Source organism: Bufo bufo, chromosome 2 (genome assembly GCF_905171765.1).
Source record: "Bufo bufo chromosome 2, aBufBuf1.1, whole genome shotgun sequence".
Taxonomy (NCBI): Eukaryota; Metazoa; Chordata; class Amphibia; order Anura; family Bufonidae; genus Bufo; species Bufo bufo.
This window is the reverse complement of record NC_053390.1, coordinates 443,262,927-443,335,015: the sequence shown is the minus strand read 5'-3', so window position 1 is coordinate 443,335,015 and position 72,089 is coordinate 443,262,927. Positions and strand designations below refer to the sequence as shown.

At 44.4% G+C, this 72,089-nt stretch overlaps 1 protein-coding gene across 2 annotated transcripts; it reads right to left on the bottom strand.

Annotated features, from left to right (window-relative positions):
* Positions 1–26,753: 26,753 nt before the first annotated feature.
* On the bottom strand, positions 26,754–50,772 carry TLE5 (TLE family member 5, transcriptional modulator). 2 transcript variants are annotated; one of them, XM_040417498.1, is made up of 7 exons: positions 50,455–50,772; positions 47,598–47,695; positions 44,714–44,777; positions 40,200–40,244; positions 36,992–37,054; positions 33,378–33,452; positions 26,754–29,134 (listed from the first exon to the last, which is right to left on the bottom strand). In XM_040417498.1, exons 1-7 carry the CDS (start codon positions 50,485–50,487, stop codon positions 28,916–28,918), a joined length of 597 nt encoding a protein of 198 aa, XP_040273432.1. In that variant the 5' UTR covers positions 50,488–50,772; the 3' UTR covers positions 26,754–28,915. The 2 variants fall into 2 exon arrangements, with proteins under 2 accessions (XP_040273432.1, XP_040273433.1); XM_040417499.1 differs by having other exon boundaries at positions 26,754–29,131; positions 50,455–50,771.
* Positions 50,773–72,089: the final 21,317 nt, after the last annotated feature.

Below are 72,089 nucleotides of genomic sequence, written 5' to 3'. Positions count from 1 at the left end.
AATTATATCAAAGCCCTCCCAGCAGCCCTGACACTTCCCCTCCCTGTTCTGTCCACCTTGTTCCTCATGTATAGAGTTGCTGCTGAAAATATCCCTTCTGCCATATTAAGGCTGGGTTTGCATACATCAGCTATGTCCAGCCAGTAGTTTTACGCCTGAGCCAAACACAACTTAAGACATTTTTGTCTACTGATCCGATGTCTAAAGCCTTGATAAAATTGCTGTGTGCTGTATTTAGCAGTCTGGAGGATGGAGACATCCCGCATTACAAGTGATGTGTTAGATGCTTAAAACGATCTCCTAGAAAGCCAAGGGATCAGTTTCCGTCTAGTGTTTCACTACCACACTGGAGGGGTTAAAAAACAAGGGATGGTCAGATATATGGTAATAAAGCCTTAGGCTATTTTAACACTAGCGGCAGGACATATCCGACAGGCGGTTCACCCTGTCGGATCCGTCCTGCCACTATTTTGCCGTGCAGGCGCTCCGTCCCCATTGACTATAATGGGGACGGGGGCGGAGCTCCAGCGCAGCACGGCAGTGCACCCAGACTAAAAGTACTGCATGTCTGACTTTTTAGTCCGGCGGCCTCTCACCGCAAACTGTCATGAGCAGCAGGACGAATCCGTCCTGCCGCTAGTGTGAAAGTACCTTTAGGCTAGTTTCCCAATAGTGCTTTTTAGATGCGGCAGGTATTCTACCATTGCTGGAAGCTACTGCATTGCTGTCAACCTATTCACTATAATGGGGACCAGCGGAGATAGGAACGCAAAGCGGCAAATATTCAGAGAATCGGCCAGACGAAAACCGATGCGTCAGCAGTTTTCGTCCAGCCAGTTCTCTGAATGTTTGCCAGGTTGAAGCCGATCCTATTATAGTGAATGGGGCCGTCGGGTGTCAGGTAGCGTCTGGCAGGGCCGGTTCCAGACATCTCTGGCAGGCTGCCGGAACAGCCTGCTGAAGATGTCTAATGCTAGTGTGATACAAGCCTTAGGCATCTTGCACACAAACAGGTTTTTATTTTATTTTTCCCGTTTACGTTCTGTTTTTTGCTTCCCGTATAAGGAACCATTTATTACAATGGATCTGCAAAAAAACTGAAGGTACTCCGTATGCCTTCTGTTTCTGTATTTCCGTTCCATTCAAAGATAGAACATGTCCTATTATTGTCTGCATAACGGACAAGGATAGTACTGTTCTATCAGGGGCCAGCTGTTCCGTTCTGCAAGAAACTGAATGCGCAAGGACGTCATCTGTATTTTTCGCGGACCACAAAATACTGAAAAAGCCATATGGTTGTGTGCAAGAGGCTTAAGTAACTAGGAGAGCAGTGGTATAGTAGGGGGGAGCCCATAGAATCAGTAGCTGCAGAATTACAAAACTTCCATGACTCACACTGCCTGTCTATACTGTGTGTGCGCAGAATCTCCAGTGTATCCTACACGATGTAGCTTCACACTGCTCTCCCTGCCTCCTTGTACGAACTACCAGGGATAAATCTATCACAAGCAAGAGCCAGGAAAACAGGCTGAAGCTGCATCACATAGTATACGCCGAGGAGACAGTTTTATGTTATTGATCTTTCACTGCTGCCCATAGTGTGACAAATAGAAGATCAAGTGAAGTGTGAAGAGACTCCATCCTGTGTTCTCCAGAGGCAAGACGGGCACTGTAGGCAGCATCACGAGGGAGCATATCCGAGGAGAAGGGACCAAGATGGCCGTCACCACCTAAAACAGGAGAGCCTAAAGAGGTTGTCCGGGCTACAGATATTGATGACCTATCCTCAGGATAGGTCATCAATATCAGGTAAGTGGGTCCGACTCCTTGCACTGCTTTGCCCAGCTGCAGTACCGAAAACTATACTGTGAACGGAGCACAACTCCATGCTTGGTGTAGTGGCCATGCTGGGGTACTGCAGCTCGGCTCCCATTCAAGTGAATAGGGGGCTGCTCTACAGTATGGCATCAGTGGAAACGCCATAGTGTACGGCGCTTTCTGCTTCCAGCTCTGGACAGTTTCCTAAGCACGGCTGCCTGAAACAGTTAATTGGTGTCAGACCCCAACTGATCTGATATTGATGACCTACCTGCCTAAGAAATACCTCATCAATATGTGTAGCTTAGGACAACCCCCTTAATTGCCTATACCTTACTATATAAGAAAATTCTGGAATGTTTTTTTTTTTTTAAACCGTGCAAGGGAGGCCGCGCCCCCTTAATTCCCACTATTAGTGGTGGTCCGACCTATAAGTGATGGCGTATACTAGAAACGTGACCTCACTTTAGAAGACGGGAAATGCCTTGAATTCAATAGCCCCAAAAAGTGGACGTCTTCAAATCCCAGATGGGATAAGACAAATATTCACCGGTCCGCCATCATGGGAGCACCCTGTGGACTACATTCACACAGCACCAAGTTCTTCTGCTAGGTCCCACAGCCATCAAGCTATGCTAAGCAGAAACAGCTCCTCATTTCCAGGCATCACATGCTCCCTCCCATCGCCGATCTATACAATTAGTGACACCCTGACAGTCACCCCAGCCCCCCTCCTCCCCCTTAACCCCCACCGCAGGACTACCGTGTGATGTCTTCCCCACCCTCAATCACTGCACAATTGGTTGCAGCTGCCAAAGCCAAGGAACCTATTATATGCGATGGTCCCACGTGGGGGAATGACGCAATTATTCAGGGAGCCAATCAGGAACGATCAGCTATGAAGCGTCTACAGCACGGCAGGGGCTGATGGGAGTTTCACTTGCCCATTGCTGGCAGGCGATTTATATTTAACCCTGCGCTGCCTTGAGTGATATGAAACAAAAAAAAAAAATAAAATATCGCGCCATAAGATAGTCCAGCAATTCCCAGTCAGAGATATGAGCTAGAACTGTAAGCACAAGGCGGCCGGGGCCGTTCATTGCTTTCCGTATTCCCGTAGTGGGCTCCTACCCGTTGCGTAGAAGGGGTTAATACGCCAACCGCAAAACGAGACCGCGATTGGTTACATTAGGAATCCCACAACGCCCTGCGAGCGGCTTTCCCTGGGCCTGTCAATCAAAGTAACGTGGGCCTGTCTCCGCCTCCTGCTCTAAATGAGGCGCGCGGCTCTGCTGGGAAGCAGCGCCGGCGCCATTAACCCGTGCGCGGCCAGTCATGGCGCTTGTTAACTCTTTTCTCCCCTTGCCAGGCCCGAATTTTTATTTTATTTTATTTTTTTTAACGTTTTTATTATATGCTGGGAATGTTTCAGTACGTTTTCTGACTTATTTCCCCTGCACATTGGAATGTTTTATTGGATGAATCATACCTGTAATTGTAGAATGTGAGACCCTGAATGTCAACCTTATAGTTATCCACCTTTAAGTAATATAGGGCACTTATGGTATGACCACACGGCGTGGTAGTGTCACGGTTGCAACATGGCAGCGCTGTGGTTAGGTACTGGACTGCTTTTGCGACAGCAGCTCAGGAGGAGCGTGCGGAGGATGGGAGTGGTAGTGGGTCTGACGCATGGATCACAGAGGCAATCCTCACACCAATGCTCCCCAGGGCAGTGACAGGAGGGTGTGCTCGTTGTTACATGTTTTGGCAGGATGCATGCAATGGCCGGCGAATGATGACCAGGCCAGATGGTGCAAAATAGTAGTAGTAGTTCATCCAACAGTATCAAGTCACAGTTCAAAAGCATATAATACAGTGCAAACCTGTCTTTCTAAGGGTCCATTCACACGTCCGCATCCGTTCCGCAATATCGGGAACGGGTGCGGACCATTTGATTCTCTATGGGGCCAGAAGAGATGGGGAGAGCACACTATGTGCTCTCCGCATCCGCATTTCCGGAGCGTGGCCCAGAACTTCCGGGCTTCGGCCCTGAACCTCCGGGCCGCGGCTGCGCAAAAAAAATAGAACATGTCCTATTCTTGTTCTATGGGGGGTAGCGGCCGGGTGTATTGCGGATCCGCAATACACCACGGACGTGTGACTGGACCCTAAAGTCCTTCTTGCAATTGAGGGTTTCTGGTATAGGTTCTGTAATTCCCGGCTGAGGGGAACATATTTAAGATATGGGTGGCCAAACCGTCTCAAAGTGTGGAAGGATGCATTGGCATCAATGTCTCTATCAGCCTTAAACGAGAACAGTACCTTGCTGACTGACTCCGATGCACGGCCTTGCATGTCCTGGACCTTCTACTCTTCTTCTCGTTCTCTCCCTGGAGAACATTGGATAAAGCTGCAACTGTCTAAGAAATAATGGTTCTCAGAGACTCGGGCCTAGGACTGAGGAGCAAGCAGATGTGTCCTCGCAGTAGCACAGCTAGGCTGGAACTCTCTCTACTGACTAGGGCAGACCCAGGTCCATCTCCTAGCAACATAAAGGGGCTGAGTCAGGGTTGTTAACCCTGACCTATCCATACAGTAATATTGAGTAGTCAAACATAAATAAAACAAATCTTAGCATTTCATTTAAAGGGGTTATCCAAGACGTATAACGCCTCCCCATGTGCCCAGGCCCCTCACACAGATTGTACTTACCTCGCTCCCCGGCATCCACGTCGCTTCTGATGCCGGCATGACGACAGCTGTATATCCCCGTTGTGCGGATGAAAATATCCAGCGATGGGGGGATGTGTTAGCCAATAGCAGCCCGCGACAGAGACGAGCCTTAGCATCGCGGGTGATGATAGGGAGGCTCATCCCTGTCGCAGCCTGCTATTGGCTGCCAACAACCACCTCCCTATCGCCGAATGTTTTCATCCACGAGACAGGGAGATGCAGTGGCGGCTGTGCCAGCATCAGAAGCGACGTGGATGCCGGGCAGAGAGGCGTTATATGTCTTGGATAACCCCTTTAAAGGAAATGCTAAGATTTGTTTTATTTATGTTTGCCTACTCAATAGTACTGTATGGCTAGGTCAGGGTTAACAACCCTGACTCAGCCCCCTGCTGGTGAGCGAGGTAAGTACAATCTGTGTGAGGGGCCTGGGCATATGGGGGGGGGGGGGCATTATAGGTCTTGGAAAACCCCTTTTACATAAAAATAGTTAACCTTTTTGCAGTGTACCTTTTCTGGGGTGTTATACTGTGCATGCCGCAGGGGCCCTAATTAAATTAATAAGGACCGTATATTGTTTAGTCAGTCTGCATTATTAATGGCAGTCTCGCACCACGCATAGTGTGTAGTCCGTGGCAAAATCCACACGTGGCGCAGGTTTCCTTCACACATAGCTCTTTGTATTATTTTTTATGGGGACTTTGTGTAGTGTTTATTTTTTTCCCTATTGAGAATTTTATGCAAAAATGCCTGGAAAAAAAACTCTATACCCAGAGCATTGTGTTTTGAAAAAAGCACATTGGACTTTCTAACAGAAAAAAACACAAGTGAAGAAGAACAGCACAAAACCGCACTGTTTGTAATGGATCTCAGAATTACCTAGTTTCATGCAGCTAACATCCGGCTACAGCATTTTTTGCAGAGTTAGGCCTCATGCACACGACCGTTGTTTTGGTCCGCATCCGAGCCGCCGTTTTGGCGGCTCGGATTCGGACCCATTCACTTCAATGGGGTCGCAAAAGATGCGGACAGCCCTCCGCGTGCCATCCGCAGCCATTGCTCCGTTCCGCGGCCCCGCTAAAAAAAAATAACATGTCCTATTCTTGTCCGCGCTTTGCGGACAAGAATAGGCATTTATATTGCCGGCGCCCGTTCCGTAAATTGCGTAAGGCAAAACGGGCGGCTTCTGTTTTTTGGGGATCCGCGGTTTGCTGACCGCAAAAAACGGCACGGTCGTGTGCATGAGACCTTAATGAGATTTGCCAAATCTCATGTACACATTGCATATTTTGTAGACGTGGAAATTGACCTCAAAGCCACTTCATGTCAATTATGTTTGCAATTCTAATGGGGTTGTTAAAATAAACATAAAATATGCAACAACAAAAAAGGAATAAAAAGGGCAAGAAACGCCCAAAACAAATAATAGATAAATAACGAATAGTGCTGATTTATGTTTGGTTTTCTGTGTTTTTCATGCAGATTTTCAATTTATACTGTAATTTTTTAAAACTATTTTTGAAGTGCGTGTATGCGATTTCTTAAAATCTCATCCACTCTGCTAGTACTGTAAAAGACTTCAGACCTGCTGGACGCAAATCATCAATGGCGAATGAGCAGCATATCTGCTACATATGAACATACCCCTAGGGATAAAATAGTTTAGTGAGCTATGGCTTTGCTTTTATGGCATTTCCTGACATTCCGGGGAAGGCAGATAGTAGAAGACCCCCGGAGTCTTTTTTTTAATTCTACTGCTTTACCAGAAAGAAAAGATCCCATTCTCTAACCCCAGCAGTCAGCTGTTACTGTTGGAGTAAGTAACATTTGCCCACTCAGTTCTCATGTAGATTTGCATTGCACAAATTGAAATGAATAGTCGTGAATGTAATGCATGGATAGGGCATGTCCAGCATTCTGGTTCATTCGATGTCATATCAAGCAGGGCAGAGATTACCCCTTTAAAAAGAACCTGGTCCATACATGGAAACATTTACAACCCCAGTTCCAAAAAAGTTGGGACTGCTCTGGATCAGTGAGTGTGGATCCACTGTGCCAACTTTCCACTTTGGCTTTGGGCTAACCCTAAGGGCGTTATTCTGGTGCTCCCCTGGTATTCACCGTTTAAACCCTGTATAGGTATCTGGCCTTTGCTGCAGGGAAGCATCCAGACCGACACTTCCTGGGATAGTCCGGTTGTAGTTTGCAGCTGACCCACTGGGGTCAGGGACTTCGGTACAAGCACCTGGATCTCAATATACCGAACACGCGCCAAAACTGCAGGAAAAGCGCTGGAGCAGGCTGAACGGTCAATACGGCTTAAATGCTGGTCACTAGATCCAGACTGTACAATGGTAGTGTAGATGAGCGGAGACACAGGACGACAAACTGGCAGGCTGGTTGGTAGTGAAGACACAGGCAGGCTAGGTACTTGACAGGAACACGAACAAGGCAGACAGACAGGGTTAAATTAAATACGAACAGAACTGAAACTGGAAGTGTAGGAGCACACAACACTGTGGGTATAGGGCTGAAGCACAGACAGGAACAAATGCATGAGAATCGCAGAAGCACACGCACCGTCTGACTGGAGATTGTGTCTTTATTACCTAGAGACCACCAGCTATTGCCTGTGGAAGACTTTGGAAGTGTGCTTGCTGGCCCTTTAAGAAGCTGATGTGAGCATGCCCCGAGGGCACAGATACTAGGAGGCTGGAAGGGAGCGTGCTGGCCGCAACCTGCAGAGGACCGGGTTGGGCAGTATGGTGAATAACAAGGCTTGTACTGACTGCTGACCTAACAGCAGTAATGCATAAAATCAGAATGCAATGATTTGCAAATCTCATTGACTCATATTCTATTCATAATAGATCATAGAACACATACATATCAAATGTTGAAAGTGAGACATTTTACCTTTTCTTTAAAAAAAAATATCAGTAAGGGTACTTTCACACTAGCATTGTTTGAATCCGGAAAAACGTGTAAAAATGGATTACATTTGAATCCTTATCAGGATTCTGATCACAATGAAAAAATGCATTGGAATAGACGGATCCGCCATTTATGGACTTTAACTTTTTTTCACATTTTTCGGGTTTAACATGCAGAAGCCGGATCCGGTTTGCCGGATCCGGCATTAATGCAAGTCAATGGGAAAAATGCCGGATCCGGCGTTCAGTCAAAGTGTTCTGGATTTTTGGCCGGAGGTAAAAATACAACATGCTACGGTTTTCTGAAAAGCCTGGTCAGTCAAAAAGACTGAAGTGAAGACATCCTGATGCATCCTGAACGGATTACTCTCCATTCAGAATGCATTGGGATAAAACTGATCAGTTCTTTTCCGGATTTGAGCCCCTAGGACAGAACTCAGCGCCGGAAAAGAAAAACGCTAGTGTGAAAGTACCCTTAATTATTTAGAACTTGATAGTAGAACCACATCTCAAAAAATAAAAATTGGGATAGGGCCATGTCTATTCTGCCTTTACTTATAGTTTACCCAGAGTCCCTACTTTTTTTTGGAATTGGGGTTGTAGATGCCCTACTGACAACATATAGTGGGTGCAAAGGGCTCCTGAACTGCAGATGAGGCGGACTGTAAAAGACACTGCGCTATGTGATAAATAGTGGATCCCCCCATGTAGAATGGCCTAAAGCGGAGGTATTTAACTGGCGGACTGTGGTTGCCAGTAGGGATGAGCGAACTTGTGTTTTCAAGTTCGGCATACAAGGTTTGGGTTATCTAAGAATTCCGTTATGGATTCCGCTATAACTTATGGTCCGTGGTGGCGGAATCCATAACAGAGTTCTTAGATAACCCGAACCTTGTACGCCGAACTTGAAAACACAAGTTCACTCATCCCTAGTTGCCAGCTGTCCTGAATCCTGCATGTCGCGCTTTCAACTGTATCTGCGTACTCAGGATGCAGATACAGTGGAATATATTGGTGAAGCAGTGAGCCTTTAGCTCCATGCTTCTCAATTCCCCTGCCATCGGTGGTTCAGCGCTGGCAGGAGCGATGCAGTGATGTCATCACACCTGCTGTGCTCAGCCACAGGCAGCATCACTGCACTCTTTGTGAGGGGGCACTTGAAGGGAATCTATCACCAGCAACCTCCCTATCAAGCTGTTAGCATAGACCTGGGATCAGCAACCTCCTGCACTCCAGCTGTTCTGGAACTACAACTCCCAGCATGCTCCATTCACTTCTATGGGAGATATAAGAACAGCCAAGCAAGTGTACATGCTGGGAGTTGTAGTTTCACAGCAGCTGGCGTGCCGAAGGTTGCTGAACCCAGGCATAGACGCATGTTTTTATTTTGTTGATCCGAGGCTCCGTTTCTGAATTATACTCTTCATTAATATGCAAATTAGACCTTTGGTGCAATGAGGGGGTTACCATTTCTCTTGCTGCACCCAAGCTTCACTCATTTCTGTGCCCAGCCCCTCCGTGGCTGCTGTGAGTGACAGAGCCAGGCAGTGGCAAAGCAGCAACGGAGCGGCTGACCGCTTTCTGATAGGGACATTTAAGGGGACCTCATTCTGTGTGGGGGGTCATTTAAAGGGTTGTCTCACCTTAGAAATAGCATTTATTATCACAATACATTAGTAAGTGCCTTGTATTAACTTTCTCGACGTATTAAATGCTATTTGCTGAAGTGAGACAACCCCTTTAGGGGATTATCCTGCTGAGAGGGGGTATTTAGGGGTCATCCTGCCGTGACGGGGGCACTTAGGGAATATCCTACTGTTAGAGGGCCACTAAGGAGGTGTGGCTCATTGTCCCTCCTTACATTTTTTTTTGCTGCTAAGACCAGTGGCGGAGTTACCACTCTAGCAGCCTTAATAGCTGCGATGAGTCCACAGTGGTATTGGCCATAATGGATGACAGACACAGCAGCCAGACTAGGGCCAGAGTCTGACTGCTGTGTCTGTCATCCAGGAGGGCCCGTGCATTATTCCCATCCCATTCCCTGAGCATGCTAGACCCAGCACGCACAATGCAGTGACATAATCATGCCTGCTGGGCTGAGTGGAAGAATGCACAGGCCAGGCATCATCCCTTAGCCTGTGCTCTTTCCTGCCCAGCCCAGCAGGAGCGATGACATCACCACATCATGCCTGCTGGGAAGAATGGGATGTGCTCTGTTCTTTTGGGGAACAGGGCTAGGTGTGTATTACCTTTTTATTTTATTAACACTATAGGGACATAACTACTGTAAGGGGGCAACTTTACTGTAAAGGGACCACAAAGGGGACAGCAGTACTGTATAAGGGGGACAAAGAGGGGGGAGTACTACTTTGTAGGGCCACCAAGGATACATTCTGCTGTGTGGGGGCACAAAGGGGGAATTTCTACTATGTGGGGCCACTAAGGGGGCATAACTGCTGTGTATAGGGGACTAAGGGGCATACAACTAGTATGTGGAGTTGCTAAGGAGGCATTCTACTGTGTGGGGGCACAAAGGGGGCATAACTACTGTGTAGGAGCACCGAGCAAGCAGAACTACTGTGTGGGGGCACTAAGGGAACATTCTAGTGTGTGGGTCACTAGGGGGGCATGTCTACTGTGAAAGGGGCACTAATGTAGCATTCTACTAATAGTATAAAGATAATGTCCCCCAAAAATAATTGTGCTAAGCTGATACTGTGCCAGGGTGCCCCCCAAAGTCACAGTCCTCCCCAAAATCCCACCAATAGAAATAATTATCTGCCAGAGCACACTTAGTAGTAATAATGCCCCTATAGTGCCCATACTAGTGATCATGTTCCTCATAGCCCCCCAGTAGTAGTAAAGCTCTGCATAATACCTCCTAGTAGTAATAATTCTCCCTATAATATGACAGTACATGAAATACTGCCGCTTAGTGCCTGCAGTTGAGCTAATGTCCCCATAATGTGTTATAGTGCTCCTCTCCCCCATAATGTGCCAGTAAAAAAATGCCCCTTCCTAGTGCCACCAGATGCCCCAATAGTGCTCCACTCCCCCATAGTGCCCCCAAATAATGCCCCATACTGCCGCTCTCCCCTATAATGCCTCCCATAATGTGCCAGTAAAATATGTCCCCTTAGTGCCACCAGATGCCATAGTGCCCCCCATAATGTGCCAATAAAAAAGGCCCCTTTAGAGCCCCACTTCCCATAGTGCCCCCAAATAATGCCCCTATAGTGCCACCAGATGCCTCATAGTGCCATTCTCCCCTATAGTGCCCCCCATAATGTGCCAATAATAAAAAAAAAGCCCCTTTAGAGCCCCCAGATGCCCCCATAGTGCCCCCCATAATGGGCAAGAAATAAATGCCCCCAGAATGCCACCCCAAAAAAATGGGGCTGTAAGAAAGGCCAGCTCCCCCTATAGTGCCAGTTACCCCATAGTTCCAGCCCCCCCATAGTGCCAGCTCCCCCCCATAGTGCCAGCCCCCCCTCTAGTGCCAGCTCCCCTCATAGTGCCAGCTCCCCCCGCAAAGAAAACCCCCCAAAAAACACTAATACTTACCTCCTTTAGCAGTGATACGATGCAGGCCTCTTCCGGCCTGTGTCCCTGCTGTGTGCTGCCCGGCTCAGGCGGCGCGATGATAATGATGTCATCGCGCCGCCTGAGCCAGCCTCTGATAGGTTGCAGGCATTAGTGCCTGCGGCCTATCAGAAGAACATTGAAGGGAGACGCCTCTCCTTGCCCTGCCGCAGCACAGGCATCTGTATTGCTGTCCTGAGGACAGCGATACAGATGAATATAGAGATTAGCGCTTCCACAATGGAGGCGCTCATCTCCTACCGCCTGCCGCCACCGCAATGACATCCAGGGCCGCGCCGCCTGTGGTGATCGGCGGTGCGTCCCTGAGGAATTTAAAAAAAATACAAACCGGATTCCAAAAAAGTTGGGACACTATACAAATCGTGAATAAAAACTGAATGCAATGATGTGGAGGTGCCAACTTCTAATATTTTATTCAGAATAGAACATAAATCACGGAACAAAAGTTTAAACTGAGAAAATGTACCATTTTAAGGGAAAAATATGTTGAATCAGAATTTCATGGTGTCAACAAATCCCCAAAAAGTTGGGACAAGGCCATTTTCACCACTGTGTGGCATCTCCCCTTCTTCTTACAACACTCAACAGACGTCTGGGGACCGAGGAGACCAGTTTCTCAAGTTTAGAAATAGGAATGCTCTCCCATTCTTGTCTAATACAGGCCTCTAACTGTTCAATCGTCTTGGGCCTTCTTTGTTGCACCTTCCTCTTTATGATGCGCCAAATGTTCTCTATAGGTGAAAGACTGCAGACTGGCCATTTCAGTACCCGGATCCTTCTCCTACGCAGCCATGATGTTGTGATTGATGCAGAATGTGGTCTGGCATTATCTTGTTGAAAAATGCAGGGTCTTCAGGAGCAGGAGCATATGTTGTTCTAGAACCTGAATATATTTTTCTGCATTGATGGTGCCTTTCCAGACATGCAAGCTGCCCATGCCACACGCACTCATGCAACCCCATACCATCAGAGATGCAGGCTTCTGAACTGAGCGTTGATAACAACTTGGGTTGTCCTTGTCCTCTTTGGTCCGGATGACATGGAGTCCCAGATTTCCAAAAAGAACTTCGAATCGTGACTCGTCTGACCACAGAACAGTCTTCAATTTTGCCACACTCCATTTTAAATGATCCCTGGCCCAGTGAAAACGCCTGAGCTTGTGGATCTTGCTTAGAAATGGCTTCTTCTTTGCACTGTAGAGTTTCAGCTGGCAACGGCGGATGGCACGGTGGATTGTGTTCACTGACAATGGTTTCTGGAAGTATTCCTGAGCCCATTCTGTGATTTCCTTCACAGTAGCATTCCTGTTTGTGGTGCAGTGTCGTTTAAGGGCCCAGAGATCACGGGCATCCAGTATGGTTTTACGGCCTTGACCCTTACGCACAGAGATTGTTCCAGATTCTCTGAATCTTCGGATGATGTTATGCACAGTTGATGATGATACATGCAAAGTCTTTGCAATTTTTCGCTGGGTAACACCTTTCTGATATTGCTCCACTACCTTTCTGCGCAACATTGTGGGAATTGGTGATCCTCTACCCATCTTGGCTTCTGAGAGACACTGCCACTCTGAGAAGCTCTTTTTATACCCAATCATGTTGCAAATTGACCTAATTAGTGTTAATTGGTCTTCCAGCTCTTCGTTATGCTCAAATTTACTTTTTCCAGCCTCTTATTGCTACTTGTCCCAACTTTTTTGGGATTTGTTGACACCGTGAAATTTTGAATCAACGTATTTTTCCTTTAAAATTATACATTTACTCGGATTAAATGTTTGATCTGTCATCTACGTTCTATTACAAATAAAATATTGACATTTGCCATCTCCACATCATTGCATTCAGTTTTTATTCACAATTTGTTTAGTGTCCCAACTTTTTTGGAATCCGGTTTGTATATAAAAAAATTGTATTTGTTAAAGACGGACGTTTTTTTTTACGGCGACCTGGGGGGCAATTGCCTCCCTGCCCCCTGTCCCAGCCCGCCCCTGCGTGTTACTCTGCAGAGACAAGAGATGGCTGAAAGAAATCATCATGGCGGTCTTGTCTGAATGGACATATAGAGAATGTCTACATCAGGGGAGACAACATTGGATGGTAGAGGTATGTGGCGCTGTATTATGCTGTATGTTTTGTAGCACTGCACGTAATGTTTTCAAAGTATGCCTTTAACAGTAGGGCCGGAGAGAATTTGTCATGGGGGGAGGGGGGAATTTACATTTTTGCTTAAGGCGCAGAAAGGCTAGGTACACCAGTACTTCCAGCTCCTCTTCACTGTACTTCCTGGGTTCCAGCAGGCTCGGACAGGCCCACAGGGGTACAGATGAATTCCCCGGTGGTCCCCTGAGCAAGGTGGGCCCCTAGTCTCCCACCCCCTGCATAAGTGGCACAGAACACAGTAGACTTACTGCACTACATACATATATTCAATATACAGCACCTCAACCAGCCTATTGAGGGGCCCTAAAGACCCTTGTACCACACGAGAAGACACCTGTTTTATAGAAGGTGCATGCTGGTCAAGTTACACCTCTGGCTGGAGGGAAGGTGTTAGGTCAAGAATTTGGCATGGTGGGGGGTGCGGTTTCAATTTTTGCCTCAGGCAGCAGGAAGGCAATGTGTTTCCCTGCCCCTGGCCATAAAGCAATGAGGGAAGGGGGGCCCAAGCTGAACTCTTGCACCAGGGCCCATGAACCTTTAGCTATGCCCCTGCTTGGCAATAACCCAGCTCTTCATACCTACACAAATGAAAGAGGGGAGCCAGGAATTGCAGAGAGAGCTCGCAAGGGTGTGTGAGACCTGAATATGAGGTAGGCCATACAGTTTACTCATATCTTACCATATTGACTGCAATATGGCCCCATACTGTACTCTGTATTACAGATCTAAAGTCCCTCATAGGGCGAATAAGGCCTAACTAGAATGTTGGGGACAGAACATCCCTAGTTGGCCCACTAAATATAGAAGCCTCTGTCCCATTTACTGGTCACTTCTGTTCCAGCTCATCTAAAATATGGAAAATCTACTTTACCATGTTTTATAGATGACAGTTAGTAGAGTGGTAGGCTGGCACAGAGCCACAGGAATCAAGGAAATGTGGTCTTGCTACATATGCAGATTGCTAAACTCTGGTGGTTTCAAGTCTATGTTGCAACTTGCATAGTATTACTACCTCTTCCAGTCATCATTATTGCAAGGTTTCCATCTCAGTGATATCTGTTAATCAAGCTTTTGTAGCATGCAGAAGTAGTTTCTTCTGTAGAAGAACTTCCTGCGACCTACCTGTACAGCAATATACAAGCAAATGGTGGGTAAAATTAAGTCAAACACACTGCCTAATGCACTAAAAGAGGATAAATATACAGGTTCTTCAAAGGTCTGTGATATTAATAAAACAGATCATGTGCCTATTGCAGTGGAGGTAGACTTGAAATAAAAACTACAAAAATATTAACATAATATTACTGGTCTTTATCATAACACTAGACTCATATAATCTAGTGTAATTCATGCAGGCGGCAGGGATGCATGCAATGCTATTGTGCAGGCAAGGCAACATGCATTGTTCTGCACTACTGCTGAGAAAGTCTACCCTAAAAGTGTACTTCCAGTTTAGATGTACTGAAGTGAATGACTGCATTAGATAGCCCACTTACATATCCTATACAAAGGACAAAAGTGTTATGACAAGGTGATTCATTCAGTCCCATTGCCACAGGTGTATAAAATCCAGCCCCTAGCCATGCAGTCTGCCTTTATAAATATTTGTGAAAGAATTGCTCTAAAGAGCTCACTGAATTCCAGAGTAGTACTGTAATAGGATGCCACCATTGTCAGTTCACGAAATTTCTTCCCTCATATTCCACCATCAACTGTGAGTAGTATTATTGTAAAGTGAAAAAACCACAGCAACTCGGCCATGAAGTGGAGCCAATGTAAGGTTACAGGGCGGGGTGCTCAGGCGCATAGTGCATAAAAGTTGTCAACTCCTCTGCCATTAACATCAGCACAAAAAGTCCACCAGGAGCTTCATAGTATGGGTTTCCATGGCTGAGCAGCTGCTTACAAGCCATTTATTACCAAGAACAATGTTGACATTGGATGGAATGGTGTAAAGCATGCCATCACTGGATTTTGGAGCAGTGGAAACGTGTTTGGTGAAGTGATGAATTACACCTAACAGTCTGATGGATGTGTCTGGGTTTGTCAAATACCAGGAGAACATTACCTGCCTGACTGTATTGGACAAGCTGTAAAGTTTGAAGGAGGAGGGATAATGCTGTGGATTGTTTTTCAGGGGTTGACCTAGGCCCCTTAGTTCCAGTGAGGGGAAATCTTAATGCTTCAGCATACCAAGACATATTAGACAATTGTATGCTTCTAACTTTGTGGGAACAGTTTGGAGATTACCTTTTTCGGTTCCAGCATTGCTGTGCCCCGGTGCACAAAGCAAGGTCCATAAAGGCATGGTTGGGTGAGTTTGGTGTGCAAGAACTTCATTGGCCTACAAAGTCATGACCTCAACCCTGTTGAATACCTTTGGGATGTACTAGAACAGAGACTCTGAGCCAGACCCTCTTATCCAACATCAGCGTCTGACCTCACAAATGCTCTTCTGGATGAATGTGAAAAATTCTCACAGACACACTCTAGAATCTTGTAGAAAGCCTTCCAAGAAGAGTGGAAGATGTTTTAGCTGCAAGGGGGGAACATCTTCATATTAATGCCTGAGGATTTAGAATGTCATAAAAGACCCTGTCGGTGTAATGTGTAGGTGTTTTTGTCTACATAGTGTATGTCCTGTGGTAGTCTATGGATATAATAGTGTGGGGTCTTTGCCATGCCCCTCCCTCACCTATTAATTGGAACTGTAAAATGTGTCTCTACTTCTGGATGACCCTTCTCATTCATGCATTACATGGACAGCCAGGAATGTGATAAAGAGTGTGTACTAGCACCTTGGCACTAGGGCCAAAGCTGGTCCAGCAGCCACTACAAAGGAATACCCATGTTTATTGTTTATACTGTGACATTATCTAAAGGGCAATTTACACGGGCCAAGAATCACCTAGATAATCGCTAACGAGCATTCATAGTAACGCTCGTTTGCGATGATCTGGCAGTGTAAATGCACTGCCGATTACCCGATAAACGGATGAAACACAAAAAAAAATCCTCGTTTTCTGGTGGCAGATCGTGTTGTGTAAACACAATTTGCTGCCGAGAAACAACGAGTCAGTATTGGGAAGAGCGATGGCATTAGCGATCGTTCCTTCCCATACTCTGGAGGAGATCGCTACATGTAAATGCAGTGGTTTCCGCCACCAGCGATCAGCAGATTGTTGGGAAGGACTGCTTTCCGTCTGACAATCTGCTGGTACATCGTCCCATGTAAAGGGACACGTACTGACATCTCTGCATAAATTATCCCTGTATCATAAAATCATTGTACTTACCTTATTACCTCTCTACTGTGACATCACTGTGTGTTATGTGTATTATGATGCTGTTTTTATAATCCCAGTACTTTCACACTACTATAGGGAGGAGTGATCGGTAATGTCATCATCGCTCTTCCCCATACTGACTTGTTTCACTCGTTCATTGGGTAATCAGCGGTACATTTACACCAACCGATCATCGGTAATAGGTGTTAATATGAATGCTCGTTAGCAATAATCTTTGCAATTCTCGGCCTGTGTAAAGGGCCCTTTAGACATTAAGTGTGATGTCATTACGATTAGCCCTTTTCTATGAAATCACTGTGTACATTATTCCATAGTATCAGGTTAATGTGTTTAGTAGACCATTCCTATGACTTCAGTGTTTAGTACTATGACATCACTATATTTATTATCCCTTTGTTGTTATATCACTGTGTGCATTATCCCTGTTCTGTGACATTACTGTGTTTATCTCAGTACTGTGACATCAATGTGTTTATTATCCCTGTTCTGTGACATTACTGTGTTTATCTCAGTACTGTGACATCACTGTGTTTATTATCCCTGTCCTGCGACATCACTGTGTTTATTATCCCTGCACTGTGACATCACTGTGTTTATTATCCCTGTACTGTGACATTACTATGTTTATTATCCCTATACTGTGACATCACTGTGTTTATTATCCCTGTACTGTGACATTACTATGTTTATTATCCCTATACTGTGACATCACTGTGTTTATTATCCCTGCACTGTGACATCACTGTGTTTATTATCCCTGTACTGTGACATCACTGTGTTTATTATCCCTGTCCTGTGACATCACTGTTTATTATCTCTATACTGTGACATCACTGTGTTTATTATCCCTGTCCTGCGACATCACTGTGTTTATTATCCCTGCACTGTGACATCACTGTGTTTATTATCCCTGTACTGTGACATTACTATGTTTATTATCCCTATACTGTGACATCACTGTGTTTATTATCCCTGTACTGTGACATTACTATGTTTATTATCCCTATACTGTGACATCACTGTGTTTATTATCCCTGCACTGTGACATCACTGTGTTTATTATCCCTGTACTGTGAGATCACTGTGTTTATTATCCCTGTCCTGTGACATCACTGTGTTTATTATCCCTGTACTGTGACATCACTGTGTTTATTATCCCTGCACTGTGACATCACTGTGTTTATTATCCCTGTACTGTGACATTACTATGTTTATTATCCCTGTACTGTGACATCACTGTGTTTATTATCCCTGTACTGTGACATCACTGTGTTTATCATCCCAGCACTGTGACATCACTGTGTTTATTATCCCTATACTGTGACATCACTGTGTTTATTATCTCAGCACTGTGACATCACTGTGTTTATTGTCCCTGTTCTGTGACATCACTGTGTTTATTATCCCTGTACTGTGACATCATTGCTTTTATTATCCCTGTACTGTGACATCACTGTGTTTATTATCCCTGTACTGTGACATCACTGTGTTTATTATCCCTGTACTGTGACATCACTGTGTTTATTATCCCTGTCCTGTGACATCACTGTGTTTATTATCCCTATACTGTGACATCACTGTGTTTATTATCCCTGTCCTGTGACATCACTGTGTTTATTATCCCTGTCCTGTGACATCACTGTCTTTATTATCCCTGTACTGTGACATCACTGTGTTTATTATCCCTGTACTGTGACATCACTGTGTTTATTATCCCTGTACTGTGACATCACTGTGTTTATTATCCCTGTACTGTGACATCACTGTGTTTATTATCCCTGTCCTGCGACATTACTGTGTTTATTATCCCTGTACTGTGACATCACTATGTTTATTATCCCTGTACTGTGACATCACTGTTTTTATTATCCCTGTCCTGTGACATCACTGTGTTTATTATCCCTGCACTGTGACATCACTGTGTTTATTATCCCTGTACTGTGACATTACTGTGTTTATTATCCCTGTACTGTGACATCAATGTGTTTATTATCCCTGTACTGTGACACCACTGTGTTTATTATCCCTGTACTGTGACATCACTGTGTTTATTATCCCTGTACTGTGACATCACTGTGTTTATTATCCCTGTACTGTGACATCACTGTGTTTATTATCCCTGTACTGTGACATCACTGTGTTTATTATCCCTGTACTGTGACATCACTGTGCTTATTATCCCTGTACTGTGACATCACTGTGTTTATTATCCCTGTACTGTGACATCACTGTGTTTATTATCCCTATACTGTGACATCACTATGTTTATTATCCCTGTACTGTGACATCACTATGTTTATTATCCCTGTCCTGTAACATCACTGTGTTTATTATCCCTGTACTGTGACATCACTGTGTTTATCATCCCAGCACTGTGACATCACTGTGTTTATTATCCCTGTTCTGTGACATCACTGTGTTTATTATCTGGTGGTATATCACTGTGTGCATTTTACCAGTTCTGTCACATCCTGCATTAACATCGCTATGTGTATTGTTTAGGCGTAGAGGTCAAGGTGTAGAGGTTGCACTTCGGACCTGGAGCTTGAGATGTGTGAATGCTCTTCTATTCTGGGAGTAGCATTCATGTGCACTTTTGCCCCACCTATCTAATAGGCAACCTTGATTAGGTGGTACATATAGCTGTGTGTGCTCCTCCTCTCATTGGTTGCTGGATGCACACAGAGGTATCTAGGAGCAACACACTATATGTGCAGGACCTGCTCTCCTGAATATAGATGCCCAACGGCATAGGTAGGTTTAGCGTAGGACCTGCCTGAAACTGAGACCACCTTGGCGCTGGTAGGCAGGCACAGATGTGTTTTGATCAAAATATATTGGATAAGAGTTTCAGATTTTATCATTAGAGTGAGGGCTTAGTCCATATATTATGTTTGCAGCTACTGTTTTAGTGCATTATTTTCTGTGATTTTATGCAATAAAAGTTTGTTCAGAGGAACATGCGATGTATACCGTCCATCATCGCTATAAAACCTGCTAGAGTCCATAGTGTGGCAGTCTGTAATCACAGAGACACGTATGCCCTGGATACAACTGAATTAAATTCTCAGCTGTGAGAACCACAACATAAGGTTATCAGTCACTGTAAATAGTAATGTCCTTATACACTGACACAGAGATCTTGAAAATAGTGGGGAATTTCATTCAATTATTTTTACATAAATCCAGAGGACTCCTTTCATACTAACTGCGCTATGCTACAGGTTGCATATCTCTGATACTGGTTAAAGCGGTATTCCAGTAGGTACAAGTTATCCCCTATCCATGGGATAACTATCAGATCGGTAGGTGTCCTACGGCTGGGACCCCCACTGATCATGAGAATGGGGGCCCTGTACATCCTGCAACTCCCCTAAAATGACCGGAGCAGCTGGTTGGACATGCGCACAGCCACTCCATTCATTTCTACGGGATTTCCGGAGCTGGGCTATTTCCGGAACTCCCATACAAAGGAATTGAGTGGCCGTGCGAATAGTTGACTCCTGTCAATCACTCCTGTCATTTTTGGGGAGTAACAGGGGGCCTGCGGCCCCGTTCTCGTGATTGCTGGGGGTCCCAGCGGTAGGACCCCCACTGATTTGATAGTTATCCCTGTGATGGCTAACCTCCGGCACTCCAGCTGTGGTAAAACTACCACTCCCAAGATTCACAATTGCTTTGCTGTTCTCAGAACTCTATAGAAATGAATGGAGCATGCTGGGAGTTGTAGTTTCACCACAGCTGGAGTGCCGGAGGTTAGCCATCACTGCCCTATCCTGTGGATAGGGGATATCTTGTACCTACTGGAATACCCCTTTAAATTGCGCATGAGCCAGTTGAAGCCATACTAAAGCAGTAACAGAGATTAGAGAATATGCCTATAGACAAAAATAAAACCGTCCAGATGTGTACAATACCCTTCTGTCGGAGGCCTTTGTGCTTTAAATAGGTCTAATGCTCTGCAGACATTCATGCATGCTATCTGACAGGGTTAAGTCACTGAGCTGTCTGGCAAGGAAGTTCCCTAGAGATGCAGCCCTTGAATATTTCATGCCGCCTCATCTTTTATGAATGAACGTGTTTACTGCCGGATGCAAGGGCAGAGCGTGGGTGGAATAAAGATGGCAGAAGCCTGGACCTCTCTGCATGTTATTAAATTATTCTACATGTTACTTATGTGCCTCTGTGAGGCCTACAGTAGCCGTTCGGATTTAGGATGTCACTTTTTGTATTAACCCCTTTGGATTATTATATCCCTCTCTTTATAACACCCTTGTGTGGCTTTTCTATTCAGCATTGGTTATATTGGTATTCATTTCCAATTTTTTAATTAGTGTTTATATATCTGTGAGATAACCATAAATGCACAACGGGCCCACAGCTTTTATATAGGTTCTGTGACTATTATATCGCTATTGCACAGTAAAAAATGCCTCCACGCGCAGCAGGTTTTGTTGGGGAAATTTCTATGCCTCAAAAATCAGTTCCATTCATATCCTAGCGATATTCCACCAATGTCTGAGGTGAGACAACCCCTTTAAGAACACAAAAATTAACAGGTACCAAGAGAACTAGCCCACTAGGAATTTGAAAACACAGACCATGTGTTTAGGGCAGTGAGGCATCAACCACAAGTTTACAGAGATTATGGGGGCCAATTAATAAGTCGTTATGTCAGTTTTAGGCATAAAAAAGTCGCAAGACTCAGTTTTTCTACTTTTTAACGCCCGTGTGACAATATTTTGTTGCATGCACCGTTTACACGCCGCCCTCAACCCTGGGCAGTAGTAGGGGCAGTGTATCGGCATGGGATCGGCGTTTATGCCAGGTAATATTCCAGTTTTTAATGAGGGCACACCCTTTCAGACATATAGGCCAGAGTATGGAAATTTATCAAAAGAAAGTTCATGGATTCACAGTTTTAACACAGAGCTCTCAATCACACTGCCTTAAAGGGCAATTCCAGCGTGAAGTATTTATCATCTAGCCATTGGATAGGTAACAAATGCTTCATTAGTGGGGTTTGACCATTGGGGTCCCTACCTTTCACCCAGAACCCTGTCCTCTAGAGTTCCTGCCAACTGCAAGACTACACCCAGGAGGAGTTCAAGTGGTGCGGCACGTTGCTCGAAAGTTTGTGGCACTGACAGAAACAGCAGAGTACTAGAGTTGCCTTTCTCTGTTGGACCCATAGACCAGTGTTCCTCAACTCCAATCCTAAGGACCCACCTACCAGTCATGATTTTAGAATATCCCACAGAATGAATACCTGAGGTAAGTCCTGATGCATGGACACTAATTATATCAACTGCTCAATACTAAGGAAATCCTGAAAACATTACCGGCAGGTGGGCCCTGAGGACCGGAGTTAAGGAACCCTGCCATAGACTTTAAATAGAGTTTGCAATTGGTTGGACCCCCATCAAGCTGCCACCTATCGCCCATCGATTAAATGGATGCTAAATGATAAATGCTGTGACTGGAATTCCCCTTTAACAAAAGTCCTATTCATAGCCAGCTGCTTGGCAGTGATAGCCTGTGGCTCTCAGGGCATAATGGGAGATTTGGAACAGCTGGAGAGCCACAGGTTGGAAATCACTGCCCTACATACAACAACAAATAAAATCTTCTAAAGCTCTGATGATAAATAGGGATGAGCGAATTGAATTCGGATAAAACAATTCGCATAAAACTTCGGTCCAACACTGTATGGAGCGAGCGCTCTGTACAGTATAGAATGTATTGGCTCAGATGAGCCGAAGTTATTACTTTGCGAAGTCCCGCGTGACTTCGTGTAATAACTTCATCAAAATATTTTTACAGTAAAAAATTATTTCCCGAACTCCGGTTCGGTTTCAAGGTACCACTTTTTTTTTTTTTTTACAGTAGAAATTCATCTATGAAGTTATTACGCAGTCACATGAGACTTCACGAAGTAATAACTTCGGCTCATCTGAGCCAATACATTCTAATTCTGTACGAAGCGCTCGCTCTATAAAGTGTTGGACCAAACTTTTATGCAAATCGACTTTGGATGTTTCATCCGAAGTCGATTCGCTCATCCCTAATGATAAAGTTTCATTCCTTCATTCAGTAATTGCAGGGTTAAGGTATTTGTCTGTTCCTGCCAATGCTTAATCAGGCGGTCTGGGAAGGCACTGCCAGCCCTCTGAGGATTCCTTGGCACAGTCTTACAGTTTATTGGTTCAACTCTGCCAGCCAAGGCTGTGAGTTGGGCAAGATCTAAATTCCTCCCTCCAAGAAAATGATGAACCTGATGAGAAGAGGAAAAGAGGTAGGGATTGATGTAGGAAAACCCAGGACCATGAGCTGGCATCAAATATATAGCCTACTACCATTTACAGAAGAGTATCCTGGATGTTACCAATACGTTTCTTATACATTGCAGTATGGGACATGATGTGCATTGAGTTACATGTGTATTTTTGGCAGTACACGAGAACTGCACTGAAAACAAGACTGTGTGAATGGGAATGGCTGACAATGACTAAGGCCTCATGGACATGACCATATCTATTTTGCGGTCATTTAAAAAACGGAAGCGGAATGCACATGGAGTAGCTTCGTTTTTTTTTGCGGACCCATTGAAATGAACGGTTCCGTATACGGTCTGCAAAAAACCCATAACTGACATGGAAAGAAAATATGTTTGTGGGCATGAGCTCTAAGGGTGGTTTTATACTGCCTGTTGTGGGACCTTTACAAGCTCTGAATGAAAAGTCAATCAGTACTCAAAGCAGCCTGCATGGCAATCATTACTACGATCATTCGTTCCCCATGCAGTTAAGGGTGCTGTCACACATTCAAGGGTTTTTATTTATTTTTTAAAGCCAAAATCAGGTTTGGAACATACAAAGAGTGAACATATTCGGCTATGTGCACACAATTCGGATCACATAGTTTTCCTGCACGGAATTTAGTTTGGAAATTTCTCAGCGAAAGGGCTCAAACACACAACCGTATGTTCGGTCCACATCCCTTCTGCATTTTTTTGCGGACTGGATGCAGACTCCTCAATTTCAATGGGACTGCAAAAGATGCGAACAGCATACAGTGTGCTGTCTGCTTCTGTATGTCCGTTCCATGGCCCTGCAAAAAAGATAGAACATGTCTGATTCTTGTCCGTATTGCAGACAATGATAGAATATTTCTACAGCGGTATATAAAAAATAAAAATAAAATAAAAATTGTGGCAAATCTGCGATTTGAAGACCGCAAAACTGATATGGTCCTGTGCATGAGGCCTTAGAAAGTATAAGCAAAGTAAATGATATTTTACAAATCTCATGTACACTTTGTTTTTTTCCACTCGAGGGCATTGACCCGTCGTGCATATACAGGTGAATCTCAAAAATTTTAATATTGTGCAAAAGTTCATTTATTTCAGTAATGCAACTTAAAATTAGAATTTTGTGAAAAGGTTCAATATTCTAGGCTCAAAGTGTCACACTCTAGTCAGCTAATTAATCCATACCCCCTGAGCAAAGGGCACCTCAAAATTGTGACTTTGGGGTTTCATAAGCTGTAAGCCATAATCATGCAAATTATAACAAATAAAGGCTTGAAATATCTCGCCTTGCAACTTAAGAGGTGAAACTAACATATAAGATAGACTCATTACATGCATTACTGAGATAAAAACTTTGCACGATATTCAAATTTTTCAAGTTTCACGTGTGTGTGTGTATGTATATATATATATATATATATATATATATATATACACACACACACACACACACACACACACACACTCACCTAAAGAATTATTAGGAACACCTGTTCTATTTCTCATTAATGCAATTATCTAGTCAACCAATCACATGGCAGTTGCTTCAATGCATTTAGGGGGGTGGTCCTTGTCAAGACAATCTCCAGAATTCCAAACTGAATGTCAGAATGGGAAAGAAAGGTGATTTAAGCAATTTTGAGCGTGGCATGGTTGTTGGTGCCAGACGGGCCGGTCTGAGTATTTCACAATCTGCTCAGTTACTGGGATTTTCACACACAACCATTTCTAGGGTTTACAAAGAATGGTGTGAAAAGGGAAAAACATCCAGTATGCGGCAGTCCTGTGGGCAAAAATGCCTTGTGGATGCTAGAGGTCAGAGGAGAATGGGCCGACTGATTCAAGCTGATAGAAGAGCAACGTTGACTGAAATAACCACTCGTTACAACCGAGGTATGCAGCAAAGCATTTGTGAAGCCACAACACGCACAACCTTGAGGCGGATGGGCTACAACAGCAGAAGACCCCACCGGGTACCACTCATCTCCACTACAAATAGGAAAAAGAGGCTACAATTTGCACGAGCTCACCAAAATTGGACTGTTGAAGACTGGAAAAATGTTGCCTGGTCTGATGAATCTCGATTTCTGTTGAGACATTCGAATTTGGCGTAAACAGAATGAGAACATGTATCCATCCTCTGATGGCTACTTCCAGCAGGATAATGCACCATGTCACAAAGCTCGAATAATTTCAAATTGGTTTCTTGAACATGACAATGAGTTCACTGTACTAAAATGGCCCCCACAGTCACCAGATCTGAACCCAATAGAGCATCTTTGGGATGTGGTGGAATGGGAGCTTCGTGCCCTGGATGTGCATCCCTCAAATCTCCATCAACTGCAAGATGCTATCCTATCAATATGGGCCAACATTTCTAAAGAATGCTATCAGCACCTTGTGGAATCAATGCCACGTAGAATTAAGGCAGTTCTGAAGGCAAAGGGGGGTCCAACACTGTATTAGTATGGTGTTCCTAATAATTCTTTAGGTGAGTATATATATATATATATATATATATACACATACATATATATACATATATATACACATATACACACACTTTTTGCAGGGCTGCGGAATGGAAATACAGATGCTGTCCACATCTTTTGTGGCACCATTAAAATAAATGGGTACACATCCCATATGCAAAAAATGCAGATCTGATGCGGACCACAACTACGGTCGTGTGAATGAGGCCTTAAAGGGCAAATACTACTATTTTTTTTTCATGAAATAACCTGAAAGTTTAACAGTACCCTTATTTAATGTTGCCAGACAGCTGCCTTGCTTACACTGGGCAATGATCAGGAACTAGCCTTAAAAAATCCTGAATGGCATATAAATCTGCTTTATTATAGAGGAACTCGTACATAATGGCAGACCTGACCTCATTTAGAAGCAGTGAATGACAGCTCCTATGTACTACAGTCTAGTAAACAGGTATCTCAAAGGGGTTGTCCCATGAAAAATATTCAGCATAGCCACCGAGTTATTTAATAAAATATACTGTATAGCGCCATCCGCTGTGTTGTTGTTCTTATTTCTTTGTCCTGCTCACTGAGATGGCCGCACATGCTCAGTTTCATCCTTCAACGGCTTCCTGAGCGGTGATAGGGAGAGCATGGACACGCCCCCTTAGCTGCAGCAGAAAAGACACGCCCCCTGAGCTGTCAGCTTGATAGAAATCTAGCAGAGCAATGAATGGGGAGATCTCTGGATCCATGTGAGGTACAGAGCTGGTTCTAGCTTTGGTAGAAAGAGATTGTCATGTACTGTATGATGTCTGATTTTCATTTTTTACATTAGACGTGGGGTAACCCCTTTAAGGTGGACAGTCGGCTACTCGTTTAGTGAATGAGACCGTGCATTTACATGTAGTAATCTCCTTCACAGTATGAGGACGATCTCTTGTCCTCATACAGAATAATGGCTTCTGAGCAGCAGTTCACTGTTTAGACCACACGATCTGCTGTCCAGAAATATGATCGGTGGTGCCTGCATGAATGACAGGATCACCCGATGAACGAGCAGCACATTTAGACAGCCAGATGATCAGTTCACGATAATCTGGATCACCATTGGTGTGTCTAAATGCACCTTAAGGCTTTGTTGACACTATGGGGGAGATTTATCAAACTGGTGTAAAGAGCAACTGGCTTAGTTGCCCATACCAACCAGATTCCACTTTTCATTTTCGAAAAGAACAGTGAAAAATGAAAAAGTGGAATTGGTTGCTATGGGCAACTAAGCCAGTTCTGGAAGCAGCACTGAAAATCAATGGGTCTGTTTGGGAAAAAAAAAAAATGCAACCGTGACATGGCAATGAAAGCCACCTATTATGCATGTTTTACTACATGAATCCAATCGTCAATTAAGAGGCATAGAGTCTGAGCAGGCATTGAAACAATTTATTGAAAAAGGCACAGTCACACCCTCCACACAGAATATCAACATGGTCAGTGATCAGACACAGAATTAAAAAAAGAAATAAAAATAAAAAAGTACATAAAAAAAAAGAAAAAGAAAAAGAAGGAAATAAGAAAATATAAAGGAGGCATCTGAGCATTTCTACAGGACTATGTACAGAGCACACACCTGGTCTGGGTACACGCTACCTTACAAATATATGGAAGGGTTTTATATATTTTCCTTTATTTGAATTACTTTTAACCTCCACACTGCCATGCAATGTCTTGGTAAACAGAGGGTAGTTATTTTACCTTTTTTAAACTCCTCTTCCTCCCTGTATTGGGATTAAAGATGCAGCGCCATTTTGCAGAGACCGAGTTTCTAATCCTTTCCACAGTAAAGAATTAACAATATTAATTTACTAATGGGGGCTACTGAATGTTCAAGGGGCTTTTGGCATTATTGAATGGCACCAGAGTAATGCTGCTGAACCGGTATAACCTGAGCGGAGATCTTGGAGACCGCGGTGGACTAAGTGTAGCTTTTACTATGAGTAGGTTACCATAGCAGCTACTGGGTGTAAAAAAAAAAAATCAAAAAAAATCAATATGTATTCCTTGAGAGTGCAGTCTGGGGACCAAATTGTCACGTAGGGTCAACTGAGTACCATTTTATAACACTGGACAACCCACTCTAGTGAGAGAAATCTAACATTTATTGGAAACGGCAGCCTTAACAGGACCAACGTTCTTCCAAGGCCGTCCATGCCTCTGTTATAATGGGATGCAGCTTTTATTGGGCATTAAATGGGTTCTACGTGTCGATAAACCTTTAATATCACTGAAAACTAAAGGATGACATTTTATTCCCATAAAAAATAAATAATCCTTCCTGTCAGCAATTAGAAAAATATCTTCCAAGTAATGGTAGAAGCTAGAGCAATACTCAGTAAAAGGTGGAGGGCTATCTGAAAAGTTCCCTTCACCCAAATTTTAGAAAAGCACAGAAACCAACAGAACTGAACAAGAACTTATTATGGATGTGCCGCAAGAAGGCATCGGTCGTGAAGTAACTTAAAGGGGTTGTCCTGTAAACAGGCTTGGACCAGTGTAAAATAATACAGTACTCACCTTACCGATCCTCTAGCGCTCCCATTCTTGTTCTTCCACAGGTCCCTGCCAGTCTCTGCCCACAGGAAATGTGACCTACTTACATGGGACACACGAAAAGCGACCAGTGATTTCCTGTGTGTCGAGAGCTGCCAGGAAGTAGGGAACCGGGAAGTGTCAGAACCGGAGTGCCACAAGGATCGGCGAGCATCACTTATTTGGTACCGATCTGAGCCATTGTTCAGACAACCCCTTTAAAGTAAAAACCACCGTCCTGCAGAATGATGTCTGACTTCTACTTTGTATGATATTAAATGAGCTTCCTTTTTTCATAATTAATTTCAAAAATGAGTAAAAAGGACTTAGTGTGCCTGTCCCTAAACCTTGAAAAACCAGCGGCCGCTCCAAGGTTCAAGGGGCCGGTGTTGGTAATTTCTTCACATCAATTGAAGTTCAATGCATTTCCCAAAATACAGCACAAAGAACAACCTCCTCTATTGCGAGTGGTGGATGGGTGCACTTTATAATGGCCCCCACTCGTTCTCTATTGGATTACATTCTACTGCCATGCGACAAGGGAGAGGTGGAAAGAAAGCCAATTACACAGCAGTAAATAAGGGGCCAGCTAAAATCTTCTCCCCACAGTCTATAATCGAAACCTCTGCAAGGAAGCCTCACAATAGCCTTCAAATAATCTTGCTCCATAGCTGCATTTAAAATAAGCACTACACTAATGGATCACCATGGAAAGGTAAACTCTGTAGAAAAGATGGGGGTTGTGCTTTTAGTAGAAGTCAAATAAGCCAATTTACAATACAGTTCGCGGTACATTCCATATATGTACACATACATATACAGTGTGAAGAAATGCGTTAACCCCCTCGGCTGTCAGTGTCCTGCTTTTATTAACCCTTGGACACAAGAAGCTGTTCCAGTGCATGATGGGATAAGGCTCTACAATGTAACTCCACCTGGCAGTGCTAGAGTTACTACTGCGCTGCACCTTTATCCATCTCGTTTTCATCCGTTTTTAATCTGATTTGTCACCATCATCATCAGGCCGAGGGTCTCCATCGTGACCATTCTTGTCTTCCTTCTGGAGATGTCCTTGGGAGCCCAGTGCAGACAGGGAGAGAAGCCCGCTGCTGGCACTGACAGGCAAAGAGGGCCCCTGTAGTCCCACAGGTAGTGGCGTCAGCGGGAGGGCAAGGGCCTGGAGTTGGGACAGCTGATGAACTTGAAGTTGCTGCTGTATGAAAGGAAAATGAATTAAAAAAACATGTCAGCCTGGACAGTCATCGCTGCCAGAAAGAGCGACAAAAGGAAACTAAAACTGCCAGTCCATGTTTTAATAGTAACATGTCAGAAGTGTTGATGGGAGATCTGGACGGTGATACTTTCTATGGATTTGCACACCTGATACTCTGCCGATAAAAACAGAAGTGCCAAGCGCTCAGAGTAGGTCTCAACACCCAGAGTCCCACCGATCAGAACTTCTGACACGTCACTATGTCAAAAGTATAGCTACCCTTTAAAGGGAATCAGTCATCACAACCTTGGACTATTATGTGCAGTAATACATGTCTACTACTGTAGATGAGCAGTCCAGATCACAGTTTTTTTTATTTCCCTACTGCTCCCGTTCCTCTACCACTGCTGCGCGGAAATACACAGTCAGGACTGCTGTGCCAAGCCAACATAATGGAGAGGACTCCTGTGCGCATGCACAGCAGTCCTGACAATGTATTTCAGAGAAGCTCTGAGCAATGACAGCGGTAAAATAATAAATCGTGATCTGGACACCTTAGGTGCAATACTACCCATTTATTACTGGTTATAATCTAAGATCGTGGTGGCAGAGAATGTTCTTCTCAAGCTGTTCATGACACTCAGATTCTAATGCTTTATAAATAAAATATGAATAACTATTAGAACAATTTGCAGTTCCAGCTCGGGAAACATGCATTAGTTTGGGTAATAGAGGAAGTTTATTATTGATCTGGGAACCAATAGATGAGGTAAAAGTCAACCCTGCCCGATTGTTTTTTCCTGATGGCAACCTATGAGGGTCTCCTGATTCAGACAATGGTACAGTGCAAGCAGACTTTAAAGGGGTGTGCTGATCGTATGCAACAACCAGCGGTGGTCAGAACGATGGAAACAGCTGAGTGAGCTGTGCTACACCGTTTCTGTAACTCCTATAGAAGTGAATAGGAGCTACAGAGACAGCATACCTCATTGTGCTAAACCGTTTCCATCACTCCCTTTCACATTTATAAGAGTTAGAGAAACCGTTGTACCACAGCCTACTCGGCCGTTTCCACAACCTCAGCCACCATCACATATGACAGCTATTCTGATGAATAGATGAGAAAAACCCTTTAGTAGCACAAAAACTTAGAGGTTTTCCAGGATTGCTATGGTATTTAACAGATATACTCATGTAGTTGCTTTTTTCCCCCTCCAAACTGGACCCTCCTGATCCATAGTCACCATGTAAACAAACCACTCTCACTTGCAGACATCCTGTATGTAGCACTTTGTTGTATCCAAACAAACCCATCATGCACTCCTTTGTCTGTCACAGCATCAGCACTGCCCCAACACCCAACTAGTTTTATAGCTCCTCCCACCCAGCTAGTTACATACACACTCCCCGATCACTGCCCCTAACACCCAGCTAGTTGATAGCTCTTCCCACCAGCTAGTTACATAGACACTCCCCTATCACTGCCCCTAACACCCAGCTAGTTTTATAGCTCCTCCCACCCAGCTAGTTACATAGACACTCCCCTATCACTGCCCCTAACACCCAACTAGTTTTATAGCTCCTCCCACCCAGCTAGTTACATACACACTCCCCGATCACTGCCCCTAACACCCAGCTAGTTTATAGCTCCTCCCACCAGCTAGTTATATAGACACTCCCCTATCACTGCCCCTAACACCCAGCTAGTTTATAGCTCCTCCCACCAGCTAGTTACATAGACACTCCCTATCACTGTCCCTAACACCCAGTTAGTTACATAGACACTCCCCTATCACCCAGCTAGTTTATAGCTCCTCCCACCAGCTAGTTATATAGACACTCCCCTATCACTGCCCCTAACACTCAGCTAGTTTATAGCTCCTCCCACCCAATTAGTTATATAGACACTCCCCTATCACTGCCCCTAACACCCAGCTAGTTTATAGCTCCTCCCACCAGCTAGTTACATAGACACTCCCCTATCACTGCCCCTAACACCCAGCTAGTTTATAGCTCCTCCCACCCAGTTACATAGACACTTCACTATCACTGCCCCTAACACCCAGCTAGTTTATAGCTTCTCCCAGCCAGCTAGTTACATACACTCCCCTATCACTGCCCCTAACACCACCCAGGTACTTTATAGCTCCTCCCACCAGCTAGTTACATAGACACTCCCCTATCACTGCCCCTAACACCCAGCTAGTTTATAGCTCCTCCCACCAGCTAGTTACATACACACTCCCCCATCACTCAGATAGTTTATAGCTCCTCCCACCCAGCTAGTTACATAGAAACTCCCCTATCACTGCCCCTAACACCCAGGTACTTTATAGCTCCTCCCACCAGCTAGTTACATAGACACTCCCCTATCAACACCCAGCTAGTTTATAGCTCCTCCCACCAGCTAGTTACATAGGCACTCCCCTATCACTGCCCCTAACACCCAGCTAGTTTATAGCTCCTCCCACCCAGCTAGTTACATAGACACTCCCCTATCACTGCCCCTAACACCCAGCTAGTTTATAGCTCCTCCCACCCAGCTAGTTACATAGACACTCCCCTATCACTGCCCCTAACACCCAGCTAGTTTATAGCTCCTCCCACCCAGCTAGTTACATAGACACTCCCCTAACACCCAGGTACTTTATAGCTCCTCCCACCAGCTAGTTACATAGACACTCCCCTATCACCCAGGTACTTTATAGCTCCTCCCACCAGCTAGTTACATAGACACTCCCCTATCACCCAGGTACTTTATAGCTCCTCCCACCAGCTAGTTACATAGACACTCCCCTAACAACACCCAGCTAGTTTATAGCTCCTCCCACCCGGCTAGTTACAAAAGTTTGATCTAAATGTGCGCTAAGAGCTTCCATTGATCCATTTATAGTAGGTATAGTACCACTTGAATTTAGAATGATCCCCATTTCTCAGCTTTACTGCTTATATGTGTGTGCAGCCATTATTATTTTTTATTAGTTACATAGACAGTCCCCATCACTGCCACTGTTACAGTCTTGACACACCCATGGACATGGTCATGTGAGCACAGCCCAGAACAGAAGATAGGAACAATAAGGGTAAAAAATATAATACATTACACAGTTACAGCTACCTTTACAAATAAAGGATGTTAATCAGACAGGAAAATCCTTTTAATCTGCCAGGTTATTTTTTTTTCTTCTGGAAGCCATACCAACCACGTTTTAATTTTCGATCAGATGACAGCTAATGATAGATGAGGTTAGAACTTCACAGATATTTGTACAGGGAAATGCAGGGAAGACAAATAGCATGTCTCCTCTGCATACTGTGACAGATGCAGGCACATAGGGGAGATTTATTTAGACTGGTGTTTTATATGCCAATCTTAGACCACAAATTATTGGGAGTAAAATGCACCAAATGCATATATAATATTTAATTTGGCGCTTCTTGGACTGTCGCAAAGACAGACAATATAACAGCCATGACTTATGTCCCTTACAGTTCTGGAATGTACTGGATAACACCGACAGCATTATGTCAGTATGGGCCCGACACACGTTTGATCAAATATGTGCGCTAAGAGCTTCCATTGACTCATTTATAGTCGGTATTGTACCACTTTTATTTAGAATGACCCCCATTTCTTAGCTCTATTGTTTGTATGTATAATAGTGTGCAGCCATTTTCTTTTTTATCATCATGTTTGCTTCATGGATATGCACCTGTGATTCTGAAGGTTCTAGTCTAAATTTTCTTGTAGCATTATGTCAGTGTTATCCAATACATTCTAGAACTCTAAGGGTTACATAGCATCATAAATCAATATAATGCTATGCAACCCCGGCAGTGCTGGGAGGTCAGGCCGGGAGCTGCCGCAGACACACGCTGCAAGTTCAATACGTTGAACTCGCTGGTGTGAAACAGTAAATCTGAGCTATAATTTGCCCTTTTTTCTCTATATACTAATAGAAATATGCTGAAGCTTGCGGGCCCAACCCACTCCTGGTGAACCCATTTGGCTTGGCTGAATGTACAGGTAACAGCAATATTATGTAAGGCGATGGAATAACAACCCAACCTGGCAGATCTAGCCTTCTCCTGCTTACCAACATGTCTGGACTGGTGAGAAGTTTCTTAGTGTAATCAAGAACATTGCCTGATGTATCAAAGAGAACTAAGTCTTCAGATCAAGGGAACACTAAGAAAGACCTCATATCAAACATCTAAAAGCCCCAGCATATTTTTCACGTACACGAATGATGGAGTTCAACTCTGGCGCAGTCACTTGCTTTGCCCGCTCAATAGCTCCAAGGACCTGCTGCTGGTGCTACAAGTAGAAAATTCAAGATTGGTATAAGTGGCTGCATTTGTAAACCAGGCTTATAAGACTGCACAGGAATAGAAGATCATTACTTATATTTTTCTTACATTTTCCGCTACTTAGAACTTACTTTTCCTCAGAGAGAAAATAAGGCAAGGGAAGTGAGGTATGTGGGAAGAAAGCTCATGATTGCCACAGAAATTAATGGAGCCGCAGTGCGATTCGAAGGTTTGCTACGACTGCATTGTGCGAATCACCAAAAATTCAACACTGCTGGAGATTTTGTGATTTGTGCAGCAAATGTGCTAATAGCGCTGTGAAGCCATTTATTCCTATGGAAGCCCGCTACACTGCAACCTTTGGTTATGCGGTAACCAAAAAGACATACCCTTAGGGTCCATTCAGACATCCGTAGTGCATTGCGGATCTGCAATGCACCCAGCCGGCACCCCTAAAGAACTGCCTATTCTTGTCCGCGGACAAGAATAGGACATGTTCTATTTTTTTTCCGGAGAGGCAGACCGGAAGATCGGGGGCGTGCTTCGGAAATGCGGAGAGCACATAATGAATCTCCGCATCCATTCTGTCCTCAGAGAATGAATGGGTCTGCAGCCATTCCGCAATTTGCGGAACGGATGTGGACCCATTATATGGACATGTGAATGGAGCCTTAAAGTGTAACGGCCATTCTATTTTTATTTGTGTAATGCATAGGGGCAGTGATGCTGACCATTTTTGTAATATACTTTCATTACTGAAATTGTACATTTCTATTAGAAAAATAGCTCCAAAATGGCCCATTTTGAGCCTTAGAAATGCTCCTCTGTCTTCTGTTTACATAACACAGTCTCCACTGTTATGTAAACAGAAGACAGAGGAGCGTTGCTAAGGCTCAAAATGGGCCACTTTAGAGCTATTTTTCTAATAGAAATGTGCGATTTCAGTAATGAAAGTATATTACAAAAATGATCAGCATCACTGCCCCTATACATTTCACAAATAAAAATAGAATGGCAGTTGCACTTTAATCTAAAACACAGTATTTGGGCATAACCTTGGTGGTCCTTTGATTACATTAATTACGGGGTACTTGGCTTGGAAACATTAAGGAACGTTGCTTGAATGAGTATTCCACAATTATAACATTGATAGCCTGTCCTCAGGATATGGCCATCAGCATCAGATCGTCAGAAGTCCGACACTCTACATCCCCACCAATCAGCTGTTTTGGGGTGGCGCCGGAAGTACATAGCTCCATCCATTGTGTAGAGCTGGTAACCGCAGTTCTGCCCACACTGAAATGAATGGGAACAATGCTGCAGTTACAAGCTCCGTTCACTGCACAATGGATGGAGCTGTGTAGTTCCAGGATCACAAACAGCCGAATAATGGGGATGCAGAGTGTCGGACCCATGACGATCTAATACTGATGGCCATATCCCGAGAATAGGCTATCAATGTAAAAATTCTGGCATACCCTTTATAGGCTACATGCACATGACCGTATGTGTTTTGCGGTCCGCAAAAAAAAGGGATGACATTCCGTATGGAATCAGTTCTTTTTGCAGATCCCTTTTTTTTGCGGATCCATTGTAATAATGCCTATCCTTGTCTGCAAACTAGAAAAAAATAGGACATGCATTATTTTTTTTGCGGGGCAACGGAACGGACATACTGATGCGGACAGCACACGGTGGGTCCGCATCCTATCTGCAAAAAAACGTAACGGACACAGAAACAAAATACGGTCGTGTATGAGGCCTAAGGGGAACGGTTCTAAATAAAAGTTCTACACCATTCATTGAATCTAGATGACTATTTCTGTATCAGAAATATTCCAAGATGCCAAAAAACATCATTTCGACCACACAGGGAGGATATGGTATGGATTTTGTGCAGTGGAATTGCATGCAGAAAATCTTCATTGTATTACAGCAGCAGCAAAGTACATGAGTTTTTTTTATTTTTATTTAACAATCAATCCACACAGAGGAAAATTTTGACAACGGAATCCTCACTGCGGATTTCACTCTTCGTAATGCAGAGGGTGGAACATAATGTAATCTCACATCATTTACCTGCTGGATTCCACAATTTAATATGGATTTTGCTGCTGCAGAATCCCGGCATTAAACCATACAGTTATCCAAAGTGTAACTCATGCCCCCCACGTGGGGCACGTTTTACACTTTGGATAAACCCTTAGTGACCACCCATATGTGTTTTCACAGCAGTCACTAAGAGGCCTTAGGCTGGGCCACCGCTTTTTTACGGCGGCCCAGTCTAAGCGCTGCATGGGTCCCCCATGCAGCGGGGACCTGACTCTTACATGAGAGCCACAGCCCTGCTCTAACAGCTCGGACCGGCAGAAGTGCTGATCCGGGCTGTTTAACACTTTACATGCCGCGGGCAATGGCGCCCGCCGCATGTAAAGTGCTGACAGAGGGAGCAGACCCTCTGTCTCCCATCAGCACCCCACAAATGCGATCGTGGGGTGCAGATGTGTGTGAAGGCTGCCTGGGGTCTGATGTAGGCGCATCCTGCTGGTCAATGTCAGAATAGCATTGCCATTAAAATGCAACAATAGGTATAGCCCCTTGTGGGACTATTAAGTGGTAAAAAAAAAAACGCTTTACAGTCTTGAGAAGCGGCAATGCCAATTTTGTAAAAATTTTTTTAAAGAAAAATATATTTTTGCATTGCTGCTTCTCAAGACCCATAACTTTTTTATTTTACTTTCAATGGAGTTGAGTGAGGGCTTGATTTTTGCAGGACGACTATTTTTTATTGGTATCATTTTGGAGTAAATGGCTCTTTTTGATCGCTTGTTGCTAAGTTTTTTCTGTGGCAACTCAGAATAGATTAGCAATGATCTCTTTTTTTTAAAGAAAAATTTATTTGGTATCACTGCAATCGTACTGACCCAGAGAATAAAGATATTATGTTACTTATACCGAAAAAAGAACGCCGTAAAATTTATAACGTAAAAACGCAGTGGCAGTATTGCTGTTTTTCCCATTTTCCTCCAAGAAAGAGTTAATAAAAGTTAATCAGAAAGTTGTGTGTACCCCAAAATGGCACCATTAAAAACTACAACTTGTCCCGCAAAAAACAAGCCCTCAAAACTATATAGACGTAAAAATAAAAAAGGTTATAGCTCTTGGAACATGATGATGAAAGGAGGAAGAAACACGCTTGGTCAGTGAGGCCCAAAACAGGCTGGTCACTAAGGGGTTAAGATCGTTGCCACGAAATGCAAGACACTAGATAACAATTAGAGATGCAATATATTACACGCTGAATGTGGTGCTGGCACATGGCGTGGCCGTGGTTTTGGTGCAGCAAAAATAAAAACACAAAAAAGGGCTTTTTGCAACGACCTACCTGCATTTATGGTGCAGCAAAGGGAAACTTTTTTTTTTTTTTTTGATGTGGCAGCACCCTTACACTCGCAAAGTATCAATGACTGAATTAAATACAATAAAAAGCTTAACAAAACCTGGAAGGAGTTCTAGATCTGGTACCAGCGCTCTGGAGAAACGTACCTCCTGAGAGAGATAAGGCAACACCTGCGCACAGATTCCATTCAACCTCTTGACTATTTCAGCCTGGTAGACAGGAAGAGAAGAGAAACCACACATGGATTAACTTATTATAAGGCAAGAATGAGCAATTCTACAGAGAGAATTCATAAATCCAGCAAAGCCTGGCATTACCACTCTGCCATGTGAGTAACGTTCACAAATCACATGGTCTGGGGCTTTCTTTTTTAATAACGGACTTGTGTTGGATAAATACAGAGTTGTACGGATCAGTAAATGACAGGCTTTTAGTTCTACTGTATTCACATCCATATAACAGCACCAAAATATACACGTTCATTGCGCAGGGACAGCCTGACTCGGATCCTTACTAGCACTAGGACGTTAGCAGACCCTTTTCATGCTATTCGCCCTCAAATTCAATGGACCGAAAGGAGGATTTTTGCCAAACCCTAGCTTGAACAAAGGAGTTTGCATGTCGTTATTTTAATACATTGCAAACGGTCTTAAGATAGCAGCTTACTGCAGATCTGAACCACCAAGTGACTGATTGGCACAGACATCTTATAATAATATGGCGTGCAGGCTCTTATCCTGCTATTAGTGGGAAAGCTAGTGGCTAGTATGTGTGTGAAACAAAATGCAGCCGACAACTCTTCAGCATTCAGGAACGGTTATATTAAAAGGGGTTGTCCCACTAAAAAATAAAATAAAAAGATCTACTTTTTTTAATTGCATGTAAGTAAAAATATATATCGTAGTCACTGACTTATTCACCGAAATCAATCTGTATAGCGCCACCTGCTGTTTGTTTTTTTTCCCCTTTTTTTCTTGGTAAAGGTGGACGCACATGCTCAGTTTCATACTTCAACTGCCACCATCTCCATTGCCTGTTAGATGTTGTGACAAGGACAAGGAGAGCGATGCAGCTTAAAGGACACCTCCCTATGAGCCGAGATAGGGACACACCCCTGAGGTGCAGAGGAAAGAACACACTCCCTAAGCTGCCAGCTTGAAATACATCTAGCAGAACAATTGGAGCAATGATGAATGAGGATATCTGGATCCATGTGAGGTACAAGGCTGGTCCTAACTTTGTTAGAAAGAGATTGTCATGTACTATATGTCTGATTTTCGTTTTTCACATTATTCATCGGCAGACATCAGATCACTAAATACAATGTGGAACCCCTTCCTCATAGTCATGCACTTCTGCATTACAGAGCCAGGGGTTGAGTATGACAGTTTCTAGCACAGTTGAGACTGGCATGCTATGGCCTTTCATTACCTGGTGATAGAATGTGTGTGTGTGAGATTTCTGTAATATGGGCAGAACATTTCAAGCTTCAACAACTGAAAGCATTATGTTAGCAGTGAACATAAAAACAAAGTAAAAAAACCAACACATAACATAACATTGAGTAAAACAGTTCAACATGCACCGTGGTGCCTCTATGACACACTTATGTCCTGTCGACGGGACTATTTTTTCCGTCATGTATAATGGAAACAAACGGAACCATCATGTGCCCCCATAGACATGTATTAGGACGAAGAAAAACAGAATGCCTCTTATAGGTTCCGTTATAATGGAATGTTAGGACGGAATGCAAAACGGAAACCTTTAATGGAATTCAATAATGCTGATGTGAACCCCCACCGTAACCTTTACAGGTGAACTTAATGTGACCTTCTCTAAACCTTTGAATGCACATGTCCAGGTGTTCAGTGTTTCAGTACTTTTTGCACAACTTGCTGTTCTCTAACATCTCTAAATCGCCCAGTAAATCTCCTGGTTCAATTAGAATTGGTATTTAAACAGTCCTCCTCATCATGCTGCTCACATTTTGATATGATGAGACCAAGACGACCGCTAACAAATGATCATTGCGAGGCTTCAAGCAGGATATTCTCAGACAGAAGTGGCCACTGAGATGACACTGTCAGAGTGTCATCATCAGGTTGCAACACAGATACAGAGAGACTGGAAGAGTCACAGAAAGACACAGAAGTGAACGTCCTTTTGCCACATCCCACAGCAAGGACCACTTCATTGTGTACAATGCCCTGCAGAACCGGATGATTTATGCCACACAACTCCAGGCACATTTAAGGGAGGTGAGAGGCACCCACGTCAGACCATTCAAAACTTCTTACATCAGCGTGGTCTGCATGCTGTACGACCTGCAAAAGGTACCTGACCACATCACCAGGCACAGGCATCATGGTCTTGCATGGGCCAGGTAGCATCTACGCTGGATGAGGAACAAGTGGGCCTCAGTGCTATTCACTGATGAAAATCGATTCACGCTGAGCAGAAATGATGGCCGCCATTGATGTTGGAGACGTCAAGGAGAGCACTAACTGTTGTCACCAGACGAGCCTTTGGTGTTACAGTGTGGGCAGGTATGTCTAGTCAGTACACTTTGTGAATGGTACAGTGACAAGCCCATACTACTTGAACAACATCATTTATCCAGTCATTGTGCCTCTGCATGAACAACACAGGCCTAATTTCATCTTCAAGTATGACAATGTGCCAGCTCATCGAGGTCGCATCATTAGTCACAAGATTAGATGCTCTAAATTGTTAGTACATGGGGAACACAAGTACTTACTAAAACAGACATGTCTGGAGAGGTGACAGTTCCACTTAAAAAAAAAGTTTGTCATCAAAAATGGCATTTGAGGTTAATTTATTTTTCCAAAATTGCCTCCAAGACCACATACACAGATGTCAATATCAACTACAGGCATTGTGCAATGCAATACAGTGCAATGAGGATGTCACCATTGCTCTTGTTGCTTTCAAGCTCCGGCCCCCTTCTGTGCCCAGCCCCTCCCTGGCTGCTTTTATTGATAGGGCCAAGCGGTGGCAAAGCAGCGAGGGAGGAGCTGGCCTCAGAAAGGAGTGGAGCTTGGGTGCAACAATAGTAATGGTGACGCCCTCATTGCACCAAATACCCAATATGCATATTAAGAAAAAAGTATCATACTTCAGGAACGGAGCCTCAGATCAACAAACGAAAAACTGAGATTTTATCAGGTGAACCACAGCTATGTGTCTATGGAAACAGCTGGATAGGGAGGTTGCTGGCGAGAGGCTCTCTTTAAAGGTTCATTTCAGACCAGCTTTATGGTTGCTAAGAAACGTCCCAAATGAACAATGAGTTCCTATGGATTCTACAGAAACCTCTAGACAAGCACTCACCTGTTTGTGCATTTCAATATTCAGTCCATAGGACATTTCGTAATACTGGGAAAAGAGAAAACCAATTAGCATGAGTTATATACATGAACATAAGAGAAAGCATCAGTGTGATGGGATCCCCAACGTTTAAGGGGCTGTATCATCTGAGTCGTTGGTAGCAAATCAGCAATGTCAGATAGATGCGGGTTCCAGAGATGGGACCCGCACCAACCTCTAGAACAGGGCCCCCAAAGTGAACCGCCCAAGTACGGCCACCCTCCATTCACTTCTATGGGAGATGAATGCTGGCTTGGCTATTCCCGGTCACGGTGACTCTTCTAGAGATAGGTGCAGGTCCCAGAGGTCAGATCTGCACCCATCTGACATTGGTGGTAATATTTTGACTGGTATATACTTTGTACTTTTCGCTTCCATCCTATAACTGGGAAGAACTACATTTTATTTTACAGTTAAATAGTTTAAAGGGGATGTCCGGGACATTTAAAAATCTGGTAAAAACCATGGGACATGACAAAATAACATATTATTCAGCTGGGGAATCTGCTGCCGCTCCAGTGCGCCAGCCAGTCTCTGTTGCTGTCCTGTGGTGATGAAGTTGCGACCACCCACATGTGACCACTGCAGCCAAACACTGTCCACATTATCTTTAATGCAGGAAAGCAACAGAAACCCATGGGAGTAATGGCAGACTTTCCAGATCATGCCCCAGACAAGCCCTTTAAATCATATGTTGGTCAGACTGGGAGCACCAAGCATAGACTAACCTTTATACCCATCTCTATGAGAGGATCATTTACGCTTTACCAACTTCTATCAAACATACGATTCAGCAACCTGAAAATGTACTGAATCTGATCGTAAAGGAAGTGTACGCCATGTGGCGACTACTGCATATAGAACGGATGTAGAAATCGGACAGCAAATGGTAAGAAGGTGGCAGAGCACCGGTTTAAGGGCAATTTACAAACAGATGGTCAAAATCGCTACGTGGTCGTCTACAAGTCTTCACACTATCCGAGAGTGAGAGAATTCTTTCACACCTTTGGGCATCTGCAAAATGTTAGGATCACAAAGATGGACGCTGCTAGTTTAGAATAACCTTGCCAGGGCTATGGTTGCGGCCATTTTATAGTTTGCAAACAGCAACAAAAGGGCCTGAAACAGTTAAAAAAATAAAAAAAATCTGGCGTCTGGGAAGCTGCCCCCTTCACCTCCTCCCTAAAGTCTGACCTCTTTGTCCCAGAAAGATTTGCAGTCAGACTTACACTGTGCCCTGGCCCTCTCCCCTCCCCACCCTCTAACAAGCAGCTGTCTGGAAGAGTGAATGAATGGCATAACCCCACAAGAGAGGGATAAGCCAGGAGACCTGCTGAGAGGGGAAGAGCAGGGGGGCGGAAGGGAGGTGGATTTATTTTTTTGGCAGCCAGCTCTCAACTACTCAAACTCTGGTTTCTGCTGCTTCCAAGTCTTGGCTATCCAACATAACCTCTTCTTTCCCAGCATAGGTCAGGAGATAAACATACTGATCTTCGGCTTGTGGAATCTGCAGGCAGAAATACGGGCGATGCCAATGATGCCTATGCACAAGCTCTGCTTGTTTACACTTACTGCCATTATGGTCCCTAGAGGTGGATTTTAGGAGGCAAGGATCATTACCCCATATAAAAACAGGAAGGTTTCTGTAATTGCCCTCAGGGGTTAATGCCGAGCAGGAGCACTGGTGGCTGCTTAAACATCTGCAGCTACATCTTGGCAGACATAATTAAAGACCTAATTGCCCTGAACTGAGAGAGAGTAAAGAGCTTCTCCTAGGGGATAAAAATAAGGGAGGCCTCCTAAATTGGTCACAAAAACTTGGCGTTAGCCAAGGACCCTCGAATGAGAAGCTGGCCTCTTAAGCGGGAAGAAAATCAAGCAAATTGCGTTAAAACATGTGTAAAACAGAGAGGCTGTGCTTTACTGGATACTGGGAGAACCCCAAAGTCTAAAGCAGGGGGTTGCTGTCTGCTGGAATGACGTCTCCATGTCAGCTCTATGACAGGCAACTTACTAAACTCCTGAGCACAAATTTATATATGTTCATCTTCCAAACTAGCTCATATACCCCCCAAAATGCCCCGACAAATTTGCCCTGCCTTACCTTTCTTGGCTCATGAAATCCTGAGATCAGTGTCACCAGATGTCCAGCTTTGAAATCAAAACCTATGTGTTACTCTATAGGTTTAGAGAGTAACGCAAAAAGTTTTTTTTCCCAAAGTACGTCCTGCTGGTGATCTGAGTATATCTCGAGTAAAGAGGAAAGGTAACAAAGCACAAATCTGTAAGAAATGTTCGCTTCCGAAATCACCCCCCCCCCCCACAGCCGATTACCAGGAGAAGCCGCCAGAACCTACACAATTCATAAGAAATTTAGTTTTACATGGGACCCATGGGCGCTTATGTAATACAATGATGAAGCAGCCCCCCTGCTCTGGCTGATTGAGGGGAAGCCAAAGAAGAAGGAACCCCCTCTATGATGTCTGTAATCAAACAGACTACTACTAAAATTACGTCTACACAGCGCCACAGAAAAGTATTGCAACTCGTGTTGAGCGAACTTGACCATAACTCATCTTCCGTGGTAGCGGAATCCAAACTGGAGTTCTTAGATATCCCGAACCTTGTACGCCGAACTTGAAAACACAAGTTCGCTCATCCCTACTTGCAACACAAACATGTGCGCGACTTGTCTGCAACTTGCGAGTATTTTACGGCTGTGAAAATGTATCCAAATCGCAGATGAGCAGCACGCGACAGTCTATAGAGTAAAAGCCACGTGTAACATGCGACTTGTGACACTAAATGCAGCATTTCTAGATTTTTTGCAACTATTGTGTCACAGCATGCTGCACTGCGACACTATTGTATTAGCATTACATGAATTGTGGCACGACACAATTCTAAGGGTTCAGCTACACAGTGACGTGTTGCACTACACTTTATGTTAGGTTTGTGAATGGTGTTGCAATACAACACGCAACACACTGCGATAGTTGCAAAAGATCCAGACATCTCAGATTTTTGTCGCTGCTGCTCGGCGTGAGCTGGCTGTGCTTTCACAGCTAAATCACAGCTCTAAAATAGTCACGCGACAGCAACACGCTACCATGTAGCACAGCCCTAAGGGTATGCCCTTCTCCGTGGAACTTTTAGCGCGGGTGTCTTTGCCAAATTTCGCCGCGAGGTTTCTGCCCGACATTTATTTCAATGGGAGGCAGCTATGAGGATAGCAGAGCTGCGGCTTTAACCTGCCGCTCCACAACTCCTCAGCGCTGCCTCCCATTAAAAAGAATGGGAGGCAGAAACCACACGGCTGTGGCAGGATTTCGGCACTGCTGTCTGCACCAAAATTCTGCGGTAAGGGCCGTTCACATGGTGGGATTAACAGGCAAAGATTATGTTAGGCATCAGTTGCATCATCATTTTCCATTCTTTTGTACAATTAGCACTTAGAACATACGCAGCTTAAATTTTCGACCACCTGAGAAAGCTGCACTAGGCCGATTCACATGTACTATGTAGGAGACCTTACATGTCTGTATGACCACCTGTTCTATACTAAGGTAGACACCAGGAATGTTGACCGTCTCCACCCTAACCTTTGAACACAAAAGGCCACATGTTGCTGTGAGCACTCCACTTTGGCTGGCTTTGATAAAACGCGTCTTTACATGCAGCCGTTATTCAATATTGCAAAATGAAAATGTGGTCACAGTCATCAGGGTGTGCGGCTCTCGATGGCAACCCCTTTTTCAGTGCAATATAAGGCTCCATTCACACGTCCACAACGTGTTTTGCGGATCCACGTATCCGCAAAACACGGACACAACAATGTGCATTCCGCATTTTGCCGCCACTAATAGAATATGCCTATTCTTGTCTGCAATTGCGGACAAGAATAGGATATGTTCTATTTTTTTCGGTAACGGAATTGCAGATCCGAAAGTGCTGTCCCATAGAAATGAACAAAATTGCGGACGTGTGAATGGACGCTTATTGAGCGATCTCTTACACACAAAGCGATTTGCTCATTGAAATTTTGGATATTCCTGATAATACACTATTTCAACTATCTAAAGTAAGCACTTTGGAGTCTCACACACAACTGTGCTCAGTCTGGGAAACACGGACCGTTTGGTGGCCACATATCCCAGACCGACGGCCGCGTGTCTTCTGACCCAGACTGACTGCATCATAAATTACTAGCAGTCAGTTTGGGCGACAGGAGCTACCATCAGCCTGGGAGATGCGGAGGGCACACAGCCTTTGTTTCATGAACCAAGCATGGTCGTGCCGATTTGTGCAAATTGTAAAAACCTGTAAGGCCACCCCTATAGCCCGGTAAAGCTTTGTGCACACATTGCAGTAAGTGACCTTTAGATTGCCATTCAGCGCTCTCCAGTCTTCATTGGCGAGGCATACAGACACGTATGATAGAAGGAAGATGTCCGACACTCTTCCTTCTCACTACTCACCATGACGTAGTGCCTCTGCATCTCCGATTTCTCGCTGGCCAGCTTGTCACATTCCAGCTTAAGACTGAAACACATAAATAATCTGTTAGGAGAGGGTCACTGGTGTGAGGAGAGCGGCCTGCTGACATTTATCCAGAATGTGGCACCGATTTAGAGGAAATGCTGCCTGTCCTTTCCATCTATAGGAATTTCATTACAATTCTCACATTTTAGAATTGATGGGATCTTTTTATAGCCATCCGAGTTTGTGCTGATATTTGTAGATTTGATGTTAGATCCCAGCCATGGACTTTATATGGCCGGATCTATAAGTAGAGATGATAGCTATGTGACGGAGAATGTCAGATTACGTGCGGCAAGCGGTGATCCTAGTGTGTAACCCAGTATTCCAGGCGTCTCTTTGCGCACTCAGCCATATCACTTGATCATAATAGACATTTTCACTTAAAGGGGTCGTCTCATGGCATATGGCTAGGATACGCCACCAATGTCATCTATCTGTGACGAGAGGGCACCAGACATGCGCTGTTGCCCTCCTTTCATTTCCAGAAGTCCCATAGATAAATGGAGCTGTGGCCGGGCTTGTGCAGTGTGCTCTCCATTAGTGTTGAGCGAACTTGTGTTTTAAGTTCGGCGTCTAAAGTTCGGGTTATCGAAGAATCGCGTTATGGATTCTAAATTCCGTTAGGGTCCGTGGTAGCGGAATCCATAACGCGAACTTTAGACGCCAAACTTAAAACACAAGTTACATTTTCCTTTACTTTGGGGGGCCCATTCTAGAGATAGGTGTGGGTCCCTATCTGACATTGGTGGCATTTTCGAGCAATATGCCAACAATGTCTGAGGCAAGACAACCCCTTTAATATTTATTTAATGCAGGGATCAGCGCAGGGGCGTAACTAAAGGCTCATGGGCCCCCGTGCAAGAGTTCAGCTTGGGCCCCCCTTCCCTCAGTGCTTTGTGTGTCTTCTTATGCGGCACAACTGTCTTTGGGCCCCTTCAGGCTCCTGGGCCCGGTAGCGACTGCTACCTCTGCACCCCCTATAGCTACACCCCTGGATCAGCACCCCGCCAAAATGCCAGTTGTTGTGAAACTACTACTCCCAGCAAGCTTCATTCACTTCTATGGGAGATCTGAGAACACCCAAGCAATTGCGCATGATGGGAGTCAGTTTCACCACAACCGAAGCGCCATAGGTTGCCGATCCTTGCGCTAATGTAGTAAGGAGCTACAGGCCAATAAAGCTGCATCACTATATAATGGACAGAGATGTAACTTTAATGTTTGTGGTTCTTTCTGCAGGATTTCCTGCTGTCAATGAACAAATATATTCTTATTTACACCCAAAATCTGTATATACTGCTTATTCTATGCAATCCTCAGTGAGCCAACATGCTGCATTCTAGACTGATACACTGTACCAAACTATAGGACAGGAAAGAGATTTATGTTTAAGGGTTCTTCCAGAGTTTGATACTGAAGACCTATCCTCTGGATAGATCATCAGTATGTGATCGGTGGAGGTCCAACACCCGGGACCCCTGTCTATCAACTGTTTAGAGTAGACAGCGGCGCTCTGTTTTTCCCTAGGGCGAGTGACGACACGTTCATCAGTCATGTGGCCTAGGAACAGCTCGGCCCCAAGGGAATGGGGCTGAGCTGCAATACCAAGCACAGCCACTATACAATGTACGGTGCTGTGCTTAGTACGGCTACTTTCACACTCGCATTTGGTGCGGATCAGTCATGGATCTGCACAGACTGATCCGTTCAGATAATCCAACCGCACGGATCCGTTTGTATTATCTGTAACATTGCCAAAACTGATCTGTCTTGAACACCATTGAAAGTCAACGGGGGACGGATCCGTTTTCTATTGTGCCGGTGAAAACGGATCCATCCCCATTGACTTACATTGTGTGTCAGGACGGATCCGTTTGGCTCAGTTTGGTCAGACGGACACCAAAGCGGAATGGAGACTGAACTGATGCATTCTGAGCGGATCCTTTTCCATTCAGAATGCATTAAAGGCGAAACTGATCCGTTTTGGACCGCTTGCGAGAGCCCTGAACGGATCTCACAAACAGAAAGCCAAAACGCCAGTGTGAATGCCGCCTAAGCTGCGAGAAGGCCGTGGTGCATAATCGGACCCCAAACTATCAGATACCGATGACCTTTCCAGAGGACAGCTTATCAGTAAAAAAATTCTCAGAAAACTCTTATGTTGTTTTCACACTTAAACTCCAGAAAATTTCCGGATTATCAGGTCTGGAGATTTACTGGAGTTGGCCTTTCACACATGTAGCCATCACCCTGGAGATGTTCCATTTACCGCTGTTTTCACACATGTGCTCACTCATTTAGTACTAGGGCAGATAGTGTGGACATTTGCATTCACATATACAACCCCCTGGGTCAATTCCAGAAAATGCCTGGATTCCACTCTAAATGTGAATGGGGCTGTATGAGACTTCCAAAACAAGACCATGAAAACGGTTAATTATGAAAAACACAAAAGGACTGATTTACTAAGACTAAATTGGCGTTTCATATACCAATTTTAGTAAAACGTCCACCGGAGTAAGACGTGGAGAAGGTCTTAACAGGCCAAATCTACGTGATCATGGCCACCTGGAAAATAAACCTATCTACGTCTGTGTAAGATCGATCCAGAGGTAGCAGAGGGAGCTGCAGTGACAGTTGCGTAGCACAGTTCATTACAGTAGCAGAGCCTTGGCTGCGGGCCAGGATTTAGGTGTCTGTGGGAGGAATATACAAGGGGCCTGGTGAGCATGCGGGCTGGATGGCATGCACTCATTAGACTGGATGAGCAGGAGGCCGCAGCACACTGAAGGGAGCATGCTAGAGAAGGAATATACCTACCTGTGATACTGCGCCTGCAGCAACTGGAACTCATCTTTAATGCGATCACAGGAATCCGAGGTGGTGAACTTGAGCTGCTGGGGCAGGTGAGAGGAGCCCTGGGAATGAGAGAAGAGACATGAAAGGACGGCTAATGGACTTGTACAGCTCGACCACCGCCCTGGCACTTCACACCAGCAGGGTTTAAATGAATGCTCCAGGTACACAGCGCTTTCATAAAGCTGCTCACGTTCCATGTGGGAAGAGACGTTTATGGTATATATACTTCAAAAAAAAACATCACCTTGAAAGCCAGGTTCATAATTCCTCGGGGAATTGCATAAATAACCATTCCTTAAAGTAATATCACGATCTCTCCATTAAGGCCTTAATCACACGTCTGTTCGTGTTCCCCATGGACAGCACACGTACCCATTGATTTTAATGTGCTTATTTACACATCAGCGATTTTCCACAGACCCGCAGAGACATGGTGTGGTGCACACCAAACACGTCCACTGGACTAGGTCTATGGGTGTGCGAAATACGGATGGCATCCGAGTTCTGTGAGTAGTTTTCACGGACCATTTCTAGGAGATACTGGAAACTAATTTTCAGCCTAGCAGTGCACATGGAAAAAACACACAGACCTCTTCACGGCTGAACTGGCGTCCATCTTGTCACCGATGTCATCAGCCTAAGGCTACTTTCACACTGGCGTTTCTGAGTCCACCTGTGAGATCCGTTTCAGGGCTCTCACAAGCGGCCCAAAACGGATCAGTTCAGCCCCAATGCATTCTGAATGGATAAGGATCCTTTCAGAATGCATCAGTTTGGCTGAGTTTGGTCTCCGCTGCGCTTTTCAGGCGGACGCTAAAATGCAGCGTTTTGGTGTTCGCCTGACGATGCTGAGCCAAACGGATCCGTCCTGACTGAGGCTACTTTCATACTGGCGTTTTGAATTCCGTTTGTGAGATCCATTTTGAACCGTTTGTGAGATCCCTGAAACGGATCTCACAAACGGAATTCAAAAGGCCAGTGTGATAGTAGCTTAAGTCAGGACGGATCCGTTTGGCTCAGCATCGTCAGGCGAACACCAAAACGCTGCAAGCTGCATTTTAGTGTCTGCCTGAAAAGCGCAACGGAGACCAAACGCAGCCAAACTGATGCATTCTGAGCGGATCCTTATCCATTCAGAATGCATTGGGGCTGAACTGATCCGTTTTGAACCGTTTGTGAGAGCCCTGAAACGGATCAGTTCAGCCCTAATGCATTCTGAATGGATAAGGATCAGTTTGGCTCTGGATGCGGAGCCAAACTGATCCGTCCTGACTTACAATGTAAGTCAATGGGGACGGATCCGTTTTCACTGACACAATATGGTGCAACTGAAAACGGATCCGTCCCCCATTGACTTTCAATGCAAGTCAAGACGGATCCGCACCAAACACAAGTGTTTTCAGCCTGCAGTTTTCGTAGAACAAATCCGAACCCCTTCATTTCTATGGGGTCACAAAAAACGTGAGCCGCACATGGGATGTCATCCATGCCGAAAATGAAAGAACGTGCCCTGTGCTTGTCCGTTTTTCTGGACAAAAATAGGCATTTCTACAATAGGGCCCACAAAAACTGCGGGATGCACACGGATCACATCTGTATTTTACAGATCCACAATTTGTGGACCGCAAAACGGATACGGTCGCCTGCAGGAGGCCTAACTCTGCTGCTAGAAAATGAAGGGCAAGAAATAAAAAATAACCCCCTTGTAGATCACCTGAACGCTCAAAGTGATTGCGATAACTACAGTATATTAGGGGATCGCTCTTTATGCAGTTTTCTACAGTCAATAACATGCCAAAAGTCCAGTGCAAAAATAAAGGTGCAATACATGGTACAACATAAGATTATAATGGCGTCTTACTACATGGTAAGGTGGTCACGGTGTGACCTGCCAGTTGCCGCCACACAAAAGTCGGAAGAAATCCAAACCTGTTGGGCACATTCACTATTTATTAGGTGCTGGTTGCCATCTAAGGCTCCGTATTTTCGGTCTGCACCCTATACACATTTTTTCAATGGGGCTGCAAAAAACCTTGTGCGATTTGCATCCGCATGCCTGTTCCGCGGCCACGAATAGAACATTTCTACAAGAATTTAAAAAAAAAAAAAAAAAAAGGCAGCATGCAACGGCTGGTATCTATGTTCTGCAGACGGCAAAACACATGCGGTCATGTACATGAGGCCTCAACGTCAAGCGGCCAGGTCACCCCATAGCCCGAGTCTAAAGCAAACAAGATGACCCCCCCCCCACAAGACGGATCCGCACCAAACGCAAGTGTGAAAGTAGCCTTAAAGGAACGGCCTGTACATGAAGGTCACGTATTACATAAGCTGCTAGGGGTTTGTATTGGATGATATGTAAGTGCCATCTCCGCAGCGGGTCAACCCCAATAGCAGGGGCCACCGATATATCTGCCCGACATGTCAATTATTACCGATCTGATACCACGAAGGCCTTGTGCACACGGCAAAGCCTGTACTACAGCAGCACATGGAGTGCCTGAAGTATTAGAGAGCCGTCAGCGATCAGATCTAAAAATAATTCGTCATTTTTCACAAACTGCCCCCGTAGACGCGGATTGGGGGTACACGCATGTCCTTTCAGCAGCAATGGAAAAAAAAATCTGCATTGATAATCTGCCATATACTGTGCAGCAGGTCAGACATCACATCAGGGAAATTATGGGCAACTTGCAAGCATTACAAAGAAAAAGGCTTGGCATAGAGAGGGAAGCTGGTCCCTGCTAGAACATAGGCACCACATCCATGCGCGCACACACACATACATACATACACAAAGGCACTGGCCTGTCCTCACCGAGTGGCGGCTGCTGCTTTGAGGAAACATCATGTCCCACTCTGGCTCGGGTCTGTGCAGATCCTGTACCCAGTGTCAGTGCCTCCAGCACCAGCCTCTCCCGCTGGTCTGCCAAAGATCAGTGCCCTCAGCCCTGGCCTTGACAAGCTCGGTTACCCTTTGTCTCCCACTCCTTCGCCCGTGCTACGTTTTCCTGTCCCAGACCTCCCCGATGCTTTGCCCCGCTCTTTCAACCGGTTCACCCCCCTCCCCTCAGGCCCCGGCCTGTCCCAGCTCTGCGCCTAGATCCCTGCTCTCAATCTAATCAAGATCCTTTTGTTTAATGGCGACTGCAGCTGAACGGTTCTCTGGCGCCCTCTGCAGGTCGGCGCTAGGAGCTGCGCGCACTTACAACAACTTCCTGCCCCTGAAGTTATCTCCTGTCATGTGCCCAGCTTGCCTTGTATCTACCAACGCTGCCGCTGGCTTTAGTACACGCCATATTTTTACCTGGGGGCAGAACAGGCAGCACCCGGAATCAACATTCACCCAAGGGGTGCCCAACCTTTGTGGGCAGGGAAGTAGCTAAAGGCTCATGGGCCCTGGTGCAAGAGTTCAGTGAAGCACATAGCCTTCATGCTGCCTGTGGCAAAAATTGAAATGGCAACCCCCCCATGCCAAATTCTTGACCTAACCCCTTTCCTCCAGCCAGAGGTATAGTTTGACCAGTATGCACTTTCTATAAGGCCTCATGCACACGACCGGTGTTCTGGTCTGCATCCGACCTGCAGTTTTTGCGGCTCAGGTGCGGACCCATTCACTTCAACGGGGCCGCAAAAGATGCGGGCAGCACTACGTGTGATGTCCGCATCCTTTGCTCCGTTCCATGGCCCCGCAGAAAATAAATAAAATAGCATGTCCTTTTCTTGTCCGTTTTGCGGACAAGAATAGGCATTTCTACAATGGCCCGCCCGTTCCGTTCCGCAAATTGCGGCTTCTGACCGCAAAAAAATGAAACGGTCATGTGCATGTAGCTTAATACTGGTGTTTTCTTATGCACCACAAGGGTCTTTGGGCCCCTCAGGCTCCTGGGTCCGGTAGCAACTGCTCCCTCTGCACCCCCTATAGCTACGCCCCTGTTTGTGGTGTTTTTAGCAAATCTCCACACCTGGACAGACGTGCAAAGTTATTCTGATTTCCTGATTGGAGTCGGGAAGGAATTTTTTATTCCCCTAAAGTGGAGAAAATTGGCTTCTACCTCACAGGTTTTTTTTGCCTTCCTCTGGATCAACTTGCAGGATAACAGGCCGAACTGGATGGACAAATGTCTTTTTTCGGCCTTATGTACTATGTTACTATGTTACTATGTTACTATGTTACTTGCTCCCCAGCCTCGGCTGCCTTGTTCACGTCCTCCACTGTCACTATCCACATTGATGCCGCTGCAGCCAAACGCTGGCCACAGAGGTGACTTGCACACCATGGGGAGGGGGAATTTATCATGAGAAGAATATTTGAAGTCGGTTTTGCTTCCGTCTGCGTCGGAGTACTTTGTGCCACATTTATCAAATGTCTCATGTTACTTGATAAATTTGTCTTATCTATAAACGTAATACCTTTGTCTAGAGAAGCTCCTCCACTTTTCCTTCTCCACCCTCCTACTTGAGTGAGACTGCGACTATTTCGCGACTTTTAAAAAAAGTCTCAATGATAAATCTGGAGTGAAACTCATTAACGTAGCTAACCACACCCACTTTTCCACCACATTACTGTAGTGAGTGGTGTAAAAATGCAGTAAGTTGCAACATTTTTATGTAACTAAGTACAAAAAGTCACAAAAGCCCTGTTTTGCAACTTTTCGAAGCCAGAATTCTGGAGTGAAGGCATGATAAATCAGGGCGCTTGTGTCATATCAACTGGTGACGTGAGAAAAGGAGGACGGGTCACTGCTATGACCAGCCATTGGCTGCAGCGGTGTCAAAGCGGATGCCGACAGCGGAACATCCAAGTGAGGCAGCCAAGGGCAGGGAGCAAAGGAGCTTGGACCCAGTGCCAGGGAACAGTCAGTATGCTGACCCCCATACAATGGATCAATTCACTAATTCTTGGGCCCATCAGTCTGCAGAGAATATCACAGCATGCACCATCCAGCTTTTATATTTTCAAATGAACTGATCTGCAAAAAAAAAAAACACCGCACACTATCCTACACTTTAAGGCTTCTTGCTCACGAATGTTTTTTTTTTCCGTTTACATTCTGTTTTTTGCGTTCCGTATACGGTATTCATTTCAATGGGTCCGCAAAAAAAACGGAATGTACTCCGTATGCATTCCGTTTCCGTTTTTCCGTTCAAAGATAGAACATGTCCTATTATTGTCCGCATAACGGACAAGGATAGTACTGTTCTATCAGGGGCCAGCTGTTCCGTTCCGTAAAAACAGAATGCACACGGACGTCATCCGTATTTTTTGCGGATCTGTTTCTTGCGGACCGCAAAATACTGAAAAATCCATACGGTCGTGTGCAATAGGCCTAGGGCCTTATTAGCACTTCCGTTTTTCACTGACGTGTGCTGTCTGCATTTTCTGCGGACAGCATACGTACCCATTGATTTAAATGTGTCTGTTCACATTTCAGTATTTTTTACTGGCCGTGGGTCATTGAAAAAATCACGGAGACTTGCACTACTTTGGTCTGAGATGCGGACCAAGCACACCCATTGAAGTCTATGGGTCCATGAATATCACTGACACAACACGGATGGCATCTGTGGTGCGTCCATTTTTCATGGAAGACAGATGGGAAATGGTCTTTAAATAAATTTTCAGCTGAGCAATGTCCGTGGATTATGGATGACACATGGAGGGTAAAAACAAACACATGGACCATCCACAGATCCTTCACGGATTAAATAAGGACACTTTTTTCTAGGTACGTAATACTGAGACAGAGATGTGAACGAGGTCTTAGGGGGTAGTCTGTGATCATCAAAAATTGTCGCAAAGACAACTATATATATATATAAAACGATATAGCGCAGGGGCGTAGCTAAAAGCTCATGGGCCCTGGTACAAAAGTACAGCTTGGGCCCCTGTCCCTCGGTGCTTGTTGGCAAGGGGCAGGGGAGCACATAGCCTTCCTGCTGCCTGAGGCAAACATTGAAAGGGCACCCCTCATGCCAAATTCTTAACCTAACCCCTTCCCTCCAGCCAAAGGTGTAAATTGACCAGTATGCACTTTCTATAATGCCAGTGTCTTATGTGGCACAAGGGTCTTTGGGGCCCCCTCAGGCTCCTGGGCCCGGTAGCGACTGCTACCACTATAGCTACGCCCCTGATATAGCGATATTTATATGTGCCCATTAGTCTCCATGCAGTGTTTAAAATGATCCCACTGTTACTGCTCTGTGTGTGTTAGATTCTTATAAAAACGATCTTATTGATATGTAAATTACCTCTGTCAGGAGCCCAAGGGGTTGTCCCACGATATGTTGGAGCCCAGCCGCGCCGATCGATCCGGAGCCCAGCACCGCCTACCACTTAATTTATTCACTGCACTATCCCTGACGTCAGTTCTTCTCAGTGCCGTAATCTCGCGCAGAGGGAGCCGGCGCATGCGCAGTTGACTCGTTGAAGCCGGTGCCAGTAGTGTCCGCGCGGGCGCATACTACAGTGTCCACTGTGCCTGCGAGAGATTACGGCACTGAGAAGAACTGACGTCAGGGATAGTGGAGTGAATAAATTAAGTGGTAGGCGGTGCTGGGCTCCGGATCGATGGGCGCGGCTGGGCTCCAACATATCGTGGGACAACCCCTTGGGCTCCTGACAGAGGTAATTTACATATCAATAAGATCGTTTTTTATAAGAATCTAACACACACAGAGCATAAACAGTGGGATCATTTTAAACACTGCATGGAGACTAATGGGCACATATAAATATCGCTATATCGTTAATCCTGGTGACAGAATCCCTTTAACATGTTGTTATGGCAGTCAGTGTGGAACCACTGTGTCAACTGAACAGATTTGACTTTGGGCTACTCCTAAGGTCGTTATCTTGGCAGTCCCCTGGTATTCACCCTTTAACCCCTATACATGGATCTGGACTTCGTTGCAGGGGAACAACCAGGGCCCCACCTCCTGGAGTAGTCTCTATATGATTGACTGCTAACCCATGAGGCTTAAGACACTGGCAGAAAGCACCAAGGGATCAGACAAAACCGTAGTCAAGGATAGGTCAAGGGCAGGGCAGGCAGCAGAGTATGAGCTATACATTAAACAAAATCTAAAAGTCAAATCCAAAGTTAGAGCAGGCAGAACAGGATTGACACAGAGTACAGGCAGAGGTCAGGCCAGGCAGTGAAAGGTCAATAACCAGAAAATGGGCAGAAGCCAGTACACAGACAGACAACAAATACGGCACACCTAGCAGATACTAGTGGACAAGGAACTTATTGCTCAGGCACCTTCCCACAAGTAAAGGTGCCTTAAGTACCCCGAGGTGGCCAGCCATTGACTGTTGCAGATTAATGAGCAAGCTCTGGCTCTTTAATTGTCAGAGGGTGTACACACGCACTATGGGCAGAGGAAGTGGAAAAGCTACATTAGGAAGAAGCAGACTGCAATTTGCAAACCTGGCAGCGGAACCGCTGGGAAGAAGGGAAGGACGAGAGGTGAGTTCGTGCCACTGGGAAACAGACCGAGGCAGGTGAGCACAGCAACAGCAGCCTGATACGGCCACTGTAATACATGTTTTCACTTACTTGCTTCCGGATGCAATGCGTTTTTCACTGAAGCCCCATTTACTTGTATGGGGCCTGGGCTGCGTGAAAAACGCAGAATATAGAACATGCTATTGCAATGAATGGGTCAGGATTCAGTGCGGGTGCTATGCGTTCCAGACGAACGTAATAACCAAGGAAGAATATCAATACCTTTTTAATAAAAACCCTATGATCTCTACCTTCTATTCACTACCGAAGGTGCATAAGAACAGAAAACCAGTACCAGGTAGACCCATTGTGTCTGGTAATGACAACTTAACACAAGCCTTAAGTGAATATATCGATCAAATCCTACGACCTTTTGTTACCACCTTACCCTCTTATATAAGAGATACCAAAGACCTCCTTCTTAAAATAAACGACATCACAATTACAGAAGGCACTTTTTTAGCCAGTCTTGATGTCGAATCACTTTACACTGCGTGCAGAATTATTAGGCAAATGAGTATTTTCACCACATCATCCTCTTTATGCATGTTGTCTTACTCCAAGCTGTATAGGCTCGAAAGCCTACTACCAATTAAGCATATTAGGTGATGTGCATCTCTGTAATGAGAAGGGGTGTGGTCTAATGACATCAACACCCTATATTAGGTGTGCATAATTATTAGGCAACTTCCTTTCCTTTGGCAAAATGGGTCAAAAGAAGGACTTGACAGGCTCAGAAAAGTCAAAAATAGTGAGATATCTTGCAGAGGGATGCAGCACTCTTAAAATTGCAAAGCTTCTGAAGCGTGATCATCGAACAATTAAGCGTTTCATTCAAAATAGTCAACAGGGTCGCAAGAAGCGTGTGGAAAAACCAAGGCGCAAAATAACTGCCCATGAACTGAGAAAAGTCAAGCGTGCAGCTGCCAAGATGCCACTTGCCACCAGTTTGGCCATATTTCAGAGCTGCAACATCACTGGAGTGCCCAAAAGCACAAGGTGTGCAATACTCAGAGACATGGCCAAGGTAAGAAAGGCTGAAAGACGACCACCACTGAACAAGACACACAAGCTGAAACGTCAAGACTGGGCCAAGAAATATCTCAAGACTGATTTTTCTAAGGTTTTATGGACTGATGAAATGAGAGTGAGTCTTGATGGGCCAGATGGATGGGCCCGTGGCTGGATTGGTAAAGGGCAGAGAGCTCCAGTCCGACTCAGACGCCAGCAAGGTGGAGGTGGAGTACTGGTTTGGGCTGGTATCATCAAAGATGAGCTTGTGGGGCCTTTTCGGGTTGAGGATGGAGTCAAGCTCAACTCCCAGTCCTACTGCTAGTTTCTGGAAGACACCTTCTTCAAGCAGTGGTACAGGAAGAAGTCTGCATCCTTCAAGAAAAACATGATTTTCATGCAGGACAATGCTCCCTCACACGCGTCCAAGTACTCCACAGCGTGGCTGGCAAGAAAGGGTATAAAAGAAGAAAATCTAATGACATGGCCTCCTTGTTCACCTGATCTGAACCCCATTGAGAACCTGTGGTCCATCATCAAATGTGAGATTTACAAGGAGGGAAAACAGTACACCTCTCTGAACAGTGTCTGGAAGGCTGTGGTTGCTGCTGCACGCAATGTTGATGGTGAACAGATCAAAACACTGACAGAATTCATGGATGGCAGGCTTTTGAGTGTCCTTGCAAAGAAAGGTGGCTATATTGGTCACTGATTTGTTTTTGTTTTGTTTTTGAATGTCAGAAATGTATATTTGTGAATGTTGAGATGTTATATTGGTTTCACTGGTAAAAATAAATAATTGAAATGGGTATATATTTGTTTTTTGTTAAGTTGCCTAATAATTATGCACAGTAATAGTCACCTGCACACACAGATATCCCCCTAAAATAGCTAAAACTAAAAACAAACTAAAAACTACTTCCAAAAATATTCAGCTTTGATATTAATGAGTTTTTTGGGTTCATTGAGAACATGGTTGTTGTTCAATAATAAAATTAATCCTCAAAAATACAACTTGCCTAATAATTTTGCACTCCCTGTATAGCAACATTCAACACTCACTGGGGATACACGCAGCTGAATATTATTTGAGGACCCGTAGTCAAAACTTTAATAGGCACAATAATTTTGTATCATTATCACTTAAATTTATATTAGAGCACAATTATTTTGTCTTTCAAGGACAATATTATAAACAAATTAATGGCACTGCGATGGGGACGTCCTGCGCCCCAACTTACGCAAATTTATTTTTAGGGTGGTGGGAGAATTGTCACATCTTTACGGAGGAGATGTCGTCGTATGTCTGCCACATTATTTTTTGGGGCAGATATATAGACGACATCTTGATCCTGTGGGATGGCGACCGTACACTGTTTCAGGAATTTGTCCAGACGTTAAACCGAAATAATATAGGTATGAAATATACACATGAAATTCAAGATCATGAGATAGTGTTCCTGGATTTAAAAATAAGAAAAGCAGAGGGAGGACAGTTGGTGACAGAGGTATTTAGGAAACCAACATCGACAAACAGTTACCTGCATTGGAACAGTTGGCATCCAGTTTCCCTGAAGAAAGGGATCCCTATAGGCCAATACTTGAGAGCACGTCGTAACTGCTCGGATGAAGCCTCCTTTTCCCGGGAGAGTCAACAACTGCTTCAAAGGTTCAGCAAAAGGGGTTACCCCAAAAGATCTTTGAAAAATGCATATAATCGAGCTAATAAAACAAAGAGAGAAGATCTTTTAAAAGATACACCATCTAAAAGAAATGACACCATCAGATGCATAGGAACCTTCGATGGATACAATAATGAAATCTACAGTATTCTAAAAAAACATTGGCATATAATAAGATCAGACAGAGACCTTAATATGGTACTTACCATTAATCCGTCAGTTACATACAGACGAGGTCCCAATCTTAAGGACCAACTGGTCCATAGCCACCTCATGGAAGAAGGAGCCAAATCCGGCAGAAGAGTTGAGAAATACCGTGGATCAGCTCCATGCGGGGACTGTTCCTTCTGCAGGTTTGTTCCACGCATCAAGAAATATGTTAACCCTGTGGATAAAAAGGAGTATGAGATAAGGCAACTGATCACTTGCAAAACACAAGGAGTGATCTACCTAGCTTCTTGTCCTTGTCCAAAACTCTATGTGGGCAAAACCACACAGGAGTTGCGACGTCGAATATCGGGCCACCTAAGTACCATAGAAACAGGTAAAGACACAGCAATAGCGAGACACATTAAGTACTTTCATAACAACAAGAGTACAGTACTGCGCTTCTGGGGTATAGAGAAAATATTTCTAGGACCAAGAGGAGGTAGCCTTGATAAAAAACTGTTGCAGAGCGAGGCTAGGTGGATACACAGATTGGATACAATGAGTCCACAAGGACTAAATGAAGGGTTCTCATTCACGGCTTTTATTTGACTATAAAAATAAGAATAGGAAATAGATGTTTTCCTCCCCTTTTTTCTCTGCAAAAGCAGGAAAAAGGAAAGAGTATACCAACAAAAGACCTCAAAATAATCCCTTAGTTAATATAATAACGCTATTAGCCAATGAAACTATAGGGACAATTTATTTCTTGAATATAGAAATATTGGAATGAATATTGATATAAATAATTAAAGAATAGGAAAAATAAAAATATAAGGTTAACTTACCTGGAGAAAACGAAGGAGGAAATCAATCCTTTCCGGTATCTTGTAAAAAACGCTTCTCTCTTCCTGGAAAAAATGAGGAGAAAATGAATAATAAGAAGATATTAAACTGCACAACTAAAGTTATGTAAGAACTAAGCCCCTATATATATATATGGACAGCAGACAAGCCATAACATTGTATCCCTATCAAGGTACTAGTAAATATAGCTTGACATCAATACAGGCTCCTGGAGCATACATAGTGGTACCCGTGAATTATGACCCGATTTAGCACTAGAAATGTTGTAAAAATAATCCATATAAAAGATGTATAGCTATACATGAAGAATATCATAAATAGTATGCATATAAAGATCTATTACACCTTGACCGTGCATCTTTTTAAAATAAACAGGGATATATGAAGAAGAACAAGGTGGCAAAAATCAAACTGCCAGGCAAGTCTTACTGCAAATATAATAGAGATATAAATTTCAAAGTGCCGGAGCATGCGAGGATACCCTACCTAGATTAAAAAGTAGAGAGCAAGCGCAATCTTACACACAGAGAGGGTATGTTAAAGAATGTGGGACGAACTGCAAAGGCAATGTCAATAATCCCAAGACATGCGCACTAGTGACCTAAGAAAAAGAACTGGAGGTAGAGTACTCACGCATGCCCAATAGACATCTGGAACTATACCGGAGAGCAAGAGACACACAAAAAAAATCTCTAAGTATGGGGGTATGCGCAGTAGATGTTGCCGAACAGGACTTGAATAGAAGTATTGACGCATGCGCAATAGGTATATGGAGGAATAAGGGAGGAAAAATCTTCTAAGTCCTGACGCATGCGCACTGGAAGGGGTGACGCGATTATATGACGGAAGAGAGGCTTCTAAGATACCGAATAGGATGATCACGCTGCCACACGAGTTCTGAGCAGGGATTGGGCAGAGGATGTCTAACAGCCCACCCCTAGCAGTTATAAGCATCTACTTACGAAGCACTCGTGTTGACAGTAGCTCCATCCCCTGATGAAGCCACATCTAGTGGCGAAACATGTTGGGGGAGCTCTAGCTTGATCTTTTAAATTAGGTGTGTGATAGATACTGCGTCTGAGTAGTGAGATCTGCAGACTCACTATACTTGGACGCACTAGCGGCAGCAGCTGCACTCAGAGTGGCGCTAATAGGGACTTCTTCCCCAGCGATATATACAAGGCTATCCCTGAACACTCTATGTGGCAGCAGTGATATTTTAGGTAGCGTTAGAGGGAATCATCCCAAAGCAATTCAGGACGCACTTATGGGAATCATATCCCAGTTTACTGCCGATAGTATCATCATAGCACCTTTACATTTTAAAAAGCATTTTCTTTCTTTTCTTTCTCCTGTTCTGTATTAATTTTATTGATAGAAATAAACGTTACGTTTTACCTGACCAGAAACAGGAGCTTTGTAGCCTCAGGCTATCTGAACCATATAATTTCAAAATCCTGGGTCCAAAAGGGTCTATGAAAAAGAACACTTCATGCATTGCAACCGCACGGAAAACTTGCTTATGTGAAAGGGGCCTTAGGCTGGGTTCACACGGGCGAGATTTCCGCGCGGGTGCAATGCGTGAGGTGAACGCATTGCACCCGCACTGAATCCGAACCCATTTACTTCTATGGGGCTGTGCACATGAGCGGTGATTTTTACTCATCACTTGTGCGTTGACGTGAAAATCGCAGCATGCTCTATACTGTGCGTTTTTCACGCAAGGCAGGTCCCATAGAAGTAAATGGGGCTGCGTGAAAACCGCAAGCATCCGCAAACAAGTGCGGATGCGGTGCGATTTTCACGCATGGTTGCTAAGATGAAAGTCTATTCACTGTATTATTTTCCCTTATAACATGGTTATAAGGGAAAATAATCGCATTCTTTAATACAGAATGCTTAGTAGAAGGTCAATTGAGGGTTAAAAAAATAAATAAAATTAACTCACCTCCTCCTCTTGATCGCGTAGTTGCCGATCTCTTTTTACTTCTTTAATCATGAGCTGCCACCTAAAGGACCTGTGGTGACGTTACATCACATGGTCCAATCACATGGTCCATCACTGTGGTGATGGACCATGTGATTGGACCATGTGATAAGCTCAGTGACGTCACCACAGGTTCTTTGACAGGTCTTGAAGAAAGAACAGGAGACCGGCAGCTACGCGATCAATTGGAGGAGGTGAGTTAATTAATTTTTTATTTTTTAACCCTCTATTGACCTTCTACTAAGCATTCTGTATTAAGAATGCTATTATTTTCCCTTATACTAAAAGTAAAATAAAAACAGGCACTCACCAGCTGGCAGGTCTATAAGTATCTTTATATACTGATAAAATATATAAAATTATACATAAAATTTACACATAAAATATAAAATGCACTGAGGACAATATATTGGTACATGCAGATCTACTCCAATATATTCTCTGTAATAGCAGTCTGAATGGATATATTGCTCTTTATCAATTCATAAGTTAGATGAATAACTGTGCAAATAGAACACTTGTGAATCAAATCCCATAACCTGTGAATAAAAATCCAAAGAAATCCGGTGACGTAATTAAGATCCTATATAAAGGAAATAGTAGGTATCCTGTAAAAAATATACTGTGTTGTGAAAAAAGAAAAAATGAAAAATTATAGTGTATAGATCCTGTGTAAGAGTTCTGTGAAGAAAGTCTTATGAAGACTAGGTAGCAATTACTTGAATAATAGATATAACTGTTTCCATCCGATAAAGCTCTTTTTGTATCAATTCCTCTAGGCACACATGCAGTTAGGGTTAGGTAAAATATGGTCGGGTTTTAGAACTGGGGCGTCCCCCTAGTTTTTCAAACCCTCTTACCTTGCCCTTAAGAGTGAGTGTCCTTTATGGGGGTGCCGCTCTGATAGTTGCCGGAGCCTTTGTATCTCCCGGATTAGTGCGAGATCCAATAATTCAAAATTGCCGCTCGCTGGTCTCCGCGTTCCACGTGGTTACTTCCTTGCGTGTCACCGACCAGGAAGCAATCTGCAGGATTCGCGTAATCACGCGATAGCTTGAGCCGGCTTTACTTTCAATGGAATATTTCCGAGCTATATGAGAATCTTCCGATAACCAATACTAAGGTTAGTAGGTATATGTTCGGGTTCGGGTAGATAGTTGAATACTCGCAGGACGAGCCAGACGCGTTTCGAGGGTCCGCCCTCTTCCTCAGTAGCTATTTTACTTTTAGTACACTTTTCTATACCGGATGAAGAGGTGAATCATCCAAAAAACAGAGCACCGTAACCATATTAACAGATACGGGTGAGCCACGATATATATACATTTTATTTTCCCTTATAACCATGTTATAAGGGAAAATAATTACATCTACAGAACCTTGAACCCAAACCTGAACTTTAGTGAAGAAGTTTGGGTCTGGGTACCACATTTAGTGTTTTATCACGCGTGTGCAAAGCACATTGTACCCGCGCGATAAAAACTGAACAACGGAACGCAATCACAATTAGAACTGACTGCAATTGCGTACCGACTCGCGCAATGCACCCGGGACGCATCCGGAGCCAAAACGTGACGCCCGTGTGAACCCAGCCTTAGGCCTCTTTCACACGGGCGTCATGTTATTGGCTCGGATAAGATGCAGGTGCGTCGCAGGAAAATGCTAAACATTGTAATGCGTTTTGCACGCGCGTGGGAAAAATCGGCATGTTTGGTACCCAAACCCAACTTCTTCACAGAAGTTCGGGTTTGGGTTAGGTGATGTGTAGATTGCATTATTTTCCCTTATAACATGGTTATAAGGGAAAATAATAGCATTCTTAAACAGAATGCATAGTACAATAGGGCTGAAGGGGTTAAAAAAAATATATAATAATTTAACTCACCTTAATCCACTTGTTCGCGCAGCCCGTCTTCTCTTCTGTCTTCTTCTTTGAGGAATAGGACCTTTGATGACGTCATTGTGCTCATCACATGGTCCATCACACAATCTTTTACCATGGTGATGGATCATGTGACGGACCATGTGATGAGTGTAGTGACGTCACCACAGGTCCTTTTCCTGTGCACAGCAAAGATGAAGACAGAAGAGAAGCCTGGCTGCGCGAACAAGTGGATTAAGGTGAGTTAAATTATATATTTATTTTTTTTAACCGCTCCAGCCCTATTGTACTATGCATTCTGTATTAAGAATGCTATTATTTTCCCTTATAACCATGTTATAAGGGAAAATAATAACGATCGGGTCTCCATCCCGATCGTCTGCTAGCAACCGTGCTTGAAAATCACACCGCATCCGCACTTGCTTGCGGATGCTTGTGATTTTCACGCAGCCCCATTCACTTCTATGGGGCCTGCGTTACGTGGAAAACGCACAAAGAGGAGCATGCTGCGATTTTCACGCAACGCATAAGTAATGCGTGAAAATTACTGCTCATCTGCACAGCCCCATAGAAATGAATGGGTCCGGATTCAGTGCGGGTGCAATGCGTTCACCTCACGCATTGCACCCGCGCGGAAATCTCGCCCGTTGCAGGAAGTAATACAATGGCAGTAAATATCCCTATACAGTGTAATATAGAGGTATTACAGTATATACTACAATCCATTAAATGATCATACCTTCATTCCCTTAAAGCGAACCTTTCACCGGGATTTCACTTAATAAACTATCAAAAGTACCTTATAGATCATCCTCATTGTGTTAGCACACGGTCTTGTCCCGCTTTTCTGGCATGTATATGCATGGAAAAATTGCTTTATAAAGTACTCTTCTCCAGCTCCACAAGTCATGGTAGAAGTCAAGGGGGTAGCCCTTCCCTCACTCCAGGCTGTAACTCCGCTGCCCTAACCCCGCCTCTATGCAGTCTAATTGACACCCGGCTCAGTCGCCGGGACCGCGCTTGTACAGGCGGCGCATGCGCTATCCTGTAACTGAATCGCGCGTGAGGAAGAGAAGACAGGCAGGCATCGGGGACGGCGCACGCGCGATTCAGTTACAGGATCGCGCTCGAGTCCGACGGCGCATGTACAAGCGCGTCATTTTTCAAGTGGTCTTAAACTTTTGATCAGGACTGTATATATTACAAATTCAAGAACTAATCCTTTTCCCATTTCTTATAAATCAAAAAATAAAAAATATAAGCATAATTGATATTGCCCCATCTGGAAATGTCTGAAATTTTAAACTATCATGTGCTTTATCATGCGTAGTGAATGGCGTAAAAAAAAAAATTGCCAAGCGAGAATTGTCATTTTTGGTTACCTCGCTCCCTCAAAAAAATTGAATAAAAAAAGATCAACAGCCCGAATATATCACAAAATGGTATCAATAAAACATCCCACAAAAAACAAGCCCTCATATGGCTATGTTGACAGAGAAATAAAAAAAGTTATGGATTTTGAAATGCAATCTTGGCTGCATCCGTAACCCCTTAGTGACTACCCATACGCCTTTTTATGGCGGTAACTAAGGGGCCTTAGGCTGGGCCGCCTCCTTTTTACAGCGGCCCAATCTAGGTACTGCACGAGTCTTCAGTTCAGCGAAGAGCGGGGGCTCAATTCTCACAAGAGAGCTACACTTCTGCTCTAACAGCCCGGACCGGCAGGAACACTGATCTGGGCTGCTTAACCTCTTAAATGCCAAGGGTAATGGCACCTGCCACATGTAAGCTGTTATAGAAAGAGCAGACTCGCTCTGTATCCCATCGGCGTCCCGCAAATGCCTATGCTTAGGTCTGCCTCCAGTGTTTCCCAGTAGAATCCACCTCTCTGGCACTGCCTGCTGGTCAATATCAGTATCCACTAATATTAAAGTGAGTGGCCCTATAGGAGTAGTGCAATGTATTTTAGACGCAATCAAAAGATCGCCTACTATAGTCCTCTTGTGGGACTATTAAATGGTTAAAAAAGTAACTAAAACTCATTTATTAAATAAAAAAATTCCCAAAAATACGCTTTTTTCCATTCAAAAATGCTTTTCAATGAATGACCCGCACTATGCAATTTTCATGTAATTTATCCTGTACGGTGCTTTTTTTTTATTTCCCACCAAAAAAACAAAAATAAAACAGAATAAAAACGTGATCAAAAAGTGATATGCACCCCATGGGGGAGGGGGGACGGACAGGCATTGGATTCAGCCAGTTCCCTCAGGTTCTCCAGATCCAGTTGTTAAAATTACAGCCGGATTGGAGAACTGTGTTACAGGTTGATGCCCGATCCGGAGCTCTAGCGGCGGCAGCTGGAGATGAGTGCTTCCATCCCATAGTTTAGCTCCTTAGGCTTTTTAAAAGTATGGGTATGTGTGTAGTGTATATATGGTGTATTTATATATGTGTACCATGTATATGGTGTATTTATGTTTATGTGTGTTGCATATATATTGTGTATGTATATGTAAACATGTGTTGTGACGCCGCATGTCCTCCGTTGAGTAGGGAACCTGTTGTGAAAAATTTGAATCCCACCTCTGGGGACGGAGCCTGACGAAGCCGTGTGACTTGAGAGCTCTCACTGCCGAATGCTGTAATACACCACATGCACCTCATCATTCTGCACCATGGGCAAAGTGGGCAACAAGGATAAGGCTAAAGAACTCCTGGACACCCCCAGGGCGCTGACATGGCGAAATTCCTCGAGAAACAACTAACTCGCTGAGCTGCTGTTCCAAGATGACGCTGCAAGATCAAGCGCGCGGTGCTTTGACTGAGGAGTCGGACATAGACAGCGTTGATGTTAGCCAAGAGGCTGTGGGTTCGTTTCACATCTCCAAGAACTACCTAAAGAATGCTGGCTCGGGCGCTTCCTCCACTGGCCACTGACCTGACTGAAATAAAGTGTGATGTTAGACATATTGGCACCCGAGTGGAGTCCCTGAAGTTCAATTTGGCCCTGAAGGATGCCCTCCTGACACAACGTTTGTACATTAACACCTCTTACCTTCTTCTGGAAGATCGGGAAAATCGAAGCCGTCGCAAGAATGTGAGAATCAAGGAAGCTGACTTACATTTAGACTGGCGCTGGATACGCCAAAATTATGTAGAGGCTAGTGCTTCTTCCTAATTTTGGCGGATCCACCTCCAGCCATAGGGGTTATTAAGACCGGCATCTAAAATGCTGATCTTAATAAATGACCGCCATGGTGTTTAAATTAAACCTTGCTCTTTATCTGATAAATTACAATCATATTTCGAATTGGCCACCGGTATTGACATGTCTTCCTCAGTACAGTGGTCGGAACATAAATACATAAAGCCTATATCGGGGTGGGGGTGTAGGGGGAGTTGATTACCCAAGGGTGACTCATAAATAAGCAACGTCGGCAGAAAATTTCTGAACTGCTGGCTAAAATAGGCGCAGTGGAACGTTGGCACAAGCGCTTATTAGCTCTTAGGGACCAGAACTTGCTTGCTATTATGCGCCAAGAACTTAGAGAGGCTCTAAATTATCGGGCAGATGATACAAACTCTTTGTGCATGGTGATAACGGTGGGAAAGCTATGTCATTTGTGATAAAAAAAAAAAGGTGAAAGCCCGTGCATGGGTCACAAAGATTTGCACTTTCAAGGGGAGCCACTGCGAGACAACAGAAGCCATTGCACAGGAATTTGCATCATTCTGTAACCGCCTCTATAATATCCACCACAATGAATCATTTCAGGCTAGCGAGGAGAGATCCCAGAAGATCTTGGATTTACTGAACTCCCTGTCCCTCCCTGCTCAGTCAGCAAGGGTCTTGACCTTCTTCGCCCTGTGACAGTACAAGAGATGCAAAAGACCCCAAATGGGAAGTGCCCGGAACCAATTTTTTTTTACAATTTTGTACTGTAAGAAGTTTTTCTTTACTTTGGCCTCTCATATGGAAGCCTGAATTTACTTCAGGGCTCCCTCACGGATAGGCAGTCTCTAGAAGCTCACATCTTGGTCTTGCTAAAGGAGGGGAATGATACTTCTTTATGTGGGAATTATCACATGATCTCCCTCCTAAATACCCATATTAAGTTATGGGCTAAAATCTTAGCGGCGCATCTTGCTACCTATATACCGGAGATTGTGCATCCACATCAAACTGGGTTCATGCCTGCCAGGGAGGGCCGAGATAACTCCATAAAGGGTTCTTCACTCTATTCAATACACTGTGCTTCCTGGACCTCGTTGACTCCTCTCGGTAGTGATGCCGAGAAGGCGTTTGACAGAGTAGACTGGCTGTACATGAATCTTACCCACCACAAATTTTGGCTGCAGTCCCCATTTATTGCTGCAGTGATGTCTCTCTACTCAGACCCACAAGCTAGAGACGGAGTTAATGGCTATCTAATGCAGGCTTTTCCGATAAGGAATGGGACCCTTGAGGGTTGCCCCCTTTCCCCCACCATTTTTATACTGGCCCAGGAGCAATACGTCAACATCTGAGCATATCGGGATTGGTAGTAGGGGGAAGGGAGCATTGTGGGGCTGCAAATCACATGCTGCTACTGCTGTTTCAATAGCTCTCATTGCCATGCATGAGAGCTACAGAAACAGTGTAGCACAACAAACTATGCTGTCTCCCTAACTCAGAAACAGTATAGCTTGTTGTGCTACACTGTTTCAGTAGCTCTAATGCACGGCAATGAGAGCTACTGAAACAGCAGAGCACCGGAGTGTTCTGCTGTTTCCAGGCCGGGAGGTGGTCAGTAAAGGCGAGATGAGACAATCCCTTTAACTATTCTAAATGTGAAGCATTGACAGTTAATATCACCTACCTGGGCCTTAGAATTAGTCATTCTCAATCAGATTTGATATGTCTAAATTACACCCCACTCCTCCAATCCATACAGGCGCAATTATCAGGGTTTCGGCTTCCTTTGATTTCCTGTATCGGTAGGAAGCAATCTCAAATGTTTAATTTTACAGCACTTATTGTACTTGTTACAAACAGCACCCGTTTATTTACCACCCTCCTTTTTTTTTTCGATTCGTCATTTGTTTTGGCATTTTTTGTGGAAAGGGGGGACTTTCCGTTTATCCTACAGGCCTATGGTACTACCTAAAGACTTGGGAGGATTTGGTCTCCCGGATATAGCTAGATATTATCAGGCTACTCCCATGTGCAGTATAGAAGAAGAGGCAGCTTCCAGCGAGTTGAATAATAGTGATTTTAATCCAAGAAAAGGTGATACAAGCAACCCAGTAGTGTATCACCTTTTCTTGGATTAAAAGCACTATTATTCAACTCTGTGGAAGCTGCCTCTTCTTCTATACTGATTATATGAATGGGCTTTTGGATACAGCTCTGGAGGCGTGCATCTAGGTTCCCAGGACTTGATTGCATTTTACTCACATGTGCAATCAAATGGAATTACTAAATCCTTCCTGTGTTAAGACCTGGAGACCTGGAGATGTATTGCCTTGGAAGCAATGTCTGGGGAGCCGTATGCAGCGATTTGGGGTGCACCGACTCGCTTTTTCTTTTTCGGACAGTTTCCAGCCCATTACTTAAAGGTCTGCATCACTCTTGGAGTCTTACAGCGTCCCTTCGCTCTTTCCAGTTACTCCCTTCTCCGCACATACCTGCTCATTTAGTGCCATACATCCTCCAGAGAGACTATATGGATCATTTAGGTATTTGGGACTCCCTAGATAAACTATTGCTGGGCATTGTGTATGCTGGGGGGCAGGCTCGGACTGGCCCACAGGGGTACAGGGGAATCCCCCGGTGGGCCTTTGAGCAAGGTGGGCCCCTAGTCTCCCACCCCCTGCACAAGTGGCACATAACACAGTAGACTTACTGCACTACATACATACAGTCAGGACCATAAATATTGGGACATCGACACAATTCTAAGATTTTTGGCTCTATACACCACCACAATGGATTTGAAATGAAACGAACAAGATGTGCTTTAACTGCAGACTGTCAGCTTTAATTTGAGGGTATTTACATCCAAATCAGGTGAACAGTGTAGGAATTACAACAGTTTGCATATGTGCCTCCCACTTGTTAAGGGACCAAAAGTAATGGGACAGAATAATAATCATAAATCAAACTTTCACTTTTTAATACTTGGTTGCAAATCCTTTGCAGTCAATTACAGCCTGAAGTCTGGAACACATAGACATAATCAGACGCTGGGTTTCATCCCTGGTGATGCTCTGCCAGGCCTCTACTACAACTGTTATCAGTTCCTGCTTGTTCTTGGGACATTTTCCCTTCAGTTTTGTCTTCAGCAAGTGAAATGCATGCGCAATCGGATTCAGGTCAGGTGATTGACTTGGCCATTGCATAACATTCCACTTCTTTCCTTTAAAAAACTCTTTGGTTGCTTTTGCAGTATGCTTTGGGTCATTGTCCATCTGCACTGTGAAGCGCTGTCCAATGAGTTCTGAAGCATTTGGCTGAATATGAGCAGATAATATTGCCCGAAACACTTCAGAATTCACCCTGCTGCTTTTGTCAGCAGTCACATCATCAATAAATACAAAAGAACCAGTTCCATTGGCAGCCATGCATGCCCACGCCATGACACTACCACCACCATGCTTCACTGATGAGGTGGTATGCTTAGGATCATGAGCAGTTCCTTTCCTTCTCCATACTCTTTTCTTCCCATCACTCTGGTACAAGTTGATATTGGTCTCATCTGTCCATAGGATGTTGTTCCAGAACTGTGAAGGCTTTTTTAGATGTCGTTTGGCAAACTCTAATCTGGCCTTCCTGTTTTTGAGGTTCACCAATGGTTTACATCTTGTGGTGAATCCTTTGTATTCACTCTGGTGAAGTCTTTGTCATGGTCTTACCTGCTTGCTGCTCTCCTTCGTGGAGGATCACCTTTCCGTCCTACGTGCTTCTTGGGTACAGATCCAGAAGTCCCTTGAGGTCTCTGCGCAGCGCCAGAGATTCCAGGCTGATCGCAGACGAGCGCCTGCTCCTTCCTACCAGGTCGGAGACCGTGATGGTTGTCCACCCGCAACCTCAACCTTCGAGTGCCCACTCCCAAGCTGGCGCCTCGCTTTGTTGGTCCCTTCCGAGTGCTTCGCAGGGTAAACCGGTAACTGTTGTGAAGGGTGTTTTCTTCACCAGGTAAAGAATTCTTCGGCCATCCACCACAGTTGTTTTCCGTGGTTTTCCGGGTCTTTTGGTGTTGCTGAGCTCATCAATGCGTTCCTTCTTTTTAAGAATGTTCCAAACAGTTGTTTTGGCCACGCCTAATGTTTTTGCTATCTCTCTTATGGGTTTGTTTTGTTTTTTCAGCCTAATGATGGTTTGCTTCACTGATAGTGACAGCTCTTTGGATCCCATCTTCAGAGTTGACAGCAACGGATTCCAAATGCAAATAGCACACTTGAAATGAACTCTGGACCTTTTATCTGCTCATTGTAATTGGGATAATGAGGGAATAACACACACCTGCCTATGGAACAGCTGAGAAGCCAATTGTCCCATTACTTTTGGTTCCTTAACAAGTGGGAGGCACATATGCAAACTGTTGTAATTCCTGCACCGTTCACCTGATTTGGATGTAAATACCCTCAAATTAAAGCTGACAGTCTGCAGTTAAAGCACATCTTGTTCGTTTAATTTCAAATCCATTGTGGTGGCGTATAGAGTCAAAAATGTTACAATTGTGTCGATGTCCCAATATTTATGGACCTGACTGTATATTCAATGTATAGCACCTCAACCAGCCTATGTTCATATAAAAAACAAAAAAACTCCCCAGTTTATTATTATAGACACGATCAGAGCTGAGATGACTTCTAGATATAGAGGAAAGCTAGTCAGTATCTTCTCCGCAGGACCTACCTTCTCAAAGTTGCTGCAGGGACCCCCATTTTCAAGCATCTGGTAGCATCTTGCTGCTGTATGAGCAGGTAATATCTGACTGTATCCGTACGGTGGGCCCCCAAAATACATTTTACTGGTGGGCCCTAGGCCCTAGACACTGCTGTGGGGTGGTTTTGACTATGGAGGGGCTGACACATGATTTTCAGTTACCTAGGTGGTCTACGCTGGTCTATGAAAATTTCTGGACAATTTTCCAAGATTTCCTTGCAAGCTATTCCTTCAGGTCTGCCCCTTCTTGGTTGGAGCCACTTCTCCTTCAGCCCAATCCTCCTAAGCCCCTGATTTACAGACTGTATAGACAGATATCCGTAGATATAGTTCAAGGGAAGACTTTATACCTGCTGGCTTGGGAAAAGGATCTGGGGGTTGCCTTCTCTCCCTCAGAAATTGAGCTGATCCTTTCCCGTTCTCATGGTCCCTCCCGATGTAAAATGAAAAGGACGATTCCGGCACTTATTGTTCTTCCCATAAAATCTTCCTCTTTATTGAATAACATCATGTGCGGAACAGTATCACAAACAAGCAATTGTTTACGCGTTTCGGAGACCTTCTCCTTAGTCGTAACAATGTGGTCTGAGAGTTTGTAAAAATTTAAAGACCCATGTACCCTCCCCCAACTAGTGGGTGGTGGTAACAAGATGTCATGAATTGATCAACCCAAAGACTCACACCTGGAGTATCATTCTCAGTGGACATTAGTTAAAATAGCCCCACATGATACTCTCCGCACTACCCTGCGCTTGGACTATGCATATCATAGCCGAAGGCTTTCACATATCAAGAGAGCAAGTACAAGCGCAAGGTGTGAGGAAACGCATCGGGTGAATAGGGCATATACAAAATATCAATGACAGATAAAATATACAAACATATAAGGCTACTTTCACACTTGCGTTCAGAGCGGATCCGTCTGGGGTCTGCCCAGACGGATCCGCTCATATGTGCTTTAACTGCAGACTGTCAGCTTTAATTTAGGGTATTTACATCCAAATCAGGTGAACGGTGTAGGAATTACAACAGTTTGCATATGTGCCTCCCTCTTGTTAAGGAACCAAAAGTAATGGGACAATTGGCTTCTCAGCTGTTTTCATGGCCAGGTGTGTGTTATTCCTTCATTATCCCAATTACAATGAGCAGATAAAAAGTCCAGAGTTCATTTCAAGTGGGCTATTTGCATTTGGAATTGGTTGCTGTCAACTCTCAAGATGAGATCCAAAGAGCTGTCACTATCAGTGAAGCAAGCCATCATTAGGATGAAAAAACAAAACAAACCCATCAGAGAGATAGCAAAAACATTAGACGGGCCAAAACAACTGTTTGGAACATTCTTAAAAAGAAGGAACGTACCGGTGAGCTCAGCAACACCAAAAGACCCGGAAGACCACGGAAAACAACTGTGGTGGATGACCAAAGAATTCTTT

Bases quoted from the DNA above. Each gene is read 5' to 3' on its own strand.
- TLE5 (XM_040417498.1), bottom strand. From the start codon at position 50,487: ATGATGTTTCCTCAAAGCAGCAGCCGCCACTCG. The intron at 37,055-40,199 runs GTGAGTGCTTGT...CCTGTCTACCAG, and splicing joins ATATTGAAATGCACAAACAG to GCTGAAATAGTCAAGAGGTT. The intron at 29,135-33,377 runs GTACGTGAAAAA...CCTTTCATACAG, and splicing joins AGTTGAACTCCATCATTCGT to CAGCAACTTCAAGTTCATCA.